This window comes from Scyliorhinus canicula, chromosome 5 (assembly GCF_902713615.1).
Source record: "Scyliorhinus canicula chromosome 5, sScyCan1.1, whole genome shotgun sequence".
Classification (NCBI taxonomy): Eukaryota; Metazoa; Chordata; class Chondrichthyes; order Carcharhiniformes; family Scyliorhinidae; genus Scyliorhinus; species Scyliorhinus canicula.
This window is the reverse complement of record NC_052150.1, coordinates 226,884,986-226,957,074: the sequence shown is the minus strand read 5'-3', so window position 1 is coordinate 226,957,074 and position 72,089 is coordinate 226,884,986. Positions and strand designations below refer to the sequence as shown.

Sequence of the window (72,089 nt, the reverse complement as noted above, 5' to 3'; positions counted from 1 at the left end):
ACTGAGACCACATTTCTTTTTTGACTGCGTTACAGTGCTTATAGCTCTGGCGTCTTCTGCCCCATAGGTGTCAAAATGTTTAAGATTGAGCACGCTAATCTGCTGTGCAGCTAGCTCGCAGGCATGACAAATATTGACAGTGTTTTCCAGTTGAAGCTCATCTGATCGCAGATCATCAATGACTTTAAAGTACTAAAATTGCACGACTGCGCCATCAACCGCATGTTTGTTAGATATCAAAAGGTTCACCCACCGTCAGAGTGTGCGTGTGAAAGATATAACGCTCAAATGTTTCATTTTTCTTTGGAGAGCAATGGCGATCAAAGTACTTTATTTCCTCATCGAAGCTCCTGCTTTCCGCTTCGCCGTTGAACGCAAAGGAATTATAAATATCTATTACTTGAGAACCTGCGACCGTGAGCAGCAACGCAATAAGCCTCTCGTCAAGCTTGTGTCTTCAGGCCAAGGGCTGCAACATAGAGTCTGAATGCTGCGTAAAAACACGCCAATTCTCATCTACATTACCGATGACTTGAAGCTAGTGGTGGGCCTTCAAATCTTCCATCTGTAATTTCACAGTCTTTCCGTGCTTTGAGTTCCAGTCTCCCGTAGTTCACCAGATAGGCGGAAGAATTTTCTTCTTTCTTTCTTCAGCCTGTTTCATCCCGTCTTCTCCGTTGTTATCTTCAATTGTTTTACACTCCTGGCACCATGTTATCTTTTGTGTTATGGCCGTGGTAAAGATCAGCACAGAACATCTGGATCTTTGATTAGTAAGATAATTTATTAACAAGATAAACAGTTGGAAAGATAACTAACAAACTATAATACAAACGGTAACTAATAATTGAATTCAGTGAATTCTCCTGGTGCTACTTATAATGCGAGTGCCCTCAAGTACAATTACTACCAACTGCCGAATCTCTCAAGTGACATGGTGGATCTCTATCGCCACCAGCTGGTCGGAGGTCGTACTGATAACTATATACATTGATGTGCACATTGATATCCCCACAATAAGTGCAAAAGATAAGGTTTAAGCATTTGGAACAATCTTCAACCAGAAATGTCGATTTCAAGAGGTGGCTGGAGGCACAGATATTGAAAAGATTATGGGTGTTGGCAATATTCTGCAATAGTACTGAAGACTTATGCTCCAGAACTTGCTGCGCCCCTAGCCAAACTGTTCGAGTAAAGCTGCAACATTGCCATCTATCTGGCAATGTGGAAAATTACACAGAAAATAGAAGCAGGAGGTCATTTGGCCCTTCAAGGCTGCTCCGCCATTCATTATGATCATGGCTGATCATCAAGTTCAGTACCCTGACCCTGCCTTACCCCCATTTCCCTTAATCCATTTAGCCCCAAAAGCTATATCTAATTCCTTGAAATTACACGATGTTTTGGCCTTGATGGAACTATCAATTCACTAGACACGTGCTTTAAGATATGAACAGTGGTTTTAGTCTACTTACAACAGAGCCAGCCTGTTCCGCATTGAACTCTCGATGAACTGAACGACTGGCTCTGAGCATTGGTATTTATACAGCAGTCCGGGGGAGAAGTCGTGGGCGGAGCCAAGGGTGGAGCCCTGTATAAACTCCTAAGCATTCCCAGCGCTACTCCCCCTAGTGGTCGGGCAACGCAACTGCGCTTATCAATGCATGGTCTCGCGTATATACAATACAGTGTGAATTGCGGAGTTACATTCACCACATTCACCCCCTACAAAAAAATCAAGTCTGGCGGGGGTGGTGGTCATAAATTGAGTCTGTCCAGTGGTCGAACAGTCCGCTGCGATCTGCGGAGCACCGGGGTTGCAGCCTCTTGCGGTGGCTGGATGGGTGTTGTGGGTTGGGGTACGATGGCGGACTCCAGGGAAGATCTCGTCCGAGCTCCGTTCCCGTCTGGTTCGACTGGGGACTGGGTGCGCGGGGGGTTAGCCGGTGCGGGCGCGCGGAACAGGTGGAGCGAGCTAGTGGGCTTGGGAGCCCGAGGGGGCAGCAAGATGGGGTGTAGGGTGAGGGGCGCATCTGTAGTGATAGAGGGGATGCTGGATCCGGCGGGTGCAAGGTCCCGGAGGGATACGGTGTCCTGACGGCCATCAGGGAACTCAACGAAGGCGTACTGGGGGTTGGAGTGAAGCAGGCGCACCTTCTCAACAAGGGGGTCGGTTTTGTGCGCCCTGACGTGCTTCCTCAGGAGTACAGGGCCCGGTGTCTTCAGCCATGCCGGAAGTTAGACCCCCGTGGTAGTGCCCCTGGAAAAACTGAAGAGCCTCTCGTGAGGGGTCTGAAGGGTGCTGTGCATAAGAGGGACCTGATAGCGTGGAGCGCGTCTGGGAGGACTTCCTGCCAATGGGAGACTTGGAGATTCCTGGACCGGAGGGTCAGTAGGACGGTCTTCCAGACCGTCGCATTCTCCCTCTCCACCTGCCCGTTCCCCCTGGGGTTGTAGCTGGTAGTCCTGCTCGAGGCGATGCCCTTGTCGAGCAGGTACTGACGCAGCTCGGCGCTAATGAAGGACGAACCCCGGTCGCTGTGCACGTAGCTGGGGAAACCAAACAGGGTGAAGAAACTATGCAGAGCCCTAATGACTGTATGGGAGGTCATATCGGGACACGGGATAGCAAATGGGAAGCGGGAGAACTCATCTATGATGTTTAAGAAGTAAACATTCCTGTTAGTTGAGGGGAGTGGCCCTTTGAAATCGATCACGAGGCGTTCAAAGGGCCTAGAAGCCTTGACCAGGTGGGCCCTGTCTGGTGTATGGAAGTGCGGTTTGCACTCCGCACAGATCGGGCAGTCTCTGGTGACGGCTTTTACCTCCTCAGTGGAGAAAGGCAGATTTTGTGCTTTGATGTAGTGGGCGAGCCGGGTGACCCCCGGGTGGCAGAGGTCGTTGTGGATGACTTTCAGGTGGTCGATCTGCGCGCTGGCGCATGTCCCGCAACAAAGGCATCGCGTACAGCAAGTTCTCTATGTTCTGCCGCGGTAACCGCCTGGTAATTACAGTCACTAGATAGAGTTTTAAGCTCTCTCAGGAATTCTGCGAGCGATTCCGTAGGCCGCTGGCGGCGAGTAGTGAACATGTGTCGCGCGTAGACCTCATTTACAGGCCTTACATACACTTTGTCGAGTAGCGCTAGGACTTCAGTATACGTACCGGCACAGTTTAGTTGAGTAGAGATTCTGTAGCTCACCCTCGCTTGCAGTAGGCTCATTTTCTGCTCCTCCGTTGTTTCGGCTGTGCTTGCTTCCATCAGGTAGGCTTTAAAACACTGCAGCCAATGAGAAAACATTTCTTTTGCCTCTGCATCCTGCGGGTCGAGTTCCAGTCGCTCAGGCTTGAGGGCTGATTCCATGATTGCTCCTGACTGTTTCTTAAGTAGATTAAATTGATGGAACCATCAATTCACTAGACACGTGCTTTAAGATATGAACAGTGGTTTTAATCGACTTACAACAGAGCCAGCCTGTTCCGCGTTGAACTCTCGATGAACTGAACGACTGGCTCTGGGCATTGGTATTTATACAGCAGTCCAGGGGAGGAGTCGTGGGCGGAGCCAAGTGTGGAGCCCTGTACAAACTCCTAAGAATTTCCAGCGCTACTCCCCCTAGTGGTCGGGCAACGCAACTGCGCTTATCAATGCATGGTCTCATGTATATATAATAGTATGAATTACGGAGTTACATTCACCACAGGCCTCAACTACTTTCTGTGGTAAAAAATTCCACAGATTCACTACACCCTGGGTGAAGAAATGTCTCCTCAACTCAGTCCTAAAAAGTTTACCCCTTATCCTCAAACTATGATTCCTCCACCATCAGAAACATTCTTTCTGAATCTACTCTGTCTAATCTTGTTAGAATTTTATAAGTTTCTATGAGATCCCTCTCACACTTCTATTGACTTAGAATCTCCTCATATGACAGTCCCGCCATCCCAGGAATCAGCCTGGTAAACCTTTGCTGCACTCCCTCCATATCAAGAACACCCTTCCTCAGATAAGGACACCAAAACTACACACAGTACCCCAGGTGTGGCCTTACCAATGCGCTATTCAATTGGAGTAAAACATCCCTATTCCTATATTCAAATCCTCTCGCTATCATAGAATTTACAGTGCATAAGGAGGCCATTCGGCCCATCGTGTCTGCACCAGCCCTTGGAAAGAGCATCCCAATTAAGCCCATGCCTCCACCCTATACCCGTCACCCCACCTATGGGCCTTCGCTATGAAGGCTAACAAACCATTTGCCTTCTTTACTGCCTGCTGACCTATGCGTTTAATTTCAACAACTGATGCACAAGAACACCAAGGTCTTGCTGAGTATCCACCTCTCTCAATTTACACCCATTCAAATAATAATCTGCCTTCATATTTTTGCTGCCAAAGTGGATAACCTCACATTTATCCACATTATACTGCACCTGCCATGCAAATGCCCACTCACTCAGCCTGTCCAAATCCCGCTGAAGCACCTCTGCATCCTCCTCACAGCTCACCCCCTCACCCAACTTTGTATCATCCGCAAATCTGGAGATCTGTGCCTGCAATCAAGTACCTATCTATCCTAGTTCCATTTTCTAACACTTGGTCCATAACATTGTATGCTATGGTGTTTCAAGGCTCATCTAAACGCCTCTTAAATGTTATGAGGGTTCAATTCTTCTACCACTCCCTTAGGCAGTGAGTTCCAAATTCCCACCACCCTTTGGGTGAAAAAGCTTGTCCTCAAATTTGCTCTATATCTCCAGTACTTTTAGGGAGATGTGGAGATGAAAATGAGGGTAAGGAAGATTGCTAAGTTACAGGCAGAGATTGCCATGTGGAAATAAGATGTGGCGATAACGAGATCTGGCTCAAAGAAGGGCAGACGGAGAGTGCAAGAATTATAGAGTAGATAAAATGGGAGATTTTAATTGTCTGAATATAGACTAGAATAGTAGTGGTGTAAAAGGCATGTCTTGAAGACAGAGACAGATAGATTCTTGATATTAATAATCTTTATTAGTGTCACAAGTAGGCTTACAGTAACACTGCAATGAAGTTACTGTGAAATTCCCTAGTCGCTGCACTGCGGCACCTGTATGGGCACACAGAGGGAGAATTCAGAATGTCCAATTCATCTAACAAGCACATCTTTTTGGGACTAGTGGGGGGGAAACCGGAGCACTCGGATGGCCAAATGGCCTAATTCTGTTCAAAGGTTGGCAGATAAAACAGTAACTGAACAATTATGGAGTTCAACCTAGATAAATGTGATGTGATTCATTTTGGAAGGTTGAATTTTAATGCTGAATACATGGTAAAAGGCAGGATTCTTGGAAGTGTGGAGGAACAGAGGGATCTTGGGGTCCACGTATATAGATCCCTCAAAGTTGCCACCAGTTGATAGGGTTGTTACAAAGGTGTATGGTGTCATTAACAGGGGGATTGAGTTTAAGAGCCAAGAGGTTTTGCTGCAGCTTTATAAAACCCTGGTTAGACCACACTTGGAATATTGTGTCCAGTTCTGGTCGCCTCATTATAGGAAGGATGTGGATGCTTTGGAGAGGGTGCAGAGGAGATTTACCAGGATGCTGCCTGGACTGGAGGACATGTCTTATGAAGAAAGGTTGAGGGAGCTAGGGCTTTTCTCACTGGAGCGAAGAAGGAAGAGAGATGACATGATAGAGGTGTACACGGTGATGAGAGGCATGGATAGAGTGGATAGCCAGAGACTTTTCCCCAGGGTGGAAATGGCTGTCACAAGGGGACATAATTTTAAGGTGATTGGAGGAAGGTATAGGGGAGATGTCAGAGGTAGGTTCTTTACACAGAGAGTGGTGGGTGCATGGAAATCACTACCAGGAGAGGTGGTGGTCAGAATCATTAGGGATATTTAAGCGACTCTTGGAGAGGCACATGGACAGCATTAAATTGAAGGGGTGTCGGTTAGATTGATCTTAGATTAGAATGTGGTCAGCACAACATTGTGGGCTGAAGGTCCGGGACTGTGCTGTACTGTGATCTATGTTCTAATTCATTATCTTTAAACAAGATAACGTTCAGGCACTGTCATGATATATTCCCATGAAAGGGAAAGGTGGGCCAAACAAATTCAGAGTTCCCTGGATGCTGAAAGAGATAGAGATTGATATGAGGAAGAAAAAGTTTGTGTGTAAGAGATGTGAGATGGATGATGCAGCAAAGCAAAGCTGAGTATAGAAGGTTCAGAGGGGTAATGAAAAAGCAAAGAAGCAAAGCAAAGAGAGAGTATGAAAAGAGGCTGGCAGCTGATATAAAAAGGAATCTGAAGGCCTTCTAAAGGCATGTAAATAGTTGATGATGGATTGAAAAAAATATATTTCATGGGATGTGGGTGTCGTTGGCAAGCAGCAATATTCAGTGCCCATCCTTCATCTTGATACTGGTCAGAAATGCAAATATTTTATTTCAGTTATGGAAGACTGTGAGGAAAGGATACCTCGCTCCAGGAGTGATTTCACGCAAAATAGGGATTATGGTATATTAAAACAAACTTTATTACTGACACTGTATTAAAATATCTTTTAACAGCACGCAAGAAAATAGCTTACAATTACCCCTTAAACAAAGCTAATCAACACAATGACACAATAACCCTTAACTGCTATCTTTACTTCCAGTCAAACAAACAACTATCCAGATTTAATCCACTTTTAAGCACAGTTAGCACGGTATACTTGCAATACAGTGATATCTTAAACTCTACTTTGAATAAAAGAGATATTTTGAGACTGCTTTCAAGGAAGAGACCTGACCCTGTCAGAACAATGCAGGATCTCGGGTTGAAGTCTTCAGAAACTTCCTTCATGGCTTGACTTCCAGCTCCCAACCAAAACTCTGAACTGTTTGGAAAGAAACTGCTATCTATCTACAGCAAGATATTTAACTGAACTGTATCAAGAGCAGATGCTTGATTTCTGTTCATATCCCAATCTAAAACCTAAACTGAAACCTCAACATCTGACCGCTTCAGCACATGATTCCTCCCATTAACTGCATCATCTTAACAAACTGAAACAGAATGGGCTGGATTCACCGGTTGCCGACACCAAAATCAGCCGGAGAATCAAAGTTCCCGACCAAATCAGGGGCGGCTCCGCTTTCGCGATGCTCCATCCCTCCAAAGTTCCCATCAACGTATCGATGGCCTCAGGACATTGCCTGATGCTCCGCCTCGACCAGCTGGGATCCCCACAGCATCGGTCACGTGTGGTCTCATCCATCGCGAACTCGCCGTAGTGGCTGCTGACTCAGTCCAGCGCCGCCACAGTTGGGGGAGGGCCGATCCGCGGGCAGGGGGGACTTTATTAGGGGCTGCGGGCACTGTGTGTGTGTGTGGGGGGGGGGGGGGGGGGGGGGGGGGGGGTGCCGGGCATGCGAGCCGGCCAAAGGGGGGACACTATTTTGCGGGCCGGGTCCACAAGTGCCTTCGCCATGTATCACGGTGCGGCCGCTGCAGGCCGCCGCTGAGCGCAGCCACGGACCCGGCAATTCTTCAGGCCGTATTGGCAGCTAGAGCCAGGTGCTCTCCACTGCCGGTATGCTAGCCCCCAGCCAAACGGAAGATCAGTGGGCACTTTACACCGGTTCCATTTTCACATGGCCTCGCAGGCCTAAGGCAAATCAAATAGCAACTTTTTGGCGCACCTGAGGACGCTTGCCACCGAATGTGAGTTTAGGGCTGCACTGTCCGAATCCTCACGGGACGGTTTCATCTGTGGGCTACGAGACGCTGATACCCAAAGAAGACTCATTACGGATATCGACTTAACCCGCCCCCCCCCCAGAGGGCGGTGGACATCAGCGTTTCCCGGGAGAGCATGGAACGCGGAGTCCAAGAGTTGCAGGGCTTGTTAGTCCTGAATCCCGGTCGCTGGAGTGACTGCTGACTGACTACTCCCGGGCCCGAACAACACGAGTTTCCGAGGTATCAAGGTCATCACTATGGCTCACCTGGGCGTGACTGGGAGAATTCCCCCGAAATGGAAAGGCAAGATGACTGGATGCCGCGAACAGGGCCAGGATGCCAGAGATGCTCGGGAGAGTCCCATTCCCCACCGAAACCTCAAGCGTTCCCCCCCCCCCCGCCCCCTTAGAGATCGAGCATACTATGTGGAAGCCCAAGAAGAAGAGTACCATCAATTGTGCTGCATACAGCCCCCAGGGTCGCACCCATCTGAAGTGTATTAAAGGTGAATGGACACCCCAGTGATCAGCTGCAGGACTTTCACCGTGATTCAAGTCTGGTCGATTGATGTCGTACATTGGAGAGCCTTTGTCTATTGAGGGAGCCACCCGTGTGACCATGGCATATGGGGACAGTTGGCATGTTTGCCCTGGATGGCAATCGGCGGAAGAGGACCCAGCTTACTGGGTCACAATTGGCTATGCCATTGAAAATTGGACAGCAGCACGTTTGTCGCATGTATCCCCACGGCCCGGAAGGAGTGTTGGCAAAGTTCACAGGCGTTTTTGCGGATGGCCTCAGGACGAAAAGTGATGCAGCGGCCAGAAATAGTGTGGACGAGGAAGCAACCTCGTTATTTCTGCGTCCGCCCAGTACCATATGCGCTGCGACCCAAGGTCGATGCAGAGCTGGATCATTTGGAAAACTTGGGCATCATCCGCCCCATCCATTTCGCTGATTGGGCTGCGCCAGTGGTCCTGGTACTAAAACTCAACGGGTCCATACGCCTGTGCGGGGACTACAAGATGACGGTGAACCGGGTCTCTCGCCTTGACCGGTACCCAGTCCTGTGCATTTAGGGCCTGTACACCAAACTCAGCGGTGGAACAACATTCACGATGCTCAACATGAGCTATGTGTACCTGCAGCTGGTCTTAGATCTGGACGTGACAGTAAACACCCACAGAGGCTTTTACGAATACACCCGACTGCCTTTCAGAGTTTCATCGGCCTGAGCGATTTTCCAACACATGATGGAAAACATCCTGGGGGCCTACCCAGAGTGGCCATCTACCTGGATGACGTACTCAACACTGGGCTTCTGTTGACTTCTATCTTTTGATGTGACCCACTAGCTGTTTCTTATATTGACCGAATGACCACACAACTAGTGTATTAATTCAAAGGCAGTTTATTAATAACACAAGACTTATTACTATATGCAGTAATACATGCGACTACGCACTAAATTAGATCTAATATCCAAGATTACCTTTATTTAACTTTGCGGTGACCGGCTCTGTGCGAGATAAGGCCTTTATCTGTGTCCACGTGGGTCGGTTGGAAGTCTTTAGGTTCGTCTCGGCTGGGACTGTCCTTCAGGTAGCGATCGCAGGTCCTCGAACTTGGCTAGTTGATATGCTACAGTTGGTTGCACACAGACCGGTCCAAAAGAGGCTGTCCTGTCGGTTTATCCCCTGGGCTTTCACGCCATTTGGGGCGGTCCTAACTCCAGATCCAATAGATCGGTAGGGTTTCAATCACCCTCAATGATCCTGGCCAATTAGGGGGCGGATACCTTGGTGTCTGGGCGGGTCCTAGTTGCCATTGTCATATGCACTTAGGCCTTTCCAAATAAGGGGAAGTGGCGCCGGTTAGTCTGCTACTGTTGTAACTCCTTGATTCAAACTCTATTGTCCTGGGGTCAATGATGATTGACTCCTAATGGTACAAGTTTTAGTCAAGTCTGGCTGCTTTGCACAATACACTGAGGCTGTGTACCTGTCTGTGTCCAAGCTGACCACAATTCCCATAGTCCTTTGCAGGTGGCCATTTTAGATGGCTACACTCTGGAAAAAGAACATTTGGAAAACCTCAAACAAGCCATCGTCCGCCTCCGCAGGGAGATGTGTGTTTTTAACAGCCCTGAAGTCACCTATTTCTGGTACTGTGTTGGCTGGAGGGGACTTCACCTGGTGGAAGACAAGGTGTGGGCCATCAAGCAGGCTCCAATAACTAATGGCCTTGCTGAACTCCATTCCTTTTTAGGACTTATCAACTGCTATGGAAGTTCGTCCCCAACTTGGCCACGCTGCTCAGACCATCCACCATTTGTTATATAAAGGACACCACTGGGAATGGAACCTCCCACCTCGAGGCATTCCAAGAGATAAAAAGGCAGTTGTCATCCGAGAAGCTGCTGTCGCACTTCGACCCAGAAAAATCACTTCTCCTGACGTGTGAGGTTTCCCCCTATGGCATAGGAGTCGTTCTTGTACACCGGATGGGTCAGAGCGACCGACAACTTCTGGAGAAGTTGCATGTTCACCTGAACACTTGCCCTCACCCTTACTCCTTCCTCTCCCCTTACTTCTTCACCCCTCTTTACTCTTTTCCTTACTCTGTTGTGTTCTTTGTTCGCTATAAGGGATCTACAGAACTGCTGGTGACTTGTGCAAACCAGGATCTTTATTAATGTACACATGGTAAGGTAACGATCAGATACAGAGCAAGTTTTCATAGAGTTTCTTTGGAACTATCCCTGTGCACAACTGTCCTCATGTACGTCTTATAATCTTCTGAGGATGGTCGGATGTGCCCTGACTTATATCTGACGCCATCTGCTGGTGCGAGGCCACACTGCTGCATACATGGCCACCTGCTGGTGGGGGGGTCACACTGCTGAGAACATGCTCTACAGGCATATCACCACATACTCCTCCTCCACCGTTACACCTACCTCTTCATTTGCATCCTTCATCCCATTGGTGGCATGCAAATCGGTTTCATGCCAGATTCCAATGGGATTCCTGATCCGCCATGGCGGGTACCATGGAAGATCCAGCTGGAAATTCCCACAGACGTGAAACCAATTTTTTGGTCCTTCTGCCGAATTCTCTCCCTGCCCACTATTAGGCTGTTAATTAAGTCTTTGCAGATCCAGAGAGAGGGGTAATCCCAGGTTAAAGAGGTGTGAATTGTATCTAGCCAGGACAGTTGGTAGGATAGCGCAAGCTCAGACCAGATGGTGGGGGGTGAATGTAATGTGACATGAATCCTATGTCCCAGTTGAGACCGTACTTATGTGTGCGGAACTTGGCTCTAAGTTTCTGTTCGGCGATTCTGCATGTCGCATGTCCTAAAGGCTGCCTTGGAGAATGCTTACCCAGAGATCAGAGGCTGAATGCCCTTGATTGCTGAAATGTTCCCCGACTAGAAGGGAACATTCCTGCCTGGCAATTGTTGCGCGATGTCCGTTCATCCGTTGTCACGGCGTCTGCGTGGTATTGCCAATGTACCACACTTCGGGACATCCTTTCCTGCAGCATATGAGGTTGACAATGTTGGCTGAGTCTCACAAGTATGTACTGCGTACCTGGTGGATGGTGTTCTCATGTGTAATGGTGGTACCCATGTCGAAGATCTGGCATGTCTTGCAGAGATTGCCATGGCAAGTTCCTGCTTGGCGATTCTGCTGTCGCGCTTCCTGAAGGCTGCTTTGGAGAACTGTTACCCGAAGATCAGAGGCTGAATGCCCTTGACTGCTGAACATACCTCTTCATTCACCTGAGAAAGGACAGTGCTCCAAAAGCTAGTGATTTGAAACAAATCTGTTGGACTTTAACCTGGTTTTGTAAGCTCAAACCAATCCAATGCCGGCATCCCCATGTCATAGAACGATATTGCCATTCCTTCATTGTTCCTGGGTCAAGATCCTGGAACTCCCTAACAGCACTGTGGGTGTACCTACACCTCATAGACTACCCAGTTCAAGAAGGCAGCTCATCACCACCTTCCCATGGGCAATTAGGTATGGGCAATAAATGATGACTGTGGTGATATGCATCACTGTAAATACACAAGGGGTTAATGTAGGTACACTGCGACTGAGTACACACTAGAGGGAGCATCAGAGACATCATGACACACAGACATTCAACCAATAAGTCAGTAAGATAGGACATGACCAATGGGCAGTCAAGACACACCCAGAGGTGACACTACCACAAGGGGGCTACCCATATAAAAGGACAGGGCACACATGCTCTTTCTCTTTCCATAGGCGACACTCAGAGAGACAGGGGCAGATCAGGAAGCATCACACCCACCGCATGGATTAGAGCAGACTGGTTAGTTAGATTGAGTTACTATAGTAAGATCAGCAGGAGAGTTGAACTCAAGTGGGAGAATTGTTAACTGTTTAATAAATGTGTTAAACCTATCTCCATCTGAACCTTCCTTTGTCAGAGTATACATCAAGGAAGCAGCTTATGCTACATGAAGAAGCAGAACACAACATGGTACCAGTTAGTGACCTGTTGAATCCCTATAGTTCAACTCAACAAATCCGTGACTACCAGCAACAGCACTCAGGCAAGATGTTTGAGATTCCGGTTCCACAGCAGCTCAGGTACCACGGCAATCACAGTGCAAAATGGCATGCATTCAGGCAAAGGTTCGAGATCTACCTGGTAGCGTCCGACATAATTGGTGTGGCGGATGCAGAGAAAATTAATCTTCTGCTCACCATTGCCGGTGCAAGAGCAGCAAAAATCTTTGAGATTTTCAAGTACTCCAAAGGGCAAGACAAGAGTGACTTCCAGGCAATCCTGGAAACGTTTCAAACATACTGTGAGGAACACACAAGAGAAAACGGTAAAAGAGGTGCCAATACTAACCACGAGACAAAGGTAGGCCTGCAAATGCAGAAAACGGCAGTTTTGATTGGCAGCCATCTTGAGAAAGAAGCCGCACATGCGCAGTTCCCCAGAAGACGAGAACTGGCCAAACAGTGTTTTGTGCATATGCGCAGTTGCGCAAAGAGCGCAAAGTAAAGGAAAAGCGATCTGCGCATGTGCGATCCATTCCTGCACTCTACGTCACAAGCGTCATGACATCAGAGGCCCCCCGACCACACCCAATTAAAGGGGAAATGTCCCAAAATAGTGAAAAAAAATTTTGAAAGACGGAAAACACAATTCTTTCACCTGGAACGACAGTACAATGCCTGAAATTCGACCAGTATCTGAAAGTAACCTCCGCAGAACCCTGCAACAAGCAGTTAGCACCGCCCTGAGAGATGATTTAGTCCTTGAAGACTACGACTCAGACGATGATTTCATCATTGGATGTGGCGACCTCAGTACCAAATCCGAACCGCAACGAAACGTGTCGTACAGTGAAGAATCCGACACAGACATGGACGAGTTCTTCGGATTTGAGGATCCTCAGCCCAGCACAGACGACATCCTAACCCAGAAGTACAGGATTCTGCTGAGGCCTGACACCAAGAGACAGAGAGCGGTACAAGCCCACAGAGAGCGGCCTGACACCACACCAGTGGTCCACACACCATGAAGAGTCCCCGACTCCACACAGAGAGTGGTGCACGCACCACGAAGACTCCCCGACTCCACACAGAGAGTGGTGCACACACCACGAAGAGTCCCCGACTCCACACAGAGAGTGGTGCACGCACCACGAAGACTCCCCGACTCCACACAGAGAGTGGTGCACACACCACGAAGAGTCCCCGACTCCACACAGAGAGTAGTGCACGCACCACGAAGAGTCCCCTACTCCACACAGAGAGTGGTCACGCACCACGAAGAGTCCCCTACTCCACACAGAGAGTGGTCACGCGCCACGAAGAGTCCCCGACTCCACACAGAGAGTGGTGCATGCACCACGAAGAGTCCCCTACTCCACACAGAGAGTGGTCACGCACCACGAAGAGTCCCCTACTCCACACAGAGAGTGGTCACGCGCCACGAAGAGTCCCCGACTCCACACAGAGAGTGGTGCACACACCACGAAGAGTCCCCGACTCCACACAGAGAGTGGTCACGCACCACGAAGAGTCCCCAAATCCGCACAGAATGCGGTGGCAGACTCCACAGCGAGACCACTGCACGTCTCCACACAGAAAGACGCCACAGTGAGATCACTGCACGACGCCGTTGAGAGCGCACAGATCGACTTCACAGTGAGACCACTGCATGACTCCACACAGGGAACAATGCCAGACTCCACAGAGAGAGTGGTACAAGCCTCCACAGCGAGCTCGTTGACAGACTCCACAATGGAAGCAACGCAAGACTCCAGAGAACAGTCCTTGCATGAACAAAACCATGAAGGTCTAGCAACCTTAACAGAGCAACCAGCAGCAGACGATGCAAGTCTGCCATGCCCAAGTGCACAGCAAGAAGACTATGACAGTCTGCCACGCTCAAGTGCACAGCAAGAAGACTATGACAGTCTGCCACGCTCAAGAGAACAGCAAGAAGACTATTACAGTCTACCACGCTCACTTGAACAACAAAACAATTATGACAGTTCACCCAGATCATTTGAGCCACCAGAAGAAGATTCTGACAGTCTACCCAGCTCATTTAACCGACAAGAAGACACTGAATGTCTACCCACTGTATGTGTGACAAGTGACGAAGGCTTCACAATTCCCATACAAGATGTGCGATCTCTCAGCGAGACTGACAGACCTCAGCTAGTATGCACAGAGGCACTCAATGATCAAAGTGAGGCTACTGGTGACTCCAGTGACACCACATTAATTCAAACCTCATCCACACGAGCCTCTCCACAAGAAAATGCATTCCTGAATTTTTTTACTCCGGACGGGGAGCATTAAGACACCTCAGATGATTCAAGTGACACCTCACAGGATTCAAGTGAACCTGAAATGACTCCGGACGGGGAGTGTCAAGAAACCAAAGCTGATTCAGGTGAACCAGAAAGGACTCCAGATGGGGAGCATCGACAAGCCAAAGATGATTCTAGTGAACCGGACATGACTCCAGATGGGGAGCGTCGAGGAATCAGAGACGGCACGCTCAATGATACAGCAAATGCCACAAAGGACACTGACACAAGTAACTTTGTGAAGGACTCGAATTCCCCACTCGGTGTGGTCATTGAGCGCAACAAACACAATAACAAAACCTACAAAATCAACAACACTGACAACAACAAGAAGCGTACCAAAGGCACCATCGTCAGCAACTAGCATGACAAAACCAACAACACTAGAACAACGACTGGTACAACATGGTCCAACTCTGCAAATGCAGCACAATGTAACAACACAGCTCCTCTAACACTGGCAAGAGTACAGCTATACCATGGCATGACAGCAAATCTCACCGATCCAAGTTTGCTCCACTACAAACAAGCAAACCAGCTTTCAACACAGCTGACATACTACATCGCTACCACAAGCATCGAAAAAAAAAGTCCAAATCAGACGACAAAGTGATTTAACTTCTTCTTGGTTCCTTAAGCACAGGGACAGTGACAGCGTTCACAAGGCAATGACAATGTCAACATCGACACTTCCATCACAAAACAAGAAAGCCACTCGACCGTATTAATTCATAACGTTTGGACTCATACATATTATTTGGTATTGTGTAATCATCACTGTCATCATGATTTGTACATGTCATCACTTATCTATCTATTTTGTTCAATTTTCTTTTACACTGTACAGAAAATATGTAACACAAAAATAGGGGGGGATGTGGTGATATGCATCACTTTAAATACACAAGGGGTTAATGTAGGTACACTGCAACTGAGTACACACTAAAGGGAGCGCCAGAGACATCATGACACACAGACATTCAACCAATAGGTCAGTAAGATAGGACACGACCAATGGGCAGTCAAGACACACCCAGAGGTGACACTACCACAAGGGGGCTACCCATATAAAAGGACAGGGCACACATGTTCTTTCTCTTTCCATAGGCGACACTCAGAGAGACAGGGGCAGATCAGGAAGCATCACACCCACCGCATGGATTAGAGCAGACTGGTTAGTTAGATTGAGTTACTATAGCAAGATCAGCAGGAGAGTCGAACTCAAGTAGGAGAATTGTTAACTGTTCAATAAATGTGTTAAACCTATCTCCAAGTCTGAACCTTTCTTCGTCAGAGTACAAATCAAGGAAGCAGCTGATGCTACATGAAGAAGCAGAACACAACAATGACCTTCCCCACATCCCAAGAATAAATTTTGAAAATACTTCATCACTAAGGTGAGATCTATTCGTGAGTATACTGATTTATGGCCCCTTATTCTGGAATCCTCCCATATTTGTTTGTAGCTAAGAGAATGGAAATAGAGAGGTTAGAGGAAATGGCAAATTATGGATAGGAGAGATTTTATTGAGGAAAAGGTTACCCAAATTCCCATGCCCAATTTATAATGGAAATTATCTGTATAACATGTCACAATGTAATTACACCCTCCAGTGATAATGCTGGAGTCTCCCACTGGGAGGAGGGTTCTATTACAGCCGGATAGGTTTAAAAAGGGTGTTTTCAGTTTAAATATGGACATAGGCTACAATGGAAGAAGTGGACTAAAGTATGGGAATAATTTTAATTGATTATTAATAGATGTTCCATACAGTACCATGCAGCCTTATATATCGACAAATTTGCATTTTACTTACCAACCAATACACAAAGGTCAAATTTTGATCTTTAATTGAATTTTCTTGCACTTAAAGGATTGCATACTAATAGAAATACATTACAAAATGATCATAAACAACTTCTCTGAAAATATTACTCCTATTACATTTTCTCATAATCTAATAAACTTCCCCCATCTACTCTGTTAATTAATGAGTGGAGGATTGAACTAAGAAAAACAGTTCAGCCGACAGATCCAGATTTCCTTACTTAGCAGTTCTGTGTTTTGCCGATGTGAATTACAGGGCACTTTGTTATAAGTTGGTTACAGTAGCCGTTTCATTGCCAATTTTGGCTTGGCTCAGTTCCCAGCATTCTTGGTTCTGAGTAAGAGCGTTGTAGATTCAAACCCGACATAACGTACACAGAATTACTTTGAAACAGGTGATTCATCCCAACTGGTCCTCATGATTCTCCTCTCACTCTAACACTGCACCTTCTCCCTTTTGTATCTCATAAATGCATCAGGTCTTGTGTGAAATTATCGGCTCCTTTGTGGTCTTTTGCTCTTAGTCTAGTATTAACCCTTGTATAGTGAAGACTTTGGGCGAGAGGGCTGAGGCTGGTTACGTGGGAGAGGGGGTGGAGGCTGATTTCTGTTTTGTGTGTGGGGCAAAGTAACATGCCCAGGTTGGCAGGGTTTTATTTGTTTGGGGTGGGGGGGGGGCTTTTTGGAGCCGGGTGGGTTGGTCAGCTGATGTTCAAAGAGGAGAGGGAGTTGTGGGGACGGCGGAGGGTTGGTGTGTGGGAGGTCGAGCAGGGAGGGGAGGGTAGAATGCTGCCGATGAAGGTTTCATTGTTTATGGGTTTGCGTGAGGGTGGTAATGGTGACCATTTTGGGTGGGCCTGGAATCGGGGTAGATTTGGGCCCTGTTGAATTTCCTCACGGGTGGGGTATGGCTGATTCTAATGGAGGGGGGGGGGTCCAGAGACCCCACTGTTAGGATGGTTACATGGAACATGAAGGGGTTAAACGGTCCGGTTAAAAAGTATCATGGGTGTTGCCCATTTGAAGAGTTGGAAGGCGGATGTAGTCTTTTTGCAGGAGGCAGATTTGAGGATTAGGGACCAGACGAGGCTAAGGAAGGGATGGGTGGGGCAATGTTCCATTTGAATTTGGATGTAAGGGCGAGGAGGGTGGCAGTGTTGATTAACAGGAAGATGGCCTTTATAGCAGCCACTATTCTGACAGACCCTGGATTGGGAGATACGTGATAGTGAGTGGAGTGTTGGCGAGTGCTCCGGTGGTGTTAGTGAACATATATGCACCGAACTGGGGTGACGAGGACTTTATCAAGAGGATGTTGACGGCCATCCCCGAGCTAGATTCGCACCAACTGATCATGGGGGGAGATTTTAATTGTGTACTTGACCCAAGGATGGATAGGTCGAGTCCCAAGTCTTTTGTCTCTTCAGGGATGGCAATGGCAATGTTCATGAAGCAGATAGGGGGTGGATCCATGGAGGTTTAGATATCCGAGGGATAGGGAATTTTCCTTTATCTCGCACATGCACCGGGTCTACTCCTGAATAGATTTATTTGTGGTGGGGAAATTGTTGCTCCCAGGGGTAGTGGTGGACAAGTACTCGCCGATTGTAATATCGGACTACGTCCCACATGATGTGGATATGTGGCTGGAGACTGGCCGAGCCCAGTATCCACCGTGGAGATTGGATACGGCGCTCCTCGCTGATAAGGGGTTTTGTGAGAAGATGGCTTCGGTCATCGGGAACTATGTGGGTTTTAATAAGAATGGAGAGGCCTCAACCTCCAGGTTCTGGGAGGCGTTGACGGCAGTGGTCAGGGGGGAATTAATTTCATACAAGGCCCTCAGGGATAAGGTTGGAAGGGCAGAAAAGCAGAGGTTGGTTGATTCCATTCTGGAGGTGGATTGGCAATATTCGATGGCCCCCACAGAGGTGTTGGTAGCAGAGAGGAAGAGGCGACAGATGAAGTTCGAACTTGAGTCGATGTTGAGACCAGCCGTTTATTGGCTCCCCAGCTGAGGCGGTAGGTGGCCGGGTGGGAGATAGCCCAGGCTAAGGACAAGGGCGGAGGGCTGGTTACTGCTCCAGAGGAGATTACTGGGGCATTTGAGGCTTTCTACCAGGGCTGCATAAATCTGAGCATCCGGTGGATGACATGGGAGTGAGTAGTTCATGGATGGGTTGGACTTCCCGGTAGTGTAGGGGAGGAAAAGCAGAGGTTGTATTTGTTCCATGCAGGTGGGGAAGGCACCAGGGCCGGATGGTTTCCCGGTGGAATTCTATAAAACAATTGTGGCCTTGTTGGCACCACACTTATTGGGGATGTTTAATGATTCTCTGTCTTGGGGAGTTTCCGGACATGTTGGCGCAGGGGTATATCTCTTTGATTCCGAAGATGGACAAGGATCCCGTGGAGTGTTACAGTCCTATCTCATTGTTGAATACTGATGCAAAGGTATAGCTAAGGTGCTGCCGAAGGAAGGGTGCATGCTGGCCCTACACTCATCCCTCGAGCATCTCAACAACAAGGACTCCTACATCAGACTCCTATTTATTGACTACAGCTCTGCCTTGAACACCATAATCCCAGCCAAGCTCATATCAAAGCTCCAAAACCCAGGACTTGGCTCCTTCTGCAACTGGATCTTCGACTTTCTGACCCACAGACCACAATCAGTAAGAATAAACAACAGCACTTCCCCATTTGTGGCACGGCACTCATGGGGGTCTCCAAGGGGATCAGAGGCCCCCAGCTGCTTGCTCTTTGGACAGGGTGGATCCTTGGCACTGTTTGTGCCACCTGCGTACCTTCGCAGTGCCACCTGGGTGCCAGCCTGGCACAACCAGTTGGAATGTGCAGTGCCAGGTTGGTGCTGGCATTTCTCGCACATGTGCAATTGGGCTGGAATTGCCTGGCATGGGTGTTGCAGGGGTCGGGGAGCAGGAACCTTCCCATAGTGCGTTCGGGCTGGGGGGGATGTCAGGGATTGTTTTGGGGGCCTTTAAAAATGGCGTCCCGAGCTCTCGCTACAATTGGGAGTTCCAGCGAGTGGAGCTCTCCACTCTACGACCTCCGCAAAGCCATCCGAGATGCCAAGAGAGAATATCAAACCAAGGTAGAGTCACAGACAGACTCTCGGCAGTTGTGGCAAGGACTAAACAACATAACGGGCTACAAAGCGAAGCCGAGCAGTATCTCTGGCAGCAGCGCACCCCTCCCCGATGAACTCAATGCATTCTATGCTCAGTTCGAGCAGGAAACCAACAATCCGCTATCGAGTGCCCCAGCAGCCCATAACACACCCATACCCACCATCACAGCTTCTGAAATCAGATCGGTCTTCCTGAAAGTGAACCCTCGGAAGACGACAGGCTCGGACGGGATCCCTGGTCATGCACTCAGAGGCTTCGCGGACCAGCTGGCAGAAGTATTCGCAGACATCTTTAGCCTTTCCCTACTCCACTCTATGGTCCCCACCTGCTTCTAGAAGACCACCATCATACCGGTGCCAAAGGAGAACCAGGCAACATGCCTCAATGACTACCGCCCGGTGGCCTTGACTTCAGTCGTAATGAAGTGCTTCGAGAGGTTGGTCATGAGGCGCATCACCTCCATACTCCCAAAACGCTTTGATCCACTGCAATTCGCAACCAGTCCACAGCAGGCACCATTTCCCTGGCCCTACACTCATCCCTCGAGCATCTCAACAACAAGGACTCCTACATCAGACTCCTATTTATTGACTACAGCTATGCCTTGAACACCATAATCCCAGCCAAGCTCATATCAAAGCTCCAAAACCTGGGACTTGGCACCTCACTCTGCAACTGGATCTTCAACTTTCTGACCCACAGACCACAATCAGTAAGAATAAACAACAGCACTTCCTCCACAATAGTCCTCAATACCAGGGCCCCGCAAGGCTGCGTACTTAGCCCCCTACTCTACTCCCTGTACACACACGACTGCGTGGCAAAACTTGGTTCCAACTCCATCTACAAGTTTGCTGACGATACGACCATAGTGGGCCGGATCTCGAATAACGACGAGTCAGAATACAGGAGGGAGATAGAGAACCTAGTGGAGTGGTGCAGCGACAACAATCTCTTCCTCAATGCCAGCAAAACTAAAGAGCTGGTCATTGACTTCAGGAAGTAAAGTACTGTTACCATCCCAGTCTGTATCAACAGGGCCAGGTGGAGATGGTTAGCAGTTTCAAATTCCTAGGGGTGCACACCTCCAAAAATCTGTCCTGGTCCACCCACGTCGATGCTACCACCAAGAAAGCACAACAGCGCCTATACTTCCTCAGGAAACAAAACAAATCCAGCATGTCCACATTAACTCTTACCAACCTTTACAGATGCGCCATAGAGAGCATTCTATCTGGCTGCATCACAGCCTGGTATGGCAACTGCTCGGCCCAGGACCGCAAGAAACTTCAGAGAGTTGTGGACACAGCCCAGTCCATCACAAGAACCTGCCTCCCATCCACTGACTCCATCTACACCTCCCGCTGCCGGGGGAAAGCGGGCAGTATAATCAAAGACCCCTCCCACCCGGCTTACTCACTCTTCCAACTTCTTCCATCGGGCAGGAGATACAGAAGTCTGAGAACACGCATGAACAGACTCAAAAACAGCGTCTTCCCCACTGTTACCAGACTCCTAAACGACCCTCTTATGGACTGACCTCATTAACTCTACACCTTGTATGCTTCACACGATGCCGATGCTTATGTAGTTACATTGTGTTACCTAGTGTTGCCCTATTATGTATTTTCTTTTATTTCCTGTTCTTTTCATGTACTTAATGATCTGTTGAGCTGCTCGCATAAAAATACTTTTCACTGTACCTTGGTACACGTGACAATAAACAAATCGAAATCCAAAATCCACTGTATAAAATGGGGCTATACAAAGAGTTATGTCCCAGAACAAAGAAAAGTACAGCACAGGAACAAGCCCTTCGGCCCTCGAAGCTTGCGCCGACCGTGCTGCCCATTGTTGTGTTTGGTGTTTGATGTCTGGCAAGGAATTTGCCAAATGACTTATCCAAACTCCATTCCCACCTATTCACCTATTTCTCAAGACGCACCTTAAACGTCACCATCGTACATGCTTCCATTACCTCCGGCAGCAAGTTCCAGGCACCCACTACCCACGCAGACACAGGGAGAACGTACATTACACAAACAGTCACTCGAGGCCGGGATCGAACCCAGATACCTGCCGCAGTGAGGTAGTAGTGCTAACCCACTGTGCCACTGTTTGCCATACACAGTACTTAAAGGAGGGGTGAGATAATTCGGGAACAAAATGCAAAATTACACATGAGGGCCTGAGATACTGAATAAGTTCTTTAGTTCTGTCTTTATCAATGATGAAGGGGTGCCAGTATTCACAGTAAAAGAGGAGGTGGCTGCGGTCCAAAATGTGCAATCAGTTGATAAAGAGAAGGTATTAGAAAGGCTGGCTGTAAATAAAGTAGATAAGTCACCAGGTTCAGATGGCATACATCCCAGGCTGCTGAATTAAGGAGGGGTGAAAATTGCAGATATATTGGCCATAATCGTCTTTCTTCATATTCGTCATATGTTACCAAAAAAGGATGTAAGGATAAATCCAGCAACTACAGATATCAGTTAATCTTCATGGAGGGAAAACTTTAGAAACAATAATCAAGAACAAAATTAACAGTCATTATGCAAGTGTGAATTAATTAAGGAAAACCAGCATGAATCTACTAAAGGCAAATTATGTTTGACTGAGTCTTTTGATGAGGTAACAGAGATTTTGATGAGGGCATGTGGTTAATGTGTTATACATCGACTTCTAAAGGCTTTTATGCCATAAATTGCCACATAATATGGGCAGCACGGTGGCACAGTGGTTAGCACTGCTGCCTCATGGTGCCAGGGACCCGGGTTCAATTCTGGCCTTGAGTGACCGTGTCTGCGTGGGTTTCCTCTGGGTGCTCCGGTTTCCTCCCAAGGCCCAGAAAAGGTTAGGTGGATTGGATATGCTAAATTGCCCCTTAATGTTCAAGGATGTGTAGGTTATGTGAGTTACAGGAATAGGGTGGGAGAATGGGCCGAGGTAGAGTGCCCTTTCAGAGGGTCAGGGCAGACTTGATGGACCAATTAGCCTCCTTCTGTGCTGTAGGTATTCTATGGTTCTAATAGGTTTGGCAGCAAAGTTGGAATAAAATGAGGCATTCCCTGCAACAATCCATAACATCACTGTGTGGGTACCTACATCACAAGGGCTCATTGCTACCTTCTCAAGGGTAATTAGGGCTGGGCAATGAAGCCTGTGAAAGTGATGCCCACATCCTATGAATGATTAAAAAAAGATACAGCAAGAGTAGAACCCAATGTTTTCAATAGGGAATTAGATGAGAACTTGAAAGGGAGAAAATATCACAGGGCTGCAATGAAAAAGAGGGTAGCACGACTAGCTGCATTACTTTGCAGAGAGTGGACATGGGCTCGCCGACCCAAATGGCCGCCTGCTGTGCGGCAGCCATCCCATGATTCTGGACTGGGTACAAATTCAGTCCAAAACGATGAGATGACTGTTTCTTTTGGCGTCATGTGTCCGTCCCAGAAAAAACAGGTTTGGGCTAGTTTATAAAGACCATGCACCATAGAACATAACTACTAAGTTTGGCACTAGTGGGCTGAAACCATGCTGTGCAATATTCTGAATGATATGTCTCCATGAAGTCCCTTGTGCTGAATATTTTAATGGAGAGGAACACTTAAAAAAAAAATAGAAATAGGTGAATGTCTGTGAAAATAACAGGGCAAAGAATCTGACAAAACATTCACAGTTTGTTAGTAATCTTGGGATTTTAAGGTTTAAATTGGAATTTCACAGAAAGGCTGGTGTCAGACTATTGCAACTGGAGGTTGGGTGTTAGATGTATTGCTACATCAGGGAGCAAGGAGCTTCACTGTGTTTCTAGCCCTGCGATATCTTTATTTGTTCACATGATGTGGGTATTCCTGGCAAGGCCAATCTTTATTACTCATCCCTAATTGCCTCTGAGAAGATGGCAATGAGACATTGTGGTGCAGGAGGGGACAAAATAGATACAATGGGCGGGATTCTCCGTTGGCTGACACCAAAATTGGGAAACGTGATTGGACAGAGAATAGGTTCTGACGCAGCAGGTGCCCATTTGGTGCCAAATCGCCATTCTGCATCACCTCGGCAGCAGCGTCAATGCGTTGCGGTAACACGTACAGTAAACACCGTTTGCATATCATGAGCGGGCCTCACCCGGTATTTTCCGGGGCTTCCGTGATTCTCCTCCGATGGGCCAAGTTTCTGACGGCGCGGTTCGCTTTCGCTTTTAAAAGTCGTGAAACTGGCATTGTGGCTGATGAGGGAGCGAGAGGAGGTAGGACACAGAGTGGAGCGACTGTGGTCTGCCTGGACGGACACTGTCCAGGCTGGCTGGGGTAGGCGATCTCTGCCACGGCTGGGGGAGAGGGGGGAGACGGGGGAATGGGCCGAGTGGTCAGGGTGACCCCCCACGGGACTGGGGCGGTGTCCAGTCATTGACCGCCATTGCTACAGCCTGCAAGGCAGCCATCTTGCTGCGTACGCACTGGCCATCCAACGTGGCCCCTGGTTCTGAAGAGTGACACCTGCCATATGGGTGCCCCCACCCCTGCACCCCACCATACCCCTCCACCCAGCTGCCACCCGCTAGTGGGGCACCAGGCAGCCCACCTAAAGCAACGCCCGCTATGGGGATGCTGGATGGGGGCTGTGGAGCATACCACTGGCAAGGCAGCTCCGCCGATGGTACCCCTGGCATCAGGAACGGGTGCCAGCGCCAATGCACGCATGGGGAAGGGACTGACGTGCCAAGCATGCTGAGATGGTGGGGGGAACATGCAGGGACAGAGCCCGCAGCGCCTCCTGGGGCCACCATGCATCTCAACCAACCTGGTTGGGCATGGGGGTTCTTCCATGCTTACATGTCAGCCTTTCACACCCTGCAGACAATGGATGTAGGAATTCAACCAGCAATGGCGGCCTTCCTGCTAGTCGCACCTGTACGAGCGGGCGCTGCTCGAGGAGGAGGAAGTTGCAGCAGCGGAGTGGGTAGCAGAGGAACAGAGCTCAGGTTGGAGAGCCGGCTTCCCAACAGGCCGAGGAGGAGACGGTGCCAAGGAGACACCGTATGAGGCCTCGTGTGTACCAGCAGCAAATGTCATTCAAGGACCTTCCGGACTGGGCATGCCGTCGAAGACTCCAGCTGAGCAGGGAGACCGTGCAACATATCTGCCACATCATGGCACACCTGATACCGCAGGGGGCATGGGGGAGGACTACCACCCAGAGGCCTCACTTTCCTCTGGGCCGCCGACCACGTCCAGGGCTCTCTGCTCTGCCATGGTCAGGGGCCGCAGGTCCGGTGGTCCCCCTCCAGCTTTTGCCCACTTCTGGCGGTTATGAATGGACTTCTCCTGGGGGGTAGGAAACAGAAAATGAGAGTATTAGCCAGTCCAATGCATGGATTCCTCGGGGTGGGTAGCCGGTGGCCTCAGTGGCCAGGCACCCAGCCATGGGACTAGTGTGGGTGCCAGCATGTGGTGCAGGGTGGGGGTTCAGCCATCCTCTGGTTTGTGAGGGAGGGTCGGGTTAGTACCAGTGACACAGTGCTGCCTACTCATCCTGGCTGCCCTGAGAAGGTCGTGCAGTTTGTTCTGACACTGCTGGCTGGTCCAGACAGTGTTGCTCGTGGCGCTGACCGCCTTAACCACCTGCACCCAGGCATGGCGGTGGCTGGCAGCCTCCTTCCAAGGCCGGGATACAGGGTCAACCGCCTCCCCTCCACCACGTCCAGGAGGGTCTCCAGCTCGGCATCTGTGAATCTCACAGTGCACTGGTCGTAATCTTCCAAGAATCCTTAAATTCTGGAAATGTCCCAGACGGTTGAAAAACTGCCAACATAGCATCCTCATTCAAAAAGGGAGGGAGACAAAAAACAGATAACTATACGCCAGTATGCTTAATATCTGTCATTAGGAAAATGTTGGAGTCCATTCTAAAGGATGTATAGCAGAGAATTTAGAAATATATAACATAATAAAGCAGAGTCAGTATGGTTTCATGAAGGGGGATCATGCCTGACAAATGTATTAGATTTCTTTAAGGTGATAACGAACAAGATAAATGGGTGGCACAGTAGTACAATTGGCGGCATGGTAGCATAGTGGTTAGCACTGCTGCTTCACAGCGCCAGGGTCCCAGGTTCGATTTCTGGCTTGGGTCATTGTCTGTGCGGAGTCTGCACGTTCTCCCTGTTTTTGCGTGGGTTTCCTCCGGGTGCTCCGATTTCCTCCCACGAGTCCCGAAAGACGTGCTTGTTTGGTGAATTGGACATTCTGAACTCTCCCTCATGTACCCGAACAGGCACCAAAGTGTGGCAACTAGGGGCTTTTCACAGTAGCTTCATTGCCAGTAGATGTAATATATATGAATTTCCAAAAAGCATTTGATAAGGTACCGCTCAAAAGGCTACTTAATCAGATGAGAGCCTATGGTATTGCGAGTCGTATATTAGCATGGATAGTGTTATGGGCCTGGGTTTAGAAAACTCCAACGTATATCATGGAGTTCACCTGGCCTACAATTGTTTATTTATTTTGGTTACAATGAGCACATGGGCCTGCCTTTCAGGTGTTATTCAACAGAGGCTTTCAGCACTTTAAATCAAAAACAAAGTTAATTCTTTGAATTCAGTTAAATAAACACACACACAGTAAGCATTTTTATCAACTACCAACATAAGTACCCCACACAGCTACAGTACTCTATGTATAACCCTTAATAAATTTCCTCCTTATGCTGTTTCAATTTAATAACAATTTGGATGTTCTTGTGTCCTTTCCAAAATAGCAGGTTTGAATTCCTTCCCGAAAATAATTATTTCTTTTCAAGTTATCAAGCAGTCTGGAAACAGCTTTTAAAATGCAGATGGAGAAAAAAAAACCTTCTTTTTCAACCTGTGCTGTACAAACCAGTTAAAACACAAAGCAAAAGTAAAACTCAGAGCCACAGCCCAGCTCCCAACTTAAAACTAAAAGTAAAAAACCCAGAGCCACAGCCCAGCTCCAGCCACACAATGACATCACTGAAGCCATGTGATAAGACAAAATAATTTCTTAAAGGGACACTCCCATGGCACCTCCCCCCAAGAAAAAAATACCCATCAACTTCCATTAAAAATTGACAATAAATATACATTTTCAAACAAAAACAAAACACGCAAACATTTATAATAACAAAGTTAATTTTAGTTCTTCCTGCAATTGGAATCAATCTTGATTGACAGTCTCTTTGGACAAGAAGGTCTCTGCATGATGCATCCATTTCTCTACGCCTCGGCATCTTTCTTTATGGTCAGGTACGTTCATTCAATCTGATCACAAAGCCTCTTGTAATTATCCAACACAGGAGCAGTGGTTAGCACAGCCTTCAGGCCTTCAAATGCCTGTTGACACTTTGCTGTCCACTGAAATTTGCTACGCTTCTTCAGCAAGTCCGTCAGTGGAGCAACCACATTGCTAACATTCAGCACAAAGTTTCGGTAAAATCCACTCATGCCAAGAAATTGCATTATTTCCCTTTGTGTGGAGGGTATTGGAAACTCCCCAATAACTTGTGTTTTCACATTCTGTGGGACAGGGAACATGACTTGGGCTTTTCCTAATTCACTTTTGGCTAGGTTTACCACCAAACCTGCCTCCTGAAGTCGATTGAATAACCCCATCAGATACTTCAAATGTTCTTTCCATGTCTGACTAAAAATCACCAGAGCGGCTATGTATACCGCACAATTGGGTAATCCTGAAACAACTTTGTTAGTTAACCGTTGAAATGTGGCTGGGGCATTTTTTATGCCAAATGGCATAACTTTGAATTGGTATACACCATCTAATGTCACAAAAGCTGAAATCTCCTTCGCCCTTCTGGATAAAAGTACCTGCCAGTAACCTTTAAGTAAATCCAGTTTGGAAGAAAAAGCTGATTGTCCCAGCTTCTCAATGCAGTCATCCAAGCGTACGATAGGATAAGAGTCTGTTATTGTAACTGAATTAACCTTTGTATAGTCTACACACAATTGTTGGGTACATCTGGTTTTGGTACCATCACTATGGGTGAGCTCCATTGGCTGCAGCCCACTTCAATTATGCCATTTTTAAGCATACTTTCAATTTCCTTTTGAACCTGTGCCAATTTTAAAGGGTTAAGTCCATATAGATTTTGTTTAATTGGAACAACATTTCCCACATCTATATCATGTATAGCCATTTTAGTACGTCCCAACTTATTATCTCCACAAACTTTCCCATATGATATTAATATCTCTTTCAGGTCAGTTTGTTTTTCCTCTGGAAGGATCACAACAATTTATCCCAATTTTTCAGAACATCCTCGTTATCCAATTTAATTGAAAAATGAAAAATGAAAATCGCTTATTGTCACGAGTAGGCTTCAATGAAGTTACTGTGAAAAGCCCCTAGTCACCACATTCCGGCGCCTGTCTGGGGAGGCTGGTACGGGAATCGAACCGTGCTGCTGGCCTGCTTGGTCTGCTTTAAAAGCCAGCGGTTTAGCTACGTGAGCTAAACCAGCTAAATTTGAGGAATGTCAAATTTAGAGTCATCTGCATTTCGTTCTTCACTTTGTGTTCGAATAACTAAAAGCTCCTCGTTTTGCTCTCCTTCCCTTTCAAAGGACCTTTTAAGCATATTCACATGACACACTCGGTTTTCCTTCTATCTGGCATTCTTACCACATAATTCACCTCACTCAACATTTTTTCAATCTGATAAGGTCCACAAAACCTTGCTTTTAAAGGTTCACCGGCCACTGGTAACAATACTAAACCCTTATCTCCACTGGCAAAACTACAAACTTTTACTTTCATGTCTGCTACCCGTTTCATCACATGCTGTGCAACTTTTAAATGTTTTCTAGCCAATTCACCTATTGTATTTAATTGTTCCCTAAAATTTGATACATAATCCAATAATGTAATTTCAGACTGCTCGCTCACCAATTTCTCCTTCATCAATTTCAGTGGTCCTCTCAACTCATGACCAAAATTAGTTCAAAAGGACTGAATTTGGTTGACACATTAGGTGCATCCTTATTTGCAAACAGTACAAAAGGAATTCCTTTATCCCAATAATCTGGATAATCTTGACAATAGGCCCTCAACATTGTCTTTAACGTCTGATGCCACCGTTCTAACACTCCCTGCAATTCTGGATGGTACTCAGTTGATTTAAATTGTTTTACTCCTAAGCTATCCACAACTTCCTTGAATAACCTTGAGGTAAAATTTGATCCTTGATCCGATAGTGTTTTTGTGGGTAGTCCATATCTAGTAAAGAATTTAAGTAATTCCTCCACAATCTTTTAGCTGTAATATTGTGTACTGGAATGGCCTCTGGAAACCTCGTAGACACATCCATTATAGTCAAAACATATTGATTCCCACTTTTTGTTTTAGGAAGCAGTCCTACGCAATCAATTAAGACCCTTGTAAAAGATTCCTCAAATGCTAGAATGGGTGTTAAGTGCACTGGTATTATCACTGCTTGAGGTTTCCCTATCACTTGACATGTATGACATGATCAACAAAATTTAACTACATCTTTATGTAGTCCAGGCCCATAAAAATGCTTTTGTACTTTAGCTTGAGTTTTCCTTACTCCCAAATGATCTCCCACAGGTACTTCATGTGCTATTCGCAACACCTTCTTTCTATACCCTACTGGCAATACTACTTGATGAAATTCTGCCCACTTTTCATCCCCCTGCATATGCAAAGGTCTCCATTTTCTCAGTAAGACATCATTTTTAAGGTAATAACATTCTGATATACACTCAGGTTCCTCTTCCGTGTATGCTTTATGATATATCTGTTTTATTTCTATATCTTTCCGTTGTAACTCCGCAAATTTTCCTGAACTAAAAATATCTGCCTCATCCTCCACCTGTTCTTGTTCTTTTCCAACCATCTGATCAAAAACCGTTTCCGATAATTGAACTTCAACTTTATCTTCACTCTTTGATTTCTCTTCTTGTCTTAACCTGTGACTTTGCGACCTTGTTACCACAGAATCCTGAAAAATCCCACGATATCCGTCCTTCAACAATTCAGTTGTTTGATTTTACACTGGCTTATCAATCACAGTAGGCATCACTTCCACCTGCAATCCAGCCATATCATTACCCAAAATAAACTGTATTCCTGGACAAGATAGTTTCACTATTGCTCCTACTAACACTTCACCGCTCTTCACTGGACTTTCCAACCTGACCTTATATAATGGAATGCTATTCTTCTCACCCTGAATTCCACATATTACCACCTTTCCTGGCAATATTCCTCCCAAACTACATAACTCCACATCTCTTACCATCAAAGATTGACTAGCTCCTGTATCTCTTAAAATTATGGCCTCTTTACCTGCACCTCCTGATACACATGAGTAAACTTTACCCACACAAGTACATTATTTAAAGTGATCTGGCACCTTCTTATCAATCACCTCTTGATCAGGCTGTACATTCTTTTGCATCTCCTTTGCTTCAATTGGGCTTTCCTTTCCCACTTTAACAAACCCCAATGGCTTATCCTTTTTTTTACCACATCAGCCTTCCCAGTGCTTTTCTTCAGCCCCCAACTCTGTGACTTTACATGGCCTGGTTTATTACAGAAAAATCATCTGAAAGTTTTCATTTCTCCTCGACCCTCGTGGATTTCCTTTTTAATCTGAGGTACACTACCCGTATTATCTCCTATCAGATCCACTTTACCTTTACCACTTGAGTATTTCTCTTTTCCCCAGTTTCTATCCCTCAAAGGCTGAAACTAATGTCGGAAACCAAACTTTCATTTATGAACTAATTCATAATCATCTGCCATTTCTGATGCTCATCTCGCAGCTTTAACCCTCTGCTCTCCCACATGAGTTCTCCTTACATCAGGAATTGAATTTTTAAATTCCTCCAAAATTATAATTTCTCTAAGAGCTTCATATGTTTGGTCTATTTTCAAAGCCCTTATCCACCTATCAAAATTACTCTGTTTGATCCTTTCAAGCTCCATGTATGTTTGACCAGGTTCTTTCCTTAAATTTCTAAACCTTTCAGGCACTGGCTCATATGCAGCTAAGATGGATTTTTCACCTCCTCATACGTCCCAGATACCTCCTCTGATAGTGATGCAAACACTTCACTAGCTCTATCTTACCAACTTTGTTTGAATCAGTAACACCCACATGTCCTGTGGCCATTTAATTTTCTTAGCTACCTTCTCAAAATGAAATGACAAAGGCTTCTACATCCTTCTCATCAAACCTTGGCAATGCTTGGACATATTTAAATAGATCCCCACCAAGTCTTCAACTATGACGCTCTTTCTCACTATCCTCATCACTATCCTCCAACGGCATCCTCCTACATCTGCCAATTTTAACTCACTGTCACATTTCATGACCATTTTCTGAAGTTCAAAGTCTCTCTATTTACCTTTCTTCCCCCATCTTTTCTTTTTCTCTGATCTGTACTTCCTTTTCTCTTGCTTTTTGTTCTGCTCGGGCTATTCTTTCTTTTCCCCTTTCTTCTCTCTCCTTTCCTTTTTCTCTGATCTGTACCTCCCTTTCTCTGGCTTTTTGTTCTGCAAGGGCTATTCTCTCTTTTTCCCTTTCTTCATATTCAAGCTGCTTTAATTCTTTTTAATATGCAAGTTGCTTAATCTGTAATTGAATTCTTGCCATTTCCAATTATTCCAGCTGTGTCGCAGGCAATTTTAAATGTTCAGCTACTGCCGCAATTACCTCTTCTTTTTGTATTTTGTCAGGCAATGTTAACTGCAATATTTCTACCAAATCTAAAAGCCTTTTTAAAGTCTCTGTTTGTAAGGTACTGCATGTGATCTTCTCCACCCCAAAAACTTCTGAGCCTCTGAAAGCGGCATTGTCCACAATACACTCCCTACTTAAACTGCAATGCGCTACCTGAAAAGCAAACACAAATATGCTCACTCCTCACTGTCTTTAAATTCACTAAGCCAACCCAATCATGAAAGATAAACTTTTATACCGGATGAGCCCCAATTTGTTATGGGCCAAGGTTTAGAAAGCTCCAAAGTATATACAGCAGTTTATTTATTTTAATTACGAAGAGCACAAGGGCCTGCCTTTCAGGTGTTATTCAACAGAGGCCTTAAGCACTTTTAATCAAAAACAAAGTTTATTCTACAAATTTAGTTAACATTTAATAAACACACACAGTAAGATTTGTTATCAAGTACGAACATAAATATCCCACACAGCTACAGAACTCTATGTATAACCCTTAATAAATATCCCCCTAAGCTGTTCCAATTTAATAACAAGATCCTAGAAACCAGAAAATCCTTTTCCATTGCACATCAAAATGGTTAATAATATTGGGTAAGGATGGATTTTCTAATGAGAGGTTGAGTAGGTTGGGCCTGTATGCATTGGAGCTCAGAAAAATGAGGAACACTCTTATTGAGACATATAGGATTCTGAGGGGGCTTGATCGGGTAGATACTGTGAGGTTGTTTCCTCTTGAGGCAGAGTTTAGGACTAGAGCAAACTTTTTTGCCTGGGACCCATTTTTAACAACCTGCCATCCTTCGCGACCCACGCTGCTTATCTTCGAGACCCACCATTTTCTCTTACCTTTAATGCAAGAGGTGAGTCATAGAGTCTTGGATGTTTCTGTCATTAAGCTAGTCCCACTTGGTCCATATCCCTCTATACCCTCATGTAACTGTCTAACTGCATTTTGAAAGAAAAAATTGGACCTGCCTCTACAACTGTCTCTGGCAGCCCATTCCACACCCTCTGTGTGAAGAAATGTCTGCTCTGGTCTCTTCTATATCTCTCTCCTCTCACTTAAACCTATGCCATCTAGTTCTAGACACCTAGGATGTCAGAGGTAGGTTCTTTACCCAGAGAGTAGTGCGGGCATGGAATGCACTGCCTGTGGAAATTGTTGAGTCGGAAACATTAGGGACCTTCAAGCGGCTATTGGATAGGCACATGGATTATGGTAGAATGATGGGGTGTAGATTAATTTGTTCTTAATCTAGGACAAACGTTCAGCACAACATCGTTGGTCGAAGGGCCTTGTTCTTGAAAATACAGAAAAATGTGTAATTTGAAACATGGAAGTATGGCAATATCTGGTCTGAGAGGATACAGGGAAAGATCCCACAAAAGGTTAATAGCAGCTGCAAAGAGCAGAATTATAAAATGCAGATTCCTTCTCACAAGCAGGTTTATCAAACACACAGGATCCTTGTGGTAAGCTAAAACAATGGCTCACACCTTTATTGAAAGTAACTATCTCAGGAAGCATCTGGAAAGGCATGGATGAGAGTTTCAATTGAATTAAGTGACGAATGTTTCAAACAGGCAGGTCTTTCAAGTCATAACCAAGTTAAATTTTAGCATACAGCTAAAAGCAAAGTTTCACACCTTAATTGAAATAAACTCTCTTAGTAAGCAGCTGGAAAGGATGAATGATGCTCAGTCGAATTTGGTGTCAATTCTAAGTGTAAAATTCTACGAACATCAAGTCAATTAAAAGAAAATTGGAGACGACCTGTCTACGAGAGACATAATTTAAAGTCAAAATCAAAGGCAAAGTTATGAGCTGGGGACAATTGGAAAATTAAACGATTCGAAATCACAGAAATAAAAGTAACTATTGAAAACAAAGCATTTTGTAATCAGATCTGAGAGGAGACGTTATGTCCAAAATGAATAATTAGTTGTATTCAAATGTTTACATCAAAGATACTTTTTAACAATCAAAGTGAAACAAGCTCATTTACAATAAAGTCGTTAAGACTTAATAACTCTTCGAAAGAGAATATAAACCCGACGAAAGGGGACAGCCAGCAGAGCCAGCTCTCACAGCTCAGTACATGGGAAGGATAGGACACAGCAACCTAGTTCACCAGCGAATACATCTAAAGAAGACCAGATTTGAAAGAAGATTGATTGTCAAGGTGGGCCTGAAGGTCCCTTCAACCAACAGGAAGGATCCAGAAGCAAGATCTTTTTACCTTTCTGTTAAGAAAGTGTTTACAGCTTTAAAAAAAAATTATAATAATAAAATAACTTAAAAGTTTTAACCTGAAACAGTAGTTATTAGCCTACTTTACTTACTTAACAACGCAGGACCCAGGATATCAATGCTACTAAGGGGTAAGTAGGCAAAATTCTTCGGTGAAGGTATGGGTTATACCGGGGGATAACGTGAAAATATAGTTTGACCTGAATAGCACCCACCGAAGCCTGCATCAGAGTCAGGGAGTGAGAATCCCTGTTCACCATTTAGAATATCGACCCTTTTTTGGTATAGGGGGAATTCTAAGGATAGTGGTGAGTTTTAACTTCAGCCTGTTCTGAGCTGTATTTTTCTATGTTCTATGTTCTATGTCCTGTACCTTTGGGAAAAAATGTTGACCTTATCGATGCTCCTTATTATTTTATAGACCTCTATAAGATCACCCCTAAGCCTTCTACATTCCAGGGAAAAAAGTCCCAACAGATCCAGCCTCTCCTTATAACTCAGACCATCAAGTCCTGGCAGCATCCTCGTAAATCTCTTCTGCACTCTTTCTAGTTTAACAATATCCTTCCTGTAATAGGGTGAACAGAATTGAACACAGTATTCCATGTGTGGTGTTATCAATGCCTTGTACAACTTCAACAAGGTGTCCCAACTCCTGTATTCAATATTCTGACCAATAAAACCTAGCATGCTGAATGCCATCTTCACCACCCTGTCCACCTGCGACTCCACTTTCAAGTGCTCCTAGAGCTCTTTGTTCTGTAACTCTTCCCAACTCCCTACCATTAACTGAGTAGGTCCTGCCCTGATTTGATCTACCAAAATGCATTACCTCATATTTATCCAAATTAAACTCCATCTGCCATTCAGCCGTCCACTGGCCCAATTGGTCAAGATCCTGTTGCAATCTTATATAACCTTCTTCACTATCCACTATGCCACCAATCTTGGTGTCATCTGCAAACCTACTAACCATGCCTCCTACAACCTCATCCAAATCATTACTATATCACAAATAACAGTGGACCCAGCACCGATCCCTGAGGCACAGCGCTGGTCACAGGCCTCCAGCTTGAAAAACAACCCTCTACAACCACCCTTTGGCTTTGGTCACCAAGCCAATTTTGTATCCATTGGCTACTGTGGTGAATGTGATTCACACTATATATAGTTGCCAATATCACTCCATGTATACATGTTCGTTATCTACCCGTTGTAAGATTAATGCTGTATATAGTTGCCAATATAACTCCGTGTATATATGTTCACTATTCACCATAGTAAGTGCAGTTGCACTATCCGACCACCAGGGGGAGTCACTATGGGAGTACGCGAGAGTTTGTACTGGGCTCCTCCCTTGGCTCCGCCCAGGACTCCTCCCCCTGGGACCGATGTATAAAGATCAGTGCCTTAGAGCCAGCCTGCAGTCATCTGGAGTTCAATGACGAATAGGCTGGCTCTGTTGTAAGTGTATTAAAGCCTCTGTTCAGATCCAACTACACGTGTTCGCTGAATTGATGGTTCCATCAGCTACTTCACCCTGAATTCCATGAGATTTAACCTTTTGCAACAACATACCTTGTCAAAGATCTTGCTAAAGTCCATGTAGACAACATCGACCGCACAGCCCTCATTTATATTCTCGGTTCCCCCTTCAAAATACTCAATCAAATTTGTGAGACATGACTTTTCCCTTACAAAGCCATACTGACTTTCCTTAATTAGCCCTTGCCTGTCTAAATGCCTGGGTTGATCTTCTATAGTCTAGAGTAGCGAATAATGAGAATTGACCTCATTGAAACAGGCATTATTCTCTCAGTACTCCACAGAGCAGATGCAGAATGTAAGTTTTCCTCAGATGGGTGGTTTACAGTCTGGGGATTTCGTCTGCATTTTACAATGTAAGGATTTTAGACATAGATGAGAAGGAATTACTTAATTCAAAGTATTGTGAATCTTTTCAATCTCCAAAATTCAGTATCAAAGAGAGTAGTGCAGGCTCAGCCAGTGAGCATATTCAAGACAGATGCAGGAAGACTGAATTGAATTTGAAAAAATATTCCCTGGTTCCGAGCGTTGACATCAGGAGAAGGCCATGTTTCTCTCTGGGCTCCGGGCATGCGCACTGATAAGCGGCCACGCATGCGCAACACGCTTGCATTTATTTAGCCAGTCGAGGGCGTCATTTTTAAAGCCGCTGGCAACTGTTGCGCCTGAATTCATGCGATCAAGAGCGCCGCGATGAATGTCTCCACGGTCCTCCCGAAACCCACCTCCAACCCACCCGTGGGTCACAACCCTGTTTTGAAAATGCCTGCACTAGAGGGCATATCTCAGAGTAAGGGGTCACCCATTTAAGACAGAGATGAGGAGGGATTTCTTCCCTCAGAGTAATGAATCTGTGGAATTCTTTATCGCAGAGAGCTGTAGAGGCTGGGTCATTAAGTAGGTTCAAGGCTGAGATAGAAAGATTTTTAATCAATAAGGGAATCAAAGGTTATGGGGATAGCACGGGAAAGTGGAGTTGAGGATTATATCAGATCAGCCAAGATCTCAGTGAATGGTGGAGCAAACTGGATGGGCTGAATGGCCTACTTCTGCTTATGGTCTTCTGGATTGTTGTAGGATTTTAACCCAGCAACAGTGAAGGAACAGTATGTGGTGCCAGAGCAGGGTGTTGTATGTTGGGCAGCACGGTAGCACAGTGGTTAGCACAGTTGCTTCACAGCTCCAGGATCCCAGGTACGATTCCTGGCTTGGGTCACTGTCGGTGTGGAGTCTGCACATTCTCCCCGTGTCTGTGTGGGGTACCTCTGGGTGCTCCGGTTTCCTCCCACAAGTCCCGAAAGATGTGCAGGTTACTTTGATTGGCCATGCTAAATTGCCCTTAGTGTCCAAAAAGGTTGTGTGGGGTTGCTGGGTTCTGGAGATAGGGTGGAGGCATGGGCTTAAGTAGGGTGCTCTTTCCAAGGGGCAGTGCAGACTCGATGGGCCTCCTTCTACACTGTGAATTCTATGATTCTATGTATGAAGTGGAGGGTAACGCAGATGGGAACCAGGGAATAATTTTGTTTTATGGGTGATTAAAGTGACAAGAGGCATTCCCGTTAAGTCCTATCTGTCATCTTGAGATGTTTTCCATATTTCCTAGGTATTCTGGTATATCATCAATTCTGAAAGTAGGTAAAATACATTTATTGTGAATTTTAAAAACAGACTGTTTTGGTGTTATTGCCAATGATAATAGATCAACATTGATGCAATTAATAAATACCAACTCATGCCAATAGAATTAGTAAATTCCAATGCATACTAAAATAATTATACCAAGGTCATGGAGCTGGAGGAGATTACAGAGGAATTTGAAAACAGGGATGAGATTTTAATATCAAACCATTGCTTGACTGGGAGCCCATGTAGATTACCCAGCACAGGAATTAAACTTTGTATGAGTTAAAACATTAACAGCTGAGATTTGGATAATTTGCAAGTTTACACAGGGTAGAATGTGGGAGACCAGCCAGTAGTGCATTGGAATATTCAAGCCTAGTGATAATGAAGGTTTGAAATAACCAGCAACAAATGTCAAACTGATTAATAATTACCACTGCACATCAAACTGATTAATAATTACCACTCCACATCAAACTGATTAATAATTACCACTCCACATCAAACTGATTAATAATTACCACTCCACATCAAAATAGTTAATAATTACCACTCCACATCAAACTGATTAATAATTACCACTCCACATCAAAATGGTTAATAATTACCACTCCACATCAAACTGATTAATAATTACCACTCCACATCAAAATGGTTAATAATTACCACTCCACATCAAAATGGTTAATAATTACCACTCTACATCAAACTGATTCATAATTACCACTCTATACCAAAATGGTTAATAATTACCACTCCACATCAAAATGGTTAATAATTACCACTACACATCAAAATGGTTAATAATTACCACTTGACATCAAAATGGTTAATAATTACCACACCACATCAAAATGGTTAATAATTACCACTCCACATCAAAATGGTTAATAATTACCACTCCACATCAGACTGATTCATAATTACCACTGCACATCAAACTGATTAATAATTACCACTCCACGTCAAACTGATTAATAATTACCACTCCACATCAAAATGGTTAATAATTACCACTCCACATCAAACTGATTAATAATTACCACTCCACATCAAAATGGTTAATAATTACCACTCCACATCAAAATGGTTAATAATTACCACTCCACATCAAACTGATTCATAATTACCACTCTATACCAAAATGGTTAATAATTACCACTACACATCAAAATGGTTAATAATTACCACTCCACATCAAACTGATTCATAATTACCACTCCACATCAAACTGATTCATAATTACCACTCCACATCAAAATGGTTAATAATTACCACTCCACATCAAAATGGTTAATAATTACCACTCCACATCAAACTGATTCATAATTACCACTCCATATCAGACTGATTCATAATTACCACTCCACATCAAAATGGTTAATAATTACCACTCCACATCAAACTGATTCATAATTACCACTCTATACCAAAATGGTTAATAATTACCACTACACATCAAAATGGTTAATAATTACTACACCACATCAAAATAGTTAATAATTACCACTCCACATCAAAATGGTTAATAATTACCACTACACATCAAAATGGTTAATAATTACTACACCACATCAAAATAGTTAATAATTACCACTCCACATCAAAATGGTTAATAATTACCACTACACATCAAAATGGTTAATAATTACCACTTGACATCAAAATGGTTAATAATTACCACACCACATCAAAATGGTTAATAATTACCACTTTACATCAAAATGGTTAATAATTACCACGCCACATCAAAATGGTTAATAATTACCACTTTACATCAAAATGGTTAATAATTACCACTCCACATCAAAGTGGTTAATAATTACCACTCCACATCAAAGTGGTTAATAATTACCGCTTTACATTAAAATGGTTAATAATTACCACTAAATAGTTAATAATTACCACTACACATCGACATAATTGATAACTACTAATCCACATCCAAATGGTTGGCAATCATACCGACTAACGCCAAAACAATGAATCAATAACTATCAATGCCAAGATGGTTACTAAATACCAAACAGCACATTGGGATAACGAATGGATTTCAACAGTTACCCCCAATAAATGAGATGGGGGAAATAAAATTGGATTCTGGGCGGGCCAAGGTTATTTTAACAGCTAAGGTAATTAATATTTTATAAAACAATTTCACTCCTAAGGCAGTCATTCTCAAGTGAAAAGGACAGAGTTTGCGTGGGCAGAAGCTGTGAAAGACGAGCAATGGGACCAGCAGGTACTTTAGGGAATTGGGATTTGAAGCCCCTCCTCACCAGTTATATTAATGTCTGCTCGTTGTGGATGAAGTAAAAGACTCGGACAAACACTTCCCTGCGATCTACATCAACGCTACACAGAGCGGCCATCCAGTAGGGGGCTTCCGAAGGAGCTATGAAGGGCAGGTAGGACTGGATTTTCTGGTTGTTCTGGATATCATATGTAATGGGTCGTCTCCCAATGCATACTTTGCCCTCAAAGTAAGCATCTATAGTGCCATGTGCTGGAAGAGATCTCCTCACCCTGGGGCACTTGGGATCTTTGTTGAACGCCTCCTGAAAAGCCTCCCTGACGGCTATTGACAACGCATCTCTGGTCCATATGTTCGCTTCAGTCAGGGTCTTGGGTTCATATTGCTGGGGGGCGTCCCCGAGCTTCGTGGCTGCTGTCCTCGGGGCTCCGGGGCGGGCACGGGTGTCCCTCTGTGTCACCCTGTACTGCACATGGACCACACCCATGGGCAGGTGCCTTCTGTCCGAGAGCATGGCTTCCACCACCACCTTGCCGCTCTGCACCAGCTCGATGAAGCGGTAGATGTTGTGACATCCCTTGACCAGCCGGCCACACACGCTGTAGCCATCATAGTGCTGGAAAGCGCTCTCCAAAATGATCAACCTCCATGGGCGGCCAGACATCAGGGCTGGGGAAAGGACACAGAGGCAAGCGACAGAAACCTATCAGAGCTACCTCAAACCAAAAATCCCATGGCCATTGCACTGGGTGACAGCAGGAATCCGCCCTTCCTCCAAATCTCTGCTTGTGGGATGTTGCAAAGTGGCCATTAAAGGTAGTCCCCCCCACTTTGCCCCATTGTATTGGGCAATCTAAATAATGTGGAAATGTTTCGAGAGAAGGAACACCACCCAGCAAATGTGCAATGCGAGATTATATTGAATAATCTAAATGATGCTTTGGAGAAAAATAGAGATGAAACGCTTTAAATCGCCAAACCACTTCAGGCAGTTTGTGGAGAAATAAAATAAGTCGAAAGTTTTCCCAAATACTCGTGGCGAAAGAAGGTAGCCGCATTGCCATGGGTAAATAGGTTAGCTTAGTTAATACTTTTACAGAAATAAAATGCCATTTGTCTTTAAAAGTTCACCTGACGCAGTTCTGACGCACTCCAGGGCGTTCCTCGTCAAAGTGCCCAGCCTCCCAAATGTATCTGCATTGCGGATGGTGGCTCTCCAGTTGCATTTAACGGTCCCAAACCTGACCCTCTGCCAAACCAATATTTATAGAGCGGCTCCTGGGCGTTACTCCGGAGCTTTCAGTATGAGTTTGAACCAGGTGGCTGCCCAGTTCAGCTGGGGGGACGGTGGGAAAGTGGATTTGGGGGAGTATTGGTCTGAACTGCCCTTCCCCATCAGCGCCTTCCTCAAGCGCCTGGATGGACAAGTGGCCTCTCCGTATGTCCACTGTCTCCTGGGCAACACAGCCTTTTCGTTTGGTGATGGCGCTGGGGTGGAGTTTTGTGGTGATGAGTATTTGTACGGATCAGAGGAGCCGGGATCTAATGAGATCCAATTCTACGTGGCTTACGGAGAGATAAGTATGAGAGTGGCCAAGAAGACACTTCTAAACTTACTGAAACTGATCTTGGAATCGAGACCCCGGCCGTTTCTCGAAAGCACCCAGGAGTGCCTAAAAGGTCTGGATCACCACCTAGAGAGGCTGGAGAGACAGGGTATGTCTGCCGATCTGACTAGGCGTTTCCCGAGCTGTCTCCTTGTCTACTGTCTGTCTATGTATCCTGTGTATTGCATTTGCTCTCTCTAGCTGTCTGCTTTGCATCATCTCGTCTCGGCCCGTCTCTCCGTTTCACTAATCTCTCTTTTAACAATCCATCTTGTCTGCCTCTCCATTTCCCTGTATCTCTCCTGCTTTATGTAATCTCTACTTTAATGAGCATCTCTCTTCCCCCCCCCCCCCTTTATCAGCTTCGCCTTTTCTATCTCTTTCCCCATTTTCCTCTGTCCTTCTATCACTTGCGTCCTTTCCCTTTAATCCTCCTAAATCCACCTGCGCTCATTTATCTCTTCCTCTTTATCTATCTTGCATCCCATTCAATCACTTCTATATTCCTCTTTATCGATCCAACATCTTTATAAACGTCTCCATTTCACATTCTCTGACATCTTCGTCGTTCTTTCTCATTTCATCTTCAACCACTATTTTCTCTCTTCCTTTTAAAAAAAATCTTTCTAATTTCCATTCATTCGTGTATGTCTGTCCGACTGATTCATCTTCACGCCATTGACCAGGTTGTTTTTTTCCTGGTTGTTCGCCCTAAATGGCGGTTCCACCTCTTCCTTATAAACCCTCAGACCGCGAATCCCTTCCTCAAGCGTAACGCTTGGTGTCAATAATGTGCAATGGAAATGTTTGATCATGTCGAGTTTTGCTGAATAAACTACCGAATGGACCCGTGTTTCAGATTCTATTTCTAAGCTGAAGGGGTCAGTCCCCCTATATTAATTCCAGCCTTGTCGCTTCTCTCTGTCTCTAACCCCATGGGGCTGCAGTGTGGCCCATCATTTTGCCCCACTTCGGCTGTGAACGGAGTCAAACACTCACAGTTCGAGGCTTTAATCCTTTAAAAAAAACAAATGGCTGGGAACTCAGTAACGTCGATGTGTTTGACACTTCTTAGGTGTCGCTGACTAGAACCTTTCACTGTGAGGGAATGGAAACAGCTGAATACTTTGCAATTTTTAAACAGATGCTGTCATAAAATTCATCGCAATCTTAGCTGCACACTGGAAAGTATATTGAGATATTATATATGGTCAATCACTTCACACTCCGAGGTTTGTGTTTTATCTTAACTGAAACAAAACCTGGATTTAATAATAATAATATTATTATTTGTATCTTAACTGAAGCAAAATCTGGATTTAATAATAATAATAATATTATTTGTATCATAACTGAAACAAAACCTGGATTTAATAATAATAATATTATTATTTGTATCTTAACTGAAGCAAAACTGGATTTAATAATAATATTATTATTTGTATTTTAGCTGAAGTAAAACCTGGATTTAATAATAATATTATTATTTGTATTTTAACTGAAACAAAACCTGGATTTAATAATAATGATATTACCTGTATCTTAACTGAAACAAAACCTGGATTTTGAAATGATTTATCTCGTATTTCATATTTTATATTTTTCGTATTTCAGTTAAAACACTCGCAGTAGAAATAATTACTGAATGCATGTGGCTCATCTCAATCGCAGTAGTTAATCCGAGACTCAAGCTGAAGCCAGAGCCGATCGGTTTCAAGCTTGAGAACTTGGATGCTCGTCAAACCCTGGCAGCAACCGCCCTCTCAGTCCCTGGGAAGGGGCTCGTTTGAACCGCAGGTACGGCACAGGCGAAGGGCTGAAGGTGTTGGGAGTGGTGCAGGAGTCACGAACAGGCGACAGAAGAGCGGAGAGGCTGCAGTACAGCCGCCTCCCTTCGTGCGCGTCACTTGGAGAGGCAGAAGATGCAGCACCCACGGTTGACAGGTAACTTCGGTTCAGGGTTTGGAGGCAGCACCGACCATGCGCTTTCCTCACAGCCCCGCAAACATTTCTAGAACGTATTCAATTCATTTTTGAAAGTTATTATTGAATATGCTTCCACTATCTTTATCTAATAATAATCTTTATTGTCAAGAGTAGGCTGACATTAACACTGCAATGAGGTTACTGTGAATCCCTCTCCTATTGCCAATTTTCAACGGGAGTAATATATGTTCAATGGCAGAAATATAATTAATAATGTAACATAGCCAAATATAATAACAGCAGTGGCCACAATATATATTCAGCATTGGTAATAATAATTAGCACGGTGTAATGATCGATCCATAGATTCGTTTTGAAGGTTGGGGGGAGGTAGATTTCAAAAGCAGGAAAGAAAGCCAATCAAGATGTAGAATCAATCATTAGTGGGTATTTTGCAATTTTATAAATGCTGGGTTTTGATAAATGCATTTTAGTGTAAATTGGAGGAGGAAGGTCAGAAAATGCCAATGCCGCACCTGGAATCTTTCACTTTTTCAGTTTGTTGATGTGGCTGATTTTGATGGAATGGGGTAAAAGTTGGGAATTTTAATGTGATGTATCTAAAGTGGAAAGTAAATAGTTACAATATAGAAGAACCCTGGTGGTGTAGTGGTAATGTCACTGGGCGAGTAATCCAGTGGCCCAGGTCTGGGGAAATGGGTTCAAATGTCACCAAGGCAGCTGGTAGAATTGAAATTCAATAGGTCGTGAATTGAAAACTATTCTTAGTGATGGCGACCATGAAACTCATTACTAGCATTGATTGTCATAACTTATCTGGTTCACTAATGCTCTTTAGGGAAGGAAATCTGTGGTCCTTATCTTGTCTGGCCTACATGAAACTCCAGACCCACAGCAATGTGGTTGAGTCATAACACGATCTGAAATGGCCGAGCAAGACACTCAAGAACAGTTAAGGATGGGCAATAAATGTTGGCCACATCGCTGAAAATAAAGTACTCTTCTGTCACCCTGTTAAAGATTTGTACCATTTAGATCTCTGTTCTTGCACCCCCTCCAAAATTGTATCATTTAGCCTGCTTTGACTCTCCTTTGTCTTCTTATTAAATTGTATCACTTCATACTTTGTCCTGTTGTCTTCATATGTCATACATCTCCTTTACATCAGCTCTATATCCTCCTGAAATCCAGTGCTATATTTCTCACTGCTTACCACACTTCAAAGTTTCATGCCACCTGCAAATTTTGGAAACAAGGCCATGCACCCACCCACTCCCAACCAATTCCAAGTTGTTAATGTACATCATGAACTGCAGTGTGTGAAGCTGTTGGGAATTCTCCTTAATATTGTCATGTCAGAGTACCTTTAGGAAATGGGTGTTATTAAATGGGTGTGTATATAAATATATGGGTGTGTATATATTTTTTTTAAATTTAGAGTACCCAATTATTTTTTCAATTAAGGGGCAATTTAGCGTGGCCAATTCACCTAACCTGCACATCTTTGGGTTGTGGGGGCGAAACCCACACAGACACGGGGAGAATATGCAAGCTCCACACGGACAGTGACCCAGGGCCGGGATTCGAACCCTGGTCCTCAGCGCCGTAGGCAGCAATGCTAACCACTGTGCCGCCGTGCTGCCCATGGGTGTGTATATAAATATCTGTAGTGAGTGTACCTTTAAGAAATGGGGCATTTATTACTGTAGTGATGTCAGTGAGTAGGTAGAGCTGGACTGCCTGTCAGCTTTTTACTTTCGTTTTTGAACAGGCTGCAGAGTGCGTTTTAGTTTTGTTTTCAGTGTTGGAGCTGAAGCCAGACACAGCAGGTGTACTGTTGATCTCTCCGCCATCAAAAGACTATCTCTCGATCATTTGGTGAATTCAGAATTATAAATGTTCTCAGTAGTGAATGTAAATCGAATGTGCTTCTGTTAAAATGTGTTTCTTTTGTATGGATGTTAAAAGGAAAGCTTAAAGGATTACTTAGTGCTGAATTCAGCCTTTGGGGGTTGTATTTGAATTAATAGTTGCTAAGATGTTCACTGTATGTTTTAAAAAAGTTAACTTGAGTTCATAGAAGAAACATTGTTTTGCTTTTAAAAAACACTTTTCCATTTCTGCTGTACCACACCTGTAGAGTGGGCCATGTGCTCCCCATACCACAACCTATTAAAAGTTGTGGGTCAGGTGAACTCCATGATGCACTTTGGGGCTCTGTAAACCCTGGCCCATAACAATACCTCCATCCATAATAACTTATGCACTCTTAACTCTTAATCAAGTTAATTACTCTTAAGGATTTAAGGATTTTCCAAACAGGATTTCTTCATTAAACCTTTATCTATCTTATCTATAGCTAACCAGAGAATCTGATGTCTATCAACTTTCCCCTGAAATGGCCCAGCAAGTCAGTCATTTCAAGGAAAATTATGGATGGGCAGCGCTGACCTTGCCTGTGATGCCCACATCTCATTAACAGATAATGAAAATACATTAAGGCCAAACCTATTCTTGGCCAGAATCCTCATGTCACATGCATCATAGTCAACCTGGATTTTCAGATGCAACTGATTAGAATCCTGTATGATTAATGTGAAGCTGTGACATTGGATTCAGAATTGGTTATGGATCTGCCCTACGACTGATAATCAGTGGTGCCCCAAAGTAATGAATCTTGAGATCATGGCTGATCCGACTGTGGCCGTAACTCCACTTTCCTGCTTTCCCCAATAACCCTTGATTCCACTGTACATCAAATATCTGTATTCAATGGTCTTTCTTCCATTGTTCACTGGGGAAGACAATTCTAAACACTAACAACCCTTTGAAAGAAGACATTCCTCTCATTTCAATCTGAAATGGGAGACCCCTTATTTTGAAACTGTTCCCACCCCCCCCCCCCCCCCCCATGTTCTCGAACGCCCATTAATGAAAACACCCTTTTAGCATCTCAACACCTCAATAATCCATGGTGGGGATTCTATGAACATTCGCACCACACAAGTGCCAAGCAATGGCCATCTCCAACAAGTGTAACGAAACGGAGATGTTAGGAAATTGGATCAAAGATGTACAATTTAGTGGTTAACAGAACTGCTAGCAATGAGTCAGAGGTATACGCCCACACCTGGCCTGAGTTACATTGTCCATTCAGACTTGAACTCATTAATGGGAATAAACTGGATACCCCTGTTCATCCAGGGTGACTCACCCAAGATCCATTGTTCTCCAAGACAGGTTTTGAGAAAGGGGTCCAAAGGAGTAACACTAAAAGCAGGAATATGTCCTGTAAATGCAAGTATCGTTGTTGCCTGCCTTAATAAGTGGAGTTGAGATCTGAATGTTCATTCCACGTGCTCTTTAATGGGAAATCATATGTTAAGGTTGAGAGATACATATAATCGCTTCTTGTTCGGCTTGAAGTTTAAATATTGTTTATCTTTTGTTTAAATAACCAAGCCCAATTTCTCATGCAATCACTCCTGGAGCGAATCGATCTCGCCACACAGTCTTAAAATTAAAAAAATGTTGCGGTTCTGGTGCTGTACCTTAGCCACTGTTGGGATCTGGGCCGGGATTCTCCCCTACCCGGTGGGACGGGGGGGGGGGGGGGGGTCCCGGCGTGTTGGAGTGGCGTGAACCACTCCGGCATCGGGCCGCCCCAAAGGTGCGGAAATCTCCGGTCAGAGAATCCCTCCCCTGGTCTTTGACACAAGAGAGAAACTAATCATTGCCCCTTGATATTCAATGACATCATCACTGGTCTTTCTCCCCCACCATCAACATCATGGAAGTTACCATTGACTAAAAACCTATCTGGACCAGCCATATAAATATTGTGGCCCCAAGAGGCTAGGAATCCTGTGGCAAGTAACTCACCCCCTGACTCCCAGAAGTCAATTCACCATCTACAAAGCACAAGTAAGGAGAGTGATGCAATACTGTCCCTTTATCCTGGATGGTTTCAAGCTTCTTGAATATTGTTGGAGTTGCACTCATCCAGGCAAAGCAGCTCACTTGATTGGCACCCCACCCACAAACAGTCACTTCCTCCACCACTGACATTCAGTAGCAGCCGTGTGTACTATCTACAAGATGCAGCACAGGAACTTGCCAAGGCTCCTTATACAGCACCTACAAACCATCAGCCATTCCCATCCAGAAGGACAAGGGCAGCAGATACCCGGGAACCCCAATACCTAGAAGTTCTCCTCCAAGTCACTCACCATCCTGATTTGGAAATATATTGCTGTTCCTTCACTGCTACTGGGTCAAAACCTGAAAATTTCTCCCTAACATCACTGTGAGTATACTTACACCCCGTGGACTGCAGTGGTTCAAGAAAGCAGCTCACTACCACCTTCTGAAGGGCAATTGGGGATGGGTAATAAATGGTTGTCGAGATGATGAAGCCCACATCCTTTGATGAATTAAAAAACAATACTTACTTAAGTAAGGTGATCAAAACTGCACAGTACTTGAGGTATAGTCTCATCAATGCCCTGTACAGCTATAAAAAAACTACCCTACTTGTAAACTCCATCCTTCTTGCAATAAACTCAATTTGCCATCCTAATTACTTCCTGTACCTGCACTTTGATTTATGTATAAGAATATTCTAGTCTCTGTACCAAGGACATGGGGTTAAGAAGGACATAGGCAGCACGGTAGCACTAGTGCATAGCACTGTGGCTTCACAGCGCCAGGCTCCAGGTTCGATTCCCCGCTGGGTCACTGTCTGTGCGGAGTTTGCACGTTCTCCCCGTGTCTGCGTGGGTTTCCTCTGGGTGCTCCGGTTTCCTCCCACTAGTCCCGAAAGACGTGCAGGTTAGGTGGATTGGCCATGATAAATTTACCTTAGTGATCAAAATAGTTAGGAGGGGTTATTGGGTTACGGGGGTAGGTTGGAAGTGAGGGCTTTAGTGGGTCGGTGCAGTCTCGATGGGCCAAATGGCCTCCTTCTGCATTGTATGTTCTATGTTCTAAAAACATAAACTTCAGAACAGGGATAGACCAGTTGGTCCCATAGAACAGTACAGCACAGAACAGGCCCTTCGGCCCTCGATGTTGTGCCGAGCAATGATCACCCTACTTAAACCCACGTAACCTGTATACCCGTAACCCAACAATCCCCCCATTAACCTTACACTACGGGCAATTTAGCATGGCCAATCCACCTAACCCGCACATCTTTGGACTGTGGGAGGAAACCGGAGCACCCGGAGGAAACCCACGCACACACAGGGAGGACGTGCAGACTCCACACAGACAGTGACCCAGCCGGGAATCGAACCTGGGACCCTGGAGCTGTGAAGCATTGATGCTAACCACTATGCTACCGTGAGGCCCCATGAACCAACCATTTAATATGATCATGGCAGAACTAGTTGTGGTTTCCTTTCTGTGCCCCATAACCCTCTTGACCAAAACTCTATCTAATTCAGCCTTGAATAAATTCAATGATTCAGCCTCTACTGCCGGGGAAGAGAATTCTTCTACTGAGAGGGTCAGACGAATGACTGTTTGAGAGACAAAATTCTCATCTTCATCTTAATTTTGGACCTCTAGTTCCAGCCCTAGTATTCAGCCTATCAAGTCCCCTCAGGATCATATATGTTTCAGCCAGATTAGTTCTAATTCTTCTAAATTCCAACCTGTCCAAGCTTTCTTCATGAGGTAAGCCCTTCATCCCAGGAATGTGTCACGTGAACCTTTACGGACCTGCTTCTAACAGAATTATATCTTTTTCAAATGAGACCAATGTGGCACACAGTATTCCAGTGCAAGCTGGAAGAGCAGCATCCCATCTTCTGATTGGTTACGTTACAGCCCTCCGGACTCAATGTTGAGTTCGGCAACTTTAGATTTGGTCCTTTCTCCTCCATCTTAAACCCTCCTTTCATCTTTAAAATAAATATCCCACACATGTATTGCCTCATTGCAAATATCTCTCCCCCCCCCCCACACAGACACCGCGTGCGCACACACTCACACACACCAGGCCATCTGTCATTTATTCTTCAAGTTGCTACTTTTTGTTGTAGTTTCTTTTGCTCTAACACATTCTCCTTCCTGCAGCTGTGATAAAGGGTATATAACTTGATATGTTAACTGTGTTTCTCTCCTGAAAGATGCTGGCAGACCTGAGTTTTTCCAGTATCCTCTGTTTTGGTTTTGGTTTCCGGAATCCACAGTATTTTGCTTATTTTGCACAGTATTCCAGTTGTGTTCTTACCATAGCTACAGTAAAACTTCCCTACTTTCATTATTCCTTTTGCAAAAAGCGACACTTGCTTAGCAACAACCTGCTCACTGGGGCTCAGTTTGCTTTCCACCAACTCATGGCCTCATTATACCTTTGGTTCAAACATGGACAAAAGAGCTGAATGCCAGAGGTGAGGTGAGAATGACTGCCGTTGACGTCAAGGCAACATTCGACCAAGTGCGGCATCAAGAAGCCCTGGCAAAACTGTTGTTAATGGGAATCAGAGGGAAAACTCTCTGCTGGTTGGAGTCATACCTGGCACAAAGGAAGATGGTTGTGGTTGTTGGAGGTCAATCATCTCAGTTCCAAGACATCACTACAGGAGTGATGCTTTGCGCAGGTGAAGGAGACACATCCTGAGTGAGTGAGACACATCCAGAGTGGGAATTTGGAATTTGGTAATTTGGTGCAGTGAGGTAATCTGGAAAGGTAAGTGGTAAGTCTAATTTTGCTGTTTTTCAGTTAAAAGTGGAGTGTGTAGCTTAGTGTCTGATTGGCTGAAGCTGCCCCCACTGTAATTGCTGAGAGGCAGTTATCTGTCAGTCACCCGAGGCCTCTTTAGTGACACAAGGGTGTACATTGTATTCTTCTGTTTGAAGCTTAAGTTGTGTGAGTCACCCTGGTTAGCTGAGGTCTGTATAAAAGACAGAAAGCGCACTCAGTAAGCTTTGCGCAGGTGAAGGAGACACATCCTAAGTGAGTGAGACACATTCAGAGTGGGAATTGTAACTTGGTAATTTGGTGCAGTGAGGTAATTCGGTGCACAGTGGGAGAAGGTGCTTTTCGCCTACCATTTTGTTCTCTTTCTTCTGGCCTGTAACTGTTAATCTGCAGGGAGAGAACCAGTGAGCATCCTGGGAAGGTAAGTGATTTTTACTACTTTTCAAATTGTGTGGTGGGGGGGGGGGGGGGGGAGACAGAAGTGACATCACAATAAAGCTGTGACCTGATTGGCTGGTTGGGAATCTGTCTGTTAAATTTGAAAAAAGAAATAATATTGCAAAACAAATCTAATTGATCAACTAGATAGTGGAGTAACTAAACCTGAGGGCAGTGATCGGTATTTAGTATTTAATTTTACAGTAAAAGTCATCGAGCGTCAGGGCCATATAGTTAATTGTAACTTAATCTAACAATAATTCAAGTGTTTATTTTAAATTAATTAATGAGTGCTTAAATGTCACTCAGCAGGATGCAGTGCTCCAACTGTGAGACATGGCAGATCTGTGATGCTTCCAGCGTTCCAGTCGACTACATCTGCAGCAAGTGTAACAAATGGCAGCTCCTCACAGACCACGTGGTTCGGTTGGAGCAGCACTTGGATGCACTTAGGAGCATGCAGGTGGTGAAAAGCATCATAGATAGGAGTTATAGAGATGTGATCACACCCAAGGTGCAGGCAGAGAGGTGGGTGACCACCAGAAGGGGCAGGCAGTCAGTGCAGGAATCCCCTGTGGTTGTCCCCCTCTCGAACAGGTATACCGCTTTGGATACTGTCGGGGGGGATAGCCTATCAGGGGAAAACAGCAGCAGCCAGAACAGTGGCACCACGGCTGGCTCTGATGTTCAGCAGGGAGGGTCAAAGTGCAGAAGAGCAATAGTCATAGGGGACTCTAGTCAGGGGCACAGATAGGTGCTTCTGTGGACGTGAAAGAGACTCCAGGATGGTATGTTAGCTTCCCTGGTGCCAGGATCCAGGATGTCTCAGAACGGACAGCAGGCATCCTGAAGGGGGAGGGCAAATAAAGAACAAAGAAAATTACAGCACAGGAACAGGCCCTTCGGCCCTTCCAGCCTGTGCCGATCCAGATCCTTTAACTAAACCTGTCGCCTATTTTCCAAGGATCTACTTCCCTCTGTTCTCCGCCCGTTCATATATCTGTCCAGATGCATCTTAAATGATGCTATCGTGCCCGCCTCTACCACCTCCGCTGGCAAAGCGTTCCAGGCACCCACCACCCTCTGCGTAAAAAGCTTTCCACGCACATCTCCCTTAAACTTTCCCCCTCTCACCTTGAAATCGTGACCCCTTGTAATTGACACCCCCACTCTTGGAAAAAGCTTGTTGCTATCCACCCTGTCCATACCTCTCATAATTATGTAGACCTCAATCAGATCCCCCCTCAACCTCCGTCTTTCCAACGAAAACAATCCTAATCTACTCAACCTTTCTTCATAGCTAGCACCCTCCACACCAGGCAACATCCTGGTGAACCTCCTCTGCACCCTCTCCAAAGCATCCACATCCTTCTGGTAATGTGGCGACCAGAACTGCACGCAGTATTCCAAATGTGGCCTAACCAAAGTCCTATACAACTGTAACATGACCTGCTGACTCTTGTACTCAATACCCCGTCCGATGAAGGCAAGCATGCTGTATGCCTTCTTGACCACTCTATCGACCTGCGTTGCTACCTTCAGGGTACAATGGACCTGAACTCCCAGATCTCTCTGTACATCAATTTTCCCCAGGACTCTTTCATTGACCATATAGTCCGCTCTTGAATTAGATCTTTCAAAATGCGTCACCTCGCGTTGCCTGGATTGAACTCCATCTGCCATTTCTCTGCCCAACTCTCCAATCTATCTATATTTTGCTGTATTCTCTGACAGTCCTCCTCGCTATCTGCAACTCCACCAATCTTAGTATCATCTGCAAACTTGCTCATCAGACACCTATACCTTCCTCCAGGTCATTTATATAGATCACAAACAACAGTGGTCCGAGCATGGATCCCTGTGGAACACCACTAGTCACCTTTCTCCATTTTGAGACACTCCCTTCCACCACTACTCTCTGTCTCCTGTTGCCCAGCCAGTTCTTTATCCATCTAGCTAGTACACCCTGAACCCCATACGACTTCACTTTTTCCATCAACCTGCCATGGGAAACTTTATCAAACGCCTTACTGAAGTCCATGTATATGACATCTACAGCCCTTCTCTCATCAATTAACTTTGTCACTTCCTCAAAGAATTCTATTAGGTTTGTAAGACATGACCTTCCCTGCACAAAACCATGCTGCCTATCACTGATAAGTCTATATTCTTCCAAATGTGAATAGATCCTATCCCTCAGTATCTTCTCCAACAGTTTGCCTACCACTGATGTCAAGCTCATAGGTCTATAATTCACTGGATTATCCCTGCTACCCTTCTTAAACAAAGGGACAACATTAGCAATTCTCCAGTACTCCGGGACCTCACCCGTGCTCAAGGATGCTGCAAAGATATCTGTTAAGGCCCCAGCTATTTCGACCCTCGCTTCCCTCAGCAACCTGGGATAGATCCCATCCGGTCCTGGGGACTTGTCCACCTTAATGCCTTTTAGAATACCCAAAACCTCCCCCTTCCTTATGCCGACCTGACCTAGTGTATTTAAACATCCATCCCTAACCTCAACATCCGTCATGTCCCTCTCCTTGGTGAATACCGATGCAAAGTACTCATTAAGAATCTCACCCATTTCCTCTGACTCCACACATAAATTCCCTCTTTTGTCTTTGAGTGGGCCAATCCTTTCCCTAGTTACCCTCTTGCTCCTTATATACAATAAAAGGCTTTGGGATTTTCCTTAACCCTGTTAGCCAAAGATATTTTATGACCCCTTTTAGCCCTCTTTATTGCGCGTTTGAGGTTTGTCCTACTTTCCCGATATTCCTCCAAAGCTTCAACAGGCAGAGGTCGTCGCACATATTGGTACTAAGGACATAGGCAGGAAGGGGCATGAGGTCCTGCAGCAGGAGTTCAGGGAGCTAGGCAGAAAGTTAAAAGTCAGGACCTCTAGGGTTGTAAACTTGGGATTACTCCCTGTGCCACGTGCCAGTGAGGCTAGAAATAGGAAGATAGAGCAGCTAAACACGTGGCTAAACAGTTGGTGTATGAGGGAGGGTTTCCGTTATCTGGACCACTGGGAGCTTTTCGGGGCCAGTGTGACCTGTATAAGAAGGACGGGTTGCATCTAAACTGGAGAGGCATAAATATCCTGGCCGCGAGGTTTGCTAGTGTCACACAGGAGGGTTTAAACTAGTATGGCAGGAGGGTGGGTACCGGAGCAATAGGTCAGAAGGTGAAAGCATTGCGGGAGAACTAGGGAATAGGGCCAGTATGGCTCTGAGGCAGAGCAGACAGGGAGATGTTGCTGAAAACAACGGGTCTGGTGGCATGAAGTGCATATGTTTTAATGCAGGAAGTATAACGGGTAAGGCAGATGAATTTAGAGCTTGGATTAGTACTTGGAACTATGATGTTGTTGCCATTACACAGACCTGGTTGAGGGAAGGACAGGATAGGCAGCTAAACGTTCCAGGATTTAGATGTTTCAGGCGGGATAGAGGGGGAGGTAAAAGGGGTGGCGGAGTTGCGCTACTGGTTTGGGAGAATATATCAGCTGTACTACGGGAGGACACCTCAGAGGGCAGCGAGGCTATATGGGTAGAGATCAGGAATATGAAGGGTGCAGTCACAATGTTGGGGGTTTAGTACAGGCCTCCCAACAGCCAGCGGTAGATAGAGGAGTAAATAGGTAGACAGATTTTGGAAAGAGACTTTAACTTCCCCTATATTGACTGGAACTCACTTAGTGCTCGGGTCTTGGATGGGGCAGAGTTTGTAAGGAGCATCCAGGAGGGCTTCTTAAAACAATATGTAGATAGCCCAACTAGGGAAAGGGCTATACTGGACCTGGTATTGGGGAATGAGCCCGGCCAGGTGGTAGATGTTTCAGTAGGGGAGCATTTCGGGAACAGTGACCACAATTCAGTAAGTTTTAAAGTGCTGGTGAACAAGGATAAGAGTGGTCCTAGGGTGAATGTGCTAAATTGGGGGAAGGCTAATTATAACAATATTAGATAGGAACTGAAGAACCTAGATTGGGGGCAGATATTTGAGGGTATATCAACATCTGACATGTGGGAGTCTTTCAAGTGTCAGTTGAAAGGAATTCAGGACCGGCATGTTCCTGTGCGGAAGAAGGATCAATACGGCAAATTTTGGGAACCTTGGATAATGAGAGATATTGTAGGCCTCGTCAAAAAGAAAAAGGAGGCATTTGTCAGGGCTAGAAGGGTGGGAACAGACAAAGCCTGTGTGGAATATATGGAAAGTAGGAAGGAACTTAAGCACGGAGTCAGGAGGGCTAGAAGGAGTCACGAAAAGTTATTAGCAAATAGGGTTAAGGAAAATCCCAAAGCTTTTTACACACACATAAAAAGCAAGCGGGTAGCCAGGGAAAGGGTTGGCCCACTGAAGGATAGGCAAGGGAATCTATGTGTGGAGCCAGAGGAAATGGGCGAGATACTAAATGAATACTTTGCATCAGTATTCACCAAAGAGAAGGAATTGGTGGATGTTGAGTCTGGAGAAGGGTGTGTAGATAGCCTGGGACACATTGAGATGCAAAAAGACGAGGTGTTGGGCGTCTTGAAAAATATTAAGGTAGATAAGTCCCCAGGGCCTGATGGGATCTACCCCAGAATACTGAAGGAGGCTAGAGAGGAAATTGCTGAGGCATTGATAGAAATCTTTGGATCCTCACTGTCTTCAGGTAATGTCCCGGAGGACTGGAGAATAGCCAATGTTGATCCTTTGTTTAAGCAGGGTAGCAAGGATAACCCAGAGAACGACAGGCCGGTGAGCCTTATGACAGTGGTAGGGAAATTACTGCAGAGAATTCTTCAAGATGGGATCTACTCCCATTTGGAAGCGAATGGACGTATTAGCGAGAGGCAGCATGGTTTTGTGAAGGGGAGGTTGTGTCTGACTAACTTGATAGAGTTTTTCGAAGAGGTCACAAAGATGATTGATGCAGGTAGGGCAGTGGATGTTGTCTATATGGACTTCAGTAAGGCCTTTGACAAGGTCCCTCATGGCAGACTGGTACAAAAGGTGAAGTCACACGGGATCAGGGGTGAGCTGGCAAGATGGATACAGAACTGGCTAGGTCATAGAAGACAGAGAGTAGCAATGGAAGGGTGCTTTACTGATTGCTGTGACTCGTGGTGTTCCACAGGGATCAGTGCTGGGACCTTTGCTGTTTGTAGTATATATAAATGATTTGGAGGAAAATTGTAACTGGTCTGATTAGTGAGTTTGCAGATGACACAAAGGTTGGTGGAATTGCAGATAGCGATGAGGACTGTCAGAGGATACAGCGGGATTTAGATCGTTTGGAGACTTGGGCGGAGAGATGGCAGATGGAGTTTAATCCAGACAAATGTGAGGTAATGCATTTTGGAAGCTAATGCAGGTAGGGAACATACAGTGAACGGTAGAACCCTCAAGAGTATTGACAGTCAGAGAGATCTAGGTGTACAAGTCACTGAACACTATACTCCAAGTGAATGGATGGGAGGCTGGTTTGCGTGATGGACTGGGCTACACTCGTGACCTTTTGTAGTTTCCTGCGATCTTGGGCAGAGCAGGCTCCATACCAAGCTGTGATACAACCAGAAAGAATGCTTTTTATGGTGCATCTGTAGAAGTTGGTGAGAGTCATAGCTGACATGCCAAATTTCCTTACAACACAGGTGGAGAAAGTCGTCAAGAAGGCATACGGCATGCTTGCCTTCATTGGCCGGGGCATTGAGTATAAGAATTGGCAAGTCATGTTGCAGCTGTATAGAACCTTAGTTAGGCCACACTTGGAGTATTGTGTTCAATTCTGGTCGCCACACTACAAGAAAGATGTGGAGGCTTTGGAGAGGGTGCAGAAGAGATTTACCAGGATGTTGCCTGGTATGGAGGGCATTAGCTATGAGGAGCGGTTGAATAAACTCGGTTTGTTCTCACTGGAATGACGGAGGTTGAGGGGCGACCTGATGGAGGTCTGCAAAATTATGAGGAGCATAGACAGAGTGGATAGTCAGAGGCTTTTTCCCAGGGCAGAGGGGTCAATTACTAGGGGGCATAGGTTTAAGGTGCGAGGGGCAACGTTTAGAGGAGATGTACGAGGCAAGTTTTTTTAGACAGAGGGTAGCGGGTGCCTGGAACCCGCTGCCGGAGGAGGTGGTGGAAGCAGGGACGATAGTGACATTTAAGGGGCATCTTGACAAATAATGGATGGGAATAGAAGGATACAGACCCAGGAAGTGTAGAAGATTTTAGTTTAGACGGGCAGCATGGTCGGCACAGGCTTGGAGGGCCAAAGGGCCTGTTCCTGTGCTGTACTTTTCTTTGTTCTTCTTTGTTCTTTGAGATCCTCAGGGTAATGTCTTCGCCCAACTGCTTTACCAATGACTTTCTTTCCATCCTAAGGTCAGAAGTGGGTATGTTTTTGTTGATAGCACAATCTTCAGCACCATTCACAACTTCTCCATGTCCAAATGCAGAAAGATCTGGACAATATACAGGCTTGGGTTAACAAGTGCCAAATAACATTTGGCCACACAAGTGCCAGGCAATAACCATCTCCAACAAAAGAGAATCTAACCATCGCCCATTGAGATTCAATGGCATTACCGCCGCTGAATCCCCCATTATCAACATCCTGGGGGTTATCATTCACCAGAAGCTTAACTGGACCAGTGATATAAATATCTTAGCGAGAAGAGCAGGTCAGAGGCTTGGAATTCTGCAGCGAGTAACTCGCCTGCTGACGCTCAAAAGCCAGTCCATCATCTACAAGGCACAAGTCTTGCGACTGCTTGGAGTCAGTGGAGTGGTTCATATTCAAGAATTCAGCGGCCATCCTGAACGAATATGCCACCACAGACATCATCAGAAAGTGTGTGGAAGATTACATGCCAAAGAAGGAAATACCTACGTTCCCCAACCAGAAACCATGGTTTAATCGGGAGATGCATCTCCCTGGCCCTACACTCGTCCCTGGAGCATCTCGTCAGACGCCAATTCATTGACTACAGCTCCGCCTTCAACACCATAATCCCAGCCAACCTCATATCCAAACTCCAAAACCTAGGACTTGGCTCCTCACTTTGCAACTGGATGCTCGACTTCCTGAGCATAATCAGTAAGGATAAACAACATCTTCTCCACGATAGTCCTCGATACTGGGGCCCCGCAAGGCTGCGTACTTAGCCCCCTACTATATTTCCTATACACACACAACTGTGTGGCAAAATTTGGCTCCAACTTCATCTCCACGCTTGCTGATGACATGACTGTAGTGGGTCAGATCTCGAACAAAAATGAGTCAGAGTACAGGAGGGAGATAGAGAAACTAGTGGCGTGGTGTAACAACAACAAACTACCCCTCAACGTCAGTAAAACTAAGGTCATTGACTTCAGGAAGCCAAGTATCGTACACACCCGTCTGCATCAAAGGTGCCGAGGCTGAGATGGATAACAACTTCAAATTCCCAAGTGTGCACATCACCAACAATCTGTCCTGGTCCATCCACGTTGACACTATGACCAGGAAAGCACAACAATGGCTATACCTCTTCAAAAAACGTAGGAAATTCGGCATGTCCATATCAACTCTTACAAAGCTTTACAGATGCACCATAGAAAGCACCCTATCTGGCTGCATCACAGCCTGGTATGGCAACTGCTCAGCCCAAGACTGTAAGAAACTACAGAGAGTTGAGAACACAGCCCTGTCCATCACGGGGAACCCGCATCCGATCCATTGACTCTGTCTATACCCCCCGCTGCGTGGGTAAGCGGGTAACATAATCAAAGACTCCTCCCACCCGGGTTATTCGCTTTTCCAACCTTTTCCATTGGGCAGGGGATACAAAATTTGATTTGATTTATTATTGTCACATGTATTAGTATACAGTGAAAAGTATTGTTTCTTGCATTCTGTACAAACAGTGCATACCGTACATAAGGAAGGAAGGAGAGACTGCATGATATAATGTTACAGTTATAGCAAGGTGTAGAGAAAAGATCAACTTAATACGAGGTAGGTCCATTCAAAAGTCGGATGACAGTAGGGAAGAAGCTGTTCTTGAGTAGGTTGGTGCCTGACCTCAAACGTTGGTATCTTTTTCCTGACGGAAGAAGGTGGAAGAGAGTATGTCCTGGGTGCGTGGGGGTCCTTAATTATGCTGGCTGCCTTTCTCGGGAATTTAGATAAAGTAAATGGATGGGAGGCAGGTTTGCGTGATGGACTGGGCTACATTCGTGACCTTTTGTAGTTTCCTGCGATCTTGGGCAGAGCAGGCTCCATACCAAGCTGTGATACAACCAGAAAGAATGCTTTCTATGGTGCATCTGTAGAAGTTGGTGAGAGTCATAGCTGACATGCCAAATTTCCTTAGTCTTCTGAGAAAGTAGAGTCGTTGTTGGGCTTTCTTAACTATAGTGTCGGCATAGGGGGCCAGGACAGGCTGTTGCTGATCTGTACACCTAAAAACTTGATGCTCTCGACCCTTTCTACTTCGTTCCCATTGATGTAGACAGGGGCATGTTCTCCACTACACTTCTTGAAATCGATGACAATCTCCTTCATTTTGTTGACATCGAGGGAGAGATTATTGACGTCGCACTAGTTCACCAGATTCTCTGTCTCATTCCTGTACTCTGTCTCATCATTGTTTGAAATCCGACCCACTACGGTGGTGTCATCAGTAAATTTGAAAATTGAGTTGGAGGGGAATTTGGCCACACAGTCATAGGTGTATAAGGAGTATAGTAGGGGGCTGAGGACACAGTCTTGTGGGGCACCGGTGTTGAGGATGATCGTGGAGGAAGTGTTGCCTATCCTTACTTATTGTGGTCTGTGGGTGAGAAAGTTCAGGATCCAGTCGCAGAGGGAAGAGCCAGGGCTGTTTTGTTATGCTCTTGACATAGCGTACGCTGCTTCCTTGTTGTGCACTCTGACAAAGGAAGGTTCAGACTCAGAGATAGCTTTAACACATTTATTAAACTGTTAACGATTCTCCTATTTGGATTCGATTCTCCTGTTAATCCTGCTATAGCTACTCAGACTGACGAACCAGTCTGCTACAATCCATGTGGTGGGTGTGATGTGTTTCAATCAACTCTGTCTGTACTCACTAAGTGTCTCCACTGGAAAGAGAAAGATCATGTGTGCTGTGTCCTTTTATATGGGTAGCCCCCTTGTGGTAGTGTCACCTCTGTGTGTGTCTTGACTGCCCATTGGTCGTGTCCTATCTTACTGACCTATTGGTTGAATGTCTGACTGTCATGATGTCTCTGGTGCCCCTCTAGTGTTCATTTAGTCTATGTGTATTTACATTAACCCCTTGTGTATTACCAGTGATGCATATCACCACATCCCCCCTTTTTTCATGTCACATATTTTCTGAACAGTGTTAAAGAAAATTGAACAAAAACAGGTAGATAAGTGATGCTATGTACAAGTTATGATGACTGTGATGACTACACAATAGTATATAAGACCAAATAATAGTTGTGATGACTTTGAGGATAACACAATACAAAATAAAAGTTATGAGTCCAAAGTTCATGAAGTCATATGGTCTGGTATGGAAGTGCCAATGGTGACGTTGTCATTCCCTTGTGAACGCCATCAGTGTCCAGGTGTTTGGTCATCAGGAGGTGTTCAAGTGTTCAAATCACTTCATCGACTGATTTGGAGTCTTTTTTTTTCGATGCTTATGGTAGCAATTCTTGATGGCATCTGTCCTTAAAGCTGGGTTGCCTGTTGGTAGTGTAGCAAACTTGAATTGGTAAGATGCATCGTCCTGCTATGGTATGTCATTGTACTGAGCTGAGCAGTACCAGTGTCCCGCATTTGCAGAGTTGTACCATGTCGTACCAGTCGGTGTTGTTTTTGTCATGCTTGTTGTCGATGTTGTTGCCTTTGGTACGCTTCTTGTTATTGTCTTTGATGTTGTTGTTGTGTTGGATGGTTTTGTTGTTGTGTTTGCTGCGCTCAAGGACCACACTCTGTGGATAATACGAGTCCTTCACACAGTTACTCGTGTCAGTGTCTTTTGTGGCATCTGCTGTTTCCATGAGCGTGCCGCCATTGAGTTCGCGGCGCTCCCTGTCTGGAGTCATGTCCGGCTTACTGGAATCAGCTTTGGCCTGTCGATGCTCCCCGTCTGGAGCTCTTTCTGGTTCACCTGAATCAGCTTTGGTGCCTTGACGCTCTCCATCCGGAGTCATCGCAGGTTCACTTGCTTCTTCTGAGGTTTCTTGATGCTCCACATCCGGAGTCAAAACATTCAGGAATTAATTTGCTTGTGGAGAGGCTCGAGTGGATGAGGTTTGAATTAACGTGGTGTCACCGGAGTCACCAGTGGTCTCACTGTGATTGTCGAGTGCCTCTGTACACACTATCTGAGGTCTGTCACGTTGCACGTCTGGTATGGGAAGTGGGATGCCGTTGTCACTTGTCGCACAGACAGTGGGTAGAGCCTCAGTAGCTTCTTGTTGTTCACTGGAGCGTGGTAGACTGTCAGTCTTTCTGTTGTTCATTTGAGCGTGGCAGACCTGTATCGTCTGCTGCTGGTTGCTCAGAGGAGGTTGCTAGACCCTCATGGACTTGTTCATTTGTTCATGCAAGGACTGCGCTCTGGAGTCTTGCGTTCCTTCCATCGTGGAGTCTGTCCACGAGCTCGCTGTGGAGGCTTGTGTCACTCCCTCTGTAGAGTCTTGCAGCGTTCCCTGTGTGGAATCGTGTATTGGTCTCGCTGTGGAGACTGTCATCACTTTTTGTTCACGCAAGGACTGCGCTCTGGAGTCTCGCGTTGCTTCTATCGTGGAGGCTGTCCACGAGCTCGCTGTGGAGGCTTGTGTCACTGGAGTCACGTTCTGTGCGGAGACGTGAAGTTGTCTAGCTGTGGAGTCTTTCATCGCTTTCTGTAAGGAGGCTGGGACCCTTCGTGGTGTGTGGACCACTCTCTGTGTGGAGTCGGGGACTCTTCGCGGTGCGTGGACCACTCCCTGTGTGGAGTCGGGACTCTTCGTGGTGTGTGGACCACTCCCTGTGTGGAGTCAGGGACTCTTCGCGGTGCATGGACCACTCCCTGTGTGGAGTCGGGACTCTTCGCGGTGCGTGGACCACTCCCTGTGTGGAGTCGGGGACCCTTCGTGGTGTGTGCACCACTCCCTGTGTGGAGTCGGGGACTCTTCGTGGTGTGTGGACCACTCCCTGTGTGGAGTCGGGGACTCTTCGTGGTGTGTGGACCACTCCCTGTGTGGAGTCGGGGACTCTTTGCGGTGCATGGACCACTCCCTGTGTGGCAGCAGGCCGCTGTCTGTGGGCTTGTGCCGCTCTATGTCTCTTGGCCGCAGCATAATCTTGCACTCATGAGTCGGGATGTCGTATATGCTGGGCTGAAGATTACCCAATCTGAAGAACTCATCGTTGGGATCTTCAAAGTTCAACACTTCTAGTTGCGTTTCGGATTTGGCACTGGGGTAGTCATCTCCCAAGATGAAACCTTTGTCTGAGTCGTTGTCTACAAAAAACATATCATCTTCTGGGGCGGTGCTAACTGCTTGTTGCTGGGTTCTGCGGAGGTTACTTTCAGCTACTGGGCGAATTTCAGGCATTGTGCTGTCGTTCCAGATGAAAGAATCTTGTTTTGAGGCTTAAAATTTTTTTTTCTTGTTTTGGGATATTTCTACTTTAAGTGGGCGTGATCCGGGGCCTCTGACGTCACAAATTTTGTGATGTAGAGTGTAGGAAGCAATTGCGCATGCGCAGATCGCTGTTCCTTTACTTGGGGCCTTTTTTGCAATTGCGCATGCGCGGCTTCTCGTGCATGTGCAAACGGACCTTCCCATTCTGTGCGCTCTTCGCGCAAATGCGCATGTGCGGCTCCTTTTCCAAGATGGCTGCAAATTAAAACTGCCGTTTTCTGCAATGGAATGCCCACCTTCGCCTCGTGGTTAGTATTGGCACCTCTTTTGCTGTTTTTTCTTGTTATTTATTAAATTGTTAACGATTCTTCTACTTGGATTCGACTCTCCTGCTAATCCTGCTATAGCTACTCAGACTAACTAACCAATCTGCTACAATCCACGTGGTGAGTGTGATATGTTTCAATCAAACCTGTCTGTACTCACTAAGTGTCTCCACTGGAAAGAGAAAGACCATGTGTGCCCTGTCAGGGTAGAGTGCAGGGTGAAGTTAAAAACTCACCATTATTTTTAGAATTCCCGCTATACCAAAAAGGTCAATATTCTAAATGGTGTACATGGATTATCACTCCCTGACTCCTGTGCAGGCTTAGGTGGGTGCTATTCATATCAAACTATGTTTTCATGTTATCCCCCGGTATAACCCATATCTTCACAGAATAATTTTACCTACTTACCCCTTAGTGGCATCAATATCCTGGGTCCTGCGTTGCTAAGTAAGTAAAGTAGGCTTTGTAATAACCACTGTTTCAGGTTAAAACTTTAAAGTTATTTTATTATTATATTTTTTCTTTTAAAAGATGCAATCACTGTCTTTGCAGAAAAGTAAAAAGATCTTGCTTCTGGATTCTCCTGATTGGTTGAAGAGACCTTCACGTCCACCTTGACAATCACTCTTCTTTAGCTTTTTGTCTTCCTCAGATGTATTAGCTGTTTTAGCTCGGCTGCTTTGCTCTGTCCCTTTCCCATGACCGAGCTATGAGAGCTGACTCTGAGCTGACTCTTGTTCCTTCTCTGCTTCTCTGCCTACTGCCCCCTTTCTCAGGATTTATATATCTTTCTAAGTTATTACGTTTTTATGACTTTATTGTAAAGTAACTTTTATTTCACTTGGATTGTAAAAGGTACCTTTAATCTGTATTTTTCTAACACGACTAAGTATTCATTTTGAGCATGACCTCATCTTATAGATCTCTGATTGCACTGTTTCCTTTGTGATGTTCAAAAATGCTTTGATTTCAACGTGGTATGACTTTTGATTCCTGTCATTTCTATAGTTTTATTATTATCAAATTGTGTCCCCAGCTCATAATTCTGACTTTGATGTGGGTCTAATTTGTGTCCTTGTAGACTTTCTTTAATTTACCTGATGTCAAGCAAAATTTCACACCTAGAACTGTCACCTAATACAGCTGCTTACTTAACTTCAATGAAGGTGTGAAATATTGCTTTTAGCTTTATACTAAAGATTCAATTGGTGGTGAGTTTAAAAGACTTGCCTCACATTTAAACAGTCACCTAATTCAGTTGAACCTCATCCATCCTTTTCCACCTGCTTACCTAACTTCAAAGGGAGGTGTGAAACATTGCTTTTAGCTGTAAACTAAAATTCACTGATTGTGTCTTGAAAGACCTGCTTGGTTTGTTTGCTAAGCCTGCTTGACCAAGGCTATCTGCATTTTACAATCCTCTCCTGGCAGCTGCTGTTAACCCTTCGTGGGATTTTCCCCGACATTCTCTCATGTTTTTTAAATCAGGTATTACCAGGCTTCCATGTTTCAAATGATGTATCTTTCCATATTTTCAATTACAAGGGCCATGGAGGTGGTGTGTGCTGTGGACCTGTTGCAGCGATAGGCGAACTGTAGTGGATCAAGACAATCCAGGAGGCTGGAGTTGATTCGTGCCATGACTAACCTTTCGAAGCACTTCATGATGATGGATGTCAGAGCCACTGGCAGCAGGGGCAGCAGGGTAGCATGGTGGTTAGCATAAATGCTTCACAGCTCCAGGGTCCCAGGTTCGATTCCCGGCTGGGTCACTGTCTGTGTGGAGTCTGCACGTCCTCCCCCTGTGTGCGTGGGTTTCCTCCGGGTGCTCCGGTTTCCTCCCACAGTCCAAAGATGTGCGGGTTAGGTGGATTGGCCATGCTAAATTGCCCGTAGTGTCCTAATAAAAGTAATGTTAAGGGGGGGGGTTGTTGGGTTATGGGTATAGGGTGGATATGTGGGTTTGAGTAGGGTGATCATGGCTCGGCACAACATTGAGGGCTGAAGGGCCTGTTCTGTGCTGTACTGTTCTATGTTCTATGTTCTATGGACGATAGTCATTAAGGCACGCTGCCTGGCGTTCTTTTGGTACAGGAGTGATGGTCGTCTTCTTGAAGCAGATAGAGACCTCAGATTGTTGTAAAGAGAGGGTCCCCCTTCCAGGCCAGTGGCTTTCCGGGGGTTGACCTTCGAGAAGGCTGCTCTGATATCTGCAATGGTGTTCTCTGAGAAAAGTCTGAGAACACGTGCTAACAGATTCAAAAACAGCTCCATTTCTGCTGTAACCAGACTCCTTATGGCCCTCTTATGGACTGAACTGATCTCTTCACACATCTTCAATTATTCAACACATGTTCGATTAATTATATTCAAATATAATTATCATTGCTCGAATGAGGGGAGTATTTGAAGGTGTTGCTAATAAATTCCACCAGATCCCTATTTTAAAAAAAGCTTTGAATTTGCAAATTCAGAGTTGTAAAAGTAGTTGCTAAGAGGGAACTGGGATAACTCTTGACGACGACTATTGATAGGCGGCACAGTAGCACAGTGGTTAGCACTGTAGCTTCACAGCACCAGGGACCTGGGTTTGATTCCCGGCTTGGGTCACTGTCTGTGCAGAGTCTGCACGTTCTCCCCGTGTCTGCATGGGCTTCCTCCTGGTGCTCCGGATTCCTCCCACAAGTCCCGAAAGACGTGCTGTTAGGTGAATTGAACATTCTGAATTCTTCCTCAGTGTACCCGAACAGGCGCCGGAGTGTGGCGACTAGGGGATTTTCACAATAACTTCATTGCAGTGTTAATGTCAGCCTACTTGTGACACAAATAAAGATTATTATTGTTATTGTCTGATTTATATCGCCATAGTGCATTATGAACAATGTGAGGATGAAATAATTCACCATCTGCTTGCATCTTTGAATGGCAACATAACCTATCTTTGATTTGGAAATCCTTCAGAATAACGCTAACTGTTAAACACTACATGAGATTGATCAAGAGTTCATAAAACTGTATGGTTTAAAGCAAGAGCCAAGTGCTAGTCGTTCATTCAATTTGCCCATTGCCCATAAAGATAGATTGAACACCTCATTTCACAAGCTTAAACAATTTAATTATGGGTGGCACAGTCGCATAGTGGTTAGCACTGTTACATCACAGCTCCAGGGTCCTCAATTCAATTCCAGGCTTGTGTCACTGACTGTGCGGAGTCTGCACGTTCTCCCTGTGTCTGTGTGGGTTTCCTCTGAGTGCTCCGGTTTCCTCTCACAGTCCAAAGATGTGCAGGTTAGGTGGATTGGGCATGCTAAATTGCCCTTAGTGTTAGGTGGGGTTACTGGGTTACGGGGATAGGGTGGAGGTGTGGGCTTAAGTAGGGTGCTCTTTCCAAGGGCCGGTTCACACTCGATGGGCCCAATGGCCTCCTGCACTGTAAATCGTATTATTCTCAACTGAGAAGTACTACATTCCGTATGCTTCGCCCGATGCCTGTAGCTATGTATTTACATTGTGTATTTATGTATGTCCTATGTTTTTCATGTGTGGAACGATCTGTTTGGACGATACACTGAACAATACTTTTCACTGTACCTCGGTACAAGTGACAATAAATCAAATCCAATCCAATCAGGAGTGTGATGGAATGCTCCCCACTTGCCTGGCTGAGTGCAACTCCAACGGCACTCAAGAAACCTGACACCAACCAGAACAAAGCAACCCGCTTGATTGGCATTCTACCCAAAAAAATCACTTCCTCCACCTCTGACACACAGGGGCAACAGTGCCTACCGTCAACAAGATGCACAGCAAGATTTCCAAGTGTCCTGAGACAGCACTTTCCAAATCCATTAGCCCTACCATCTAGAAGGACAACGGTAACTGACACATGGGAACGTTACCACCTGGAAGTTCTATTCCAAACCACCCACCATTCTGACTTTGAACTGTATCACCGTTCCTTCACAATTGCTGAGTGAAGATTCTTGATCTCCCTCCCTAACAGCACTCTGGCTGCACCTATATCACAGCGACTGCAGCAGTTCAAGAAGGCAGCTCACCAGCACCTTCAGAAGGGCAATTAGGGATGAGCACGAAATGCATTTATTGTCCATTCCTAATTGCACTTAAGGTGGTGGTGAGCTGCCTCCTTCAACCATGGTGTACCCGTAGTGCTATTAGCAAAGGAGTTCCAAGATTTTGACCCAGTGACAGTGAAGGAATGGTGATATATGTCCTGTGCCTGCATAACCAAGTTTTGTGCATTACATGCTTCAGATACTTTGGCCTTTATGATGTTGGATGGCCCAAACTAACTGCTGCTTGCCTAGCCTCACCTAATATCCTAAAATTTACCCTTAACTTGCTGATATTATGTTGGAATACTGGTTGAATCCATTCTGGACCTATCCTGGTTGGTGACCAGAGGTAAAGCAAAAAGTTGGGTCCTTGTCAGGACAGGTTGCCTTTCCCATGTGCAAGGTGACTACTGACATCATGACACAATAAACCCCTTTCTCTTGTCATGTGAGAGTACCTTTAAGAAATGGGGGTTTATAAAATAGCTGTAGTGGATGTACCTTTAAGAAATGGGTGTTTATCAGTGATGTCAGAGTGTGGGTGGAGCTGGGGTGTCTGTCTGCTTTACTATCACTTTGGGCTCCCAGCTACAGGGTGTGTTTAGTTTCATTTTAGATTTGGAGAAGCTGCAGTCACAGCAAGATGTGGATGAATCTCTGCAAACTTATGAAAGTTCATTTTGTAATTTCAAAGTAGTAACTGTTCTCAGTAGTGAAGTTAAACCTGATGTCTTTCTGTAAAAAGGGTTCTTTTTGTCTTATGGATGTTGCAAGGAAATATTAAGAGTTACTTAGAGAATACTGTATTCTTTGGGGGATTTATTGATGTTGCTAGTTGTTAAGGTGTTTACTGTGGGTTTATAAAGTGTTAACTTGTTTCATAAATAAACAGTGTTTTAATTTAAAAGTACTGTAGATTTCTTTTGCATCACACCTGCAGAGAAGGCCCGTGTGCTCCCCATAACCACAATCTATTAAAAGTTGTGGGTCAATTGAACTCCATGGATACACTTTGGGGTTCTCTAAACCTTGGCCCATAACACTCTTCAAGGGTTACCTGAGTCTCATTCGGTCCCCACTGTGAATAGCCATTTTACATAGTGAAGGGTCAGAGTTAATAGCAAAGCCACAGACTTTGTCCTGTATTTGGATTATATCACATTTACATAAATACACTCCAATTACTTCATCAAGTGTCTTCCTGATCCACGACAAATTGAGGTTGTTCAATATGTTATTCTCTTTCTAGGGTGCCTATTTATTGCACTGTGTTAAGTTAGACCCTGAAAGTGAATGAAGGCGGTCCACCCTTGGAGAACTGTGGAAAATGCAGGGATCCTTTGTGAAGTTAGAGATTTGGATTGGATTGGATTGTTTATTGTCAAATGGTACGAGTTACAGTGAAAAGTATTTTTCTGTAAGCAGCTCAACAGATCATTAAGTGCATGGGAAGAAAAGGGAAGAAAAGAAAATACATAATAGGGCAACACAAGGTACACAATGTAACCACGTAAACACTGACATCGGATGAAGCATACAGCGTGTAATGTTAATGAGGTCAGTCCATAAGATGGTCATTTAGGAGTCTGGTAACAGCGGGGAAGAAGCTGTTTTTGCGTCTGTTTGTGCGTGTTCTCAGACTTCTGTATCTCCTGCTCGATGAAAGAAGTTGGAAGAGTGAGTAAGCCGGGTGGGAGGGGTCTTTGATTATGCTGCCCACTTTCCCCAGGCAGCGGGAGGTGTAGACAGAGTCAATGGATGGGAGGCAGGTTCGTGTGATGGATTGGGCGGTGTTCACGTCTCTCTGAAGTTTCCTGCAGTCCTGGGCCGAGCAGTTGCCATACCAGGCTGTGATGCAGCCAGATAGGATGCTTTCTATGGTGCATCTGTAAAAGTTGGTAAGGGTTAATGTGGACAGGCCAAATTTTCTTAGTTTCCTGAGGAAGTATAGGCGCTGTTGTGCTTTCTTGGTGGTAGCGTTGACGTGGGTGGACCAGGACAGGTTTTTGGAGATGTGCACCCCAATGAATTTGAAACTGCTAACCATCTCCACCTCGGCCCCGTTGATGCTGACAGGGGTGTGTACAGTACTTTGCTTCCTGAAGTCAATGGCCAGCTCTTTAGTTTTGCTAGCATTGAGGGAGAGATTGTTGTCGATGCACCACTCCACTAGGTTCTCTATCTCCCTCCTGTATTCTGAATCGCTGTTATTCGAGTTCCGGCCCACTATGGTCGTATCTTCAGCAAACCTGTAGATGGAGTTGGAACCAAATTTTGTCACGCAGTCATGTGTGTACAGGGAGTAGAGTAGGGGGCTAAGTATGTAGCCTTGCGGGGCCCCGGTATTGAGGACTATTGTGGAGGAGGTGTTGTTGTTCATTCTTACTGATTGTGTTCTGTTGGTCAGAAAATCAAGGATCCAGTTGCAGAGTAGGGGGCCATGTCCTAGGTTTTGGAGCTTTGAAATGAGCTTGGCTGGGATTATGGTGTTGAAGGCGGAGCTGTAGTCGATAAATATGAAAAAATGAAATGAAAATGAAATAGGAGTCTGATGTAGGAGTCCTTGTTATCGAGATGCTCTGGGGATGAGTGTAGGGCCAGGGAAATGGCATCTGCTGTGGACCGGTTGTGACGGTATGTGAATTGCAATGGATCAAGGCGTTCTGGGAGCATGGAGGTGATACGCGTCATGATCAACCTCTCGAAGCACTTCATTATGACATTTCCTTCCTTCATCAACTGTTTGGTCCAAACACCACACAGTTTATCGATACCTTAACCTTAAACTCATCCTCACAGTGACTTTATTCCCTTCCTTGGTTGATTGTTAGTTAAAATATGATCCATCCACTGACAGGAGCGTTCCTTTGCCCTTATTTTTACATGTCCCTTCGTGGAACTGACCATTTCCATGTTTCCGAGCGGTTCATTTTCTGGTGATCACCACTGTTGTTTCTCAAAGCAACATTGTAAGCGCAACACAATTGATGCCACAGGGGTCAATGCTGGGACTTCAACTGTTTACAATTTATATACTGCAGATGACTTAGGTCAATGATTGAAGGGATGGTTGTCAAATTTTCTAAAGACGCAAAGATTGGTTCGGAATGTAAATTGTGAAGCTCCAAAAATGTATAGAAGGTTAATGAGTATCGGAGAAGCTCCATTGTTCTATATATTTAAGGCTGGAATAAACAGATTTTTGATTCCTCTGCCAATTTCCGGGGATATTGAGGGGATAACAAAAGAGGTTGAGGGGCGACCTGATAGAGGTCTACAAAATGATGAGGGGCATAGACAGAGTGGATAGTCAGAGACTTTTTCACAGGGTAGAGGGGTCAATTACTACGGGGCATAGGTTTAAGGTGCGAGGGGCAAGGATTCGAGGAGATGTACGAGGTAAGTTTTTTACACAGAGGGTAGTGGGTGCCTGGAACTCGCTGCCGGAGGAGGTGGTGGAAGTAGGGACGATAGTGACGTTTAAGGGGCATCTTGACAAATACATGAATAGGATGGGAATAGAGGGATATGGACCCAGGAAGTGTCGAAGATTTTAGTTTCGACAAGCAGCATGGTCGGCACGGGCTTGGGGGGGCCGAAGGGCCTGTTCCTGTGCTGTACTTTTCTTTGTTCTTTGTTCTTTGATATGGAAAGCAGGCAGGAAAGTGGAGTTGAAGCCATGTATTAATCGGCAGAGTCGGCGCGATGGGCCATGTGATGCACTCCTGCTCTTGCGTTCTTGTGTAGTGTGGCTCTACTTTGAAATTTATTGTCTATCTTTGCTAATCCATTTCACTGTACTTTTGCTGTGATGCACTCTTGATCATCATTATCTATTTGTTAATCCATTTGTTTTTGTTGAATAGATGCTGAAATCCAGCAGTTGTTCAAAGCAGTGGCCCAAAATGATTGGAAACCCCTCTTCTACCTCCTCAACAGAGAACACTTTAGCGAATCGGAATTCAACTCAGGAGATAAGGAGCTATGCTTGGATGCATTTGTGAGGAACGAGAATGGCTTCACCCTTCTTCACCAAGCAGCCTGTGCAAACAGACCAGAGATGATAGAATTTCTGTGGTACCTTTCTGACTCTTGGGAATGTCTAGTAGATCTGACCATTAACCCTCCATGGCAACCAAAATGGCCTATTAAGATGCTTCAACAAAAGCCAGTGGACAATGAATTAGTGGAACATATTACTGGTAAAAGTGCAATGCAGCTGGCAGAGATATTAGATTACCAAGACATTGTTGAAGCATTAAGTGCCAAAGTGAAGCTGCAGTCTTCTTTGTTGGACATCCATTGTGCTGTGAAGTTCAAAGACACTCAATGGCTGAGGAGCATCATTGTAGAATCTGAATCGATCAAGACCGTTGTCAATAGCTGCACAGAGAACATGATCACTCCGCTGTGGCTGGCTTGCACCAAAGGGTTTTTAGAGACAGTGAAGCTATTAATAGACCTTGGAGCAGACATCAATTCCACAAATGTGCAGGGACAAACTTTCCTGCACAGAGCGGTGTGCTTCGGAAACGTAGCAGTGGTTCAATATCTCATTGAGGGAAATTATCTTGGGATAGATGCCAAAGACAGGTTTGGTTGCACTCCACTGTATTATGCTTTGCACCTCAACTTTCCAAGAATGTCCAAACTTCTCCTGATGTATGGGGCTGATTTGGATTTGCAGTGTGTTAACCCCCAAACACTAACAACAGACTCAGCCAGACTGCTGATTGAACGCTTGGCGTTTCAGGACCTCAGACAGCTCCTGTTTGAGTGCCCACAGCTGGAAGTAGAGCTAGACGATCTCCCTGTAGAATTGGGTGAAAGAATTTCCTTCATTGGTGTGCCTACCAGGATCATGCCCTGGCCTTTCAGTCTTACAGGATTGGCTTCATTCTGTACCTCCTGGATGCAAGGGCTTCCCAGGGCTTCCAAAGAACACAGATCTCGGTCAAACATTAGTTATTACTTCAGTTTGCCTGATTTCTGATTGTCATTAGAAATTTTACTATTAGGAACATGGGTGTGTAGGAACTGAAATCGGGCATTCAACCTCTCAAGAAATTAGATCATGTTCAATCATTCAGTTAGACCATGGCTGATCTCAATCTAAATCTCATTTAGCTGCCTAGCTTCCCAGTCCCTCAATATTATTACCTAGCAAAAAATGTGGCAATCTCAGTTTTGACATTTTCAATTGACCCCTGAGCAGTTTTTTGGGGACAGAAGTTTCAGATTTATAGCAATAAGAATAATAATCTTTACTGTCACAAGTATGCTTACATTAACACTGCAACGAAGTTACTGTGAAAATCCCCTCATCGCCACATTCCGGCGCCTGTTCGGGTACACGGAGGGAGAATTCAGAATGTCCAAATTATCTAACAGCACGTCTTTCGGGACTTGTGGGAGGAAACCGGAGCTCCCGGAGGAAACCCACGCAGACACGGGCAGAACGTGCAGACACCTCACAGACAGTGACCCAAGCCGGGAATCAAAACTGGGACCCTGGCGCTATGAAGCGACAGTGCTAACCACTGTGCTACCGTGCCGCCCACACATTGCAGCTTCCTACAATCTTTCCGCTTTTAAATGATAATCCGCCTTCTCATTCTCTCTTCCAAAATGAACAACCTCACATTTTCTCACGTTGAATTCCATTTGCCAATTTTCTGCCTCCCTAAACCACCTTTGTTTTAATAAATTTAGAGTTCCCAATTCATCTTTTCCAATTAAGGGGCAATTTAGCTTGGCCAATTCACCTAACCTGCACATCTTTGGGTTTTGGGGGTGAAACCCACACAAACACGGGGAGAATGTGCAAACTCCACATGGACAGTGACCCAGAGCCGGGATTGAACCTGAGATCGGCGCCGTGAGACTGCAGAGCTAACCACTGCGCCAACATGCTGCTCCCCTCCTACCTAACCTGTCAATATCTCTCTAAGTTATTTATATCCCCCTTGCAACCATTCAGACTCGAAGGGCCGAATGGCCTACTCCTGTTCCTATTTCTTATGGTCTTATGCCTTCCCTCCCACCTTTGTATCATCTGCAAATTTGGCGACGGTACACTGTTCCTTCCCCTAAATCATAATATATTGTGAAGTGTTGCAGTCCCAGAACTGAACTTTGTGGCTCTCCGCTGATTACTGCCCTCCTTATCTCTACTTATTGCTTTTTGTTAGTTAGCCAACTCTTTACCCAGGCCAGAATATTCCCTGCAAATGCATGAGCTCCTATCTTGCTTGATGGCCTTGTGGCATCTTATCAAAAGCCTTTATAAAATGCAAATATGCAATATCAACTATTTCTCCTCCATCTACTCTGGCTGATATCTCCTCAAAGAATTCCAGTACCAAAG

General features: G+C 45.3%; 1 protein-coding gene across 1 annotated transcript; it reads left to right on the top strand.

Moving 5' to 3' along the window:
- The first annotated feature begins 40,241 nt into the window (after positions 1 to 40,241).
- On the top strand, positions 40,242 to 70,888 carry LOC119965657 (ankyrin-3-like). Its single transcript, XM_038796424.1, has 2 exons — positions 40,242 to 40,725; positions 69,589 to 70,888. The coding sequence occupies exons 1-2, from the start codon at positions 40,314 to 40,316 to the stop codon at positions 70,713 to 70,715; spliced, it is 1,539 nt and encodes a 512-aa protein (XP_038652352.1). The 5' UTR covers positions 40,242 to 40,313; the 3' UTR covers positions 70,716 to 70,888.
- The last annotated feature ends 1,201 nt before the right edge of the window (positions 70,889 to 72,089 follow it).

Bases quoted from the DNA above. Each gene is read 5' to 3' on its own strand.
- LOC119965657 (XM_038796424.1), top strand. From the start codon at position 40,314: ATGAGTTTGAACCAGGTGGCTGCCCAGTTCAGCTGGGGGGACGGTGGG. The intron at 40,726-69,588 runs GTATGTCTGCCG...TTTGTTGAATAG, and splicing joins AGAGAGGCTGGAGAGACAGG to ATGCTGAAATCCAGCAGTTG.